Raw genomic sequence first — 61,387 nt, 5'->3', positions numbered from 1 at the left:
AAAAAAAAAAAAAAAAAAAAGAACCTCTACACATGCATCACACCTTATACAAAAATTAATTCAAAATGGGGGAGCCTGGGTGGCTCAGTCGGTTGAGCGTCCGACTTTTGATTTTGGCTCAGGTCACGATCTCAGGGTCTTGAGATCAAGCCCCACGTCAGGCTCCCTGCTCAGTGGGGAGTCTGCTTGAGATTCTCTCCCTTTCCTCGCTCTCTCTCTAAAATAAAAATAAATCTTTAAAAAAATTAATTCAAAATGGATCACAGACCTAAAAGTAAAATATAAAACTTACAGAAGAAAATCTGCATGATCCTGGGTCATGAAAGCTACTATACTATATTATATATACTATATATACTATATTAAGAGAATAAAAAGACAACCCCCACCCTGGGAGATGTTGCAAATCACATGTCTGATAAAAGATTTATATCCAAACTATACAAAGAGCTCTTAAAACCCAACAATAAAAAAACGAACAAACCCAGTTTAAAAATGGGCAAAAGATCTGAACAGATGCTTCTCTAAAGAAGGCATACAGATGGAAAATCAGCTAATAAAAATATGTTCACAACAGCAAATCAAATAATCCAATTAAAAATGACCAGACCTTTCTCCAAAGATATTATACAAATAGACAAGAATCATATGAAAAGGTAATCAACGTGACTAATTATGGGGTGACTGGGTGGCTCAGTCGGTTAAGCATCTGCCTTTGCCTCAGATCATGATCCTAGGGCACTGGGATCGAGTCCCACATCGGGCTCCCTGCTCAGCAGGGAGTCTGCTTCTCCCTCTCCCTCTGCCCCTCCCTCCCACTCATTCTCTCTCTCAAATAAATAAGATCTTTTTTAAAAATTCAACATAGAATTACCATATGATCCAGAAATCCCACTTCTAGGTATTTACCCAACAATCGAAAGCAGGGCTGCAAAGACATCGGCTGTCATTAGGGAGATGCAAATTGAAAGCACAAGATACCACTGAGAAACTGTCACAGACCAGAGGAGACTAAAGAGACACGGCAGCTAAGTGCAGCGTGCAATTGTGAATGCGGTCCTCAGAAACAGGACATAGAACAACTGGTGAAGTCCAAATAAAGTGTGTAGTTTAAGATTATTGTACCAACGTTAACTTCTTAGTTTTGACCATTGTACTATGGTTTTATATATATTAGTCTGCTTGGGCTGCTATGACCAAATACCATAGACCGAGTGGCATACACAATAGACATTAATTCTCACAGTTCTGGAGACTGGGAAGTCCAAGGTCCAGGTGCCAGCTGATTCAGTGCCTAGTGAGAGCTCTTGTCCTGGCTTGCAGACGGCCGCCTTCTTGCCATGTCTTCATGTGGGAGAGAGAGAGGCAGGTAGAAAGAGAGAGAGCTCTCCAGTCTCTTCTTTGAAGCGTACTGATCCCATCATAAGGGTCCCACGTCATGATATCATCTAAACCTAATTACTTCCCAAAGGCCCATCTCCAAATCCCATCACACTGGGAGTTAAGGCTTCAACACAGGAATTTTGGAGAGGACGCGATTCGGCCCATAGCATTATATAAGACGTTACTATTAGGGAACCCGAGTGGAGAGTATACAGGAACTCTCTGAACTCTCTCTGGAACTTTTCTGTGCATCTAAAATGATTCGAAGACCTTAAGATAAAAACTCAAGGTCACGGGCCCCTGGCTGGCTCAGTCGGTAGAGCATGCGACCCTTGATCTCAGGATTGTGAGTTCAAGCCCCACTTGGGCATGGAGCCTACTTAAAAAAAAAACAAAAACAAACTCAAGGTCAGAAGGGTTGAAGGTGAGAGGACTTGAGATCCCCAACCACAGGATCAGGCTGGTTCGGAAAGAAGACGGGTAGTGACAGGATGGCAATACCGGGAGAAAACAGGAAGATCAAGGTTGTATGACATGTAAGGTTTAGTTCACCACAAGTGATGTTTTTTGTTTTCCTGAAGGAATATCAGATACTAAAAGCTCAAGTGTAATGGACTGTGCTTTGTTAGAACAGAGTTAAAAAATGGAGTAGCCGGGGACGCCTGGGTGGCTCAGTGGGTGAAGCGTCTGCCTGCAGCTCAGCTCAGGATCCCAGGGTCCTGGGATCGGGTCCTGCATCCCGGCTCCTTGCTCAGCAGGGAGCCTGCTTCTCCCTCTGCCTGCCGCTCCCCCTGCTTGCGCTCTTTCTCTGACAAATAATAAAATCTTTTTTAAAATCTTAAAAAAAAAAACAACACAACAGAGTAGTCAGAGAGGCAAAGCAGCAGCAGAATAAAACATCAAGGAAATTAAAAAGGGAAGCTTTTTCCTTAAGAGAGGGAGGTGGTCCATAGTGATAATCAGGATCGCAAAATGGTGGAGACGAGCTAGTTTTTAAAAAGCTTTTCAATTTCTCTTATGCAGTAGAATTACACTTCCAAATGTAACCAATTATTCCCGTGGAAACATTTCACAACATTTTACTATTTTAGTACAGTTGACAATGTGCACAAACACACACAAAAGAAAACAGAGTAAGACTCTCCAAAATTGCAATATGGCTCTTAATACCAACAGGAAAACACTGTATTTGCTGCTAAAATCCTACAAGGAAATAAAGAGACTAGAGAAACGATGGCATATCATTTTAGTAAGTATTTCAATACGAAAGAAGCAAACGTTAAGGAGCACATGTTTATTTGGTGCTAATGCCATCATGATTTGCAGTCCTAAAGATGAAGCAAACTGCGTAATTTGAACCAGATGTTAAAATGGTTTAGGGTTAGCATCTAAGGACACATATTTCAGAAAAATATGTGGAAAGGTGACGACAGATTTGCTACAGGGAGTTCTCTATGTAAGTGTCTTTATATCGCATTTTACTTGGTTTCTCAAAATGAAATTGCTATCTGTTCTCAATAATAGATTTAAAAAAAAATCCCACAGGAGAAACATTTCAGCCTAGTTTGATAGTCAGATTTCTGGCTTTAGCACTTCCTGGCTATGGGATCTTGGGAAACTCATGCTCTCGGAGCCTCGGATACTCGTTTGAGAAATGAGAATGAGAACACTTAGACCTATCTCATAGGACTGTCGTCTGGTTTAGATTAGGATAATACCCATAAAGTGCTTTCCATGGCACGTGACACATCGTAAAAGTGCCCATTAAAGAGCATTATCCTCATTGGTAAACGTAAGTACTAATAAAATAACCACCCTTCAAATCTAAAAACAAACAAAACCGGTTTAGTGAAGTCAGAGCACGAGAGTAGCAATGTTAGGAGGCTGGGATCAAGGAGCACAAGTCTGGATGTCAGACGTGGTGGATGTGGCAGCCGGGCCGCGGTCCTGGGAGTTGGTGGCTAAAGTGACGTGCAGGGGAAGGTCACTGTTTGGAGGTGAGGTCAAGGCCCTGTGAGATTATGGGTGGCCACCCACATGCTGGGGAGGTATCTTTCAGAACGACGACAGGAAATGAGGTGGAGAGGAAGACTCAGCTGCAAAGACCTCACTGGATGCAGGAGAATAACTTGGAAAGATGGTAACACAGCCCCACCCGGCTCTCCCAGGACCCCAGACGCCCCTCTTTCTCCCAGTTCTTGCTAGCTCACATCTACCCCCCTACTCCAACCTACTTTGCCTTCCAAATAAGGAAGGCAGGAAAAAAGCAAAGAAAAATGCCCTATTATTTCCCAACAGTACCTCACATACATGTCTTGAGTGACTGCTAAGTGCAACCCACCGTAGAGAGTACGGGGAGCTTAAAATCCTCGTCCGGCCCCGACGGCTTGTAATACAGGTGAACAGATAAAAACACATACGTAACACTCCACACTGCTATCACTGAAACAGCGTGACATTAAATATTTACCTTTTTTTTTATTTTTAAAGATTTTATTTATGTGAGAGAGAGCGCGTGCATGAGAGAGAAAGAGAGAGAGCAAGAGCTGGGGGAGAGGGAGAGGGAGAGGCAGACTCCCCGCTGACCAGGGAGCCCGACACGGGGCTCGATCCTCAGGATCACGACTGAGCCACCCCGGCGCCCCTCAATATTTAAATAGACAACACTCCTCTACAAATAGCAAATGTGAACCGCAAGCTAGCCAACAGATACTTCTGTCTTGTCTCAGTATCATTTCTTACTCTGTGTCTCCCTCCCACACCCACATGCGGACGCAGTGCTCTTCTCAGCTGCCCGACGGGACGACGGGACGGTAGCTACCTTGGGTTGCTCACTGAGACCCCATTTTCATGTAGATCTGGGCTACCCTACCCGCCCCCCTCACTCTAATCTGGCTGTTCCTTCTTTAAGTACAAAGTCCGATCAAGAATAATTCACCTGTAGCTTCACCATTTGAAGGAAAGGAAGCAAGACTATACTTTCACGGATCATTTCTGTAGTTTGTCACCGGGGAAGTTTCTCTGAACGTGAAGCTTTTAAAGGAAGCTGTATGTAGGTTCTGGCTTTTCACTGATTTTTTTCTGACAGTAGACAGTTTTAAACCATAGCCAATCCCTGCCTAAGAATAGAGTCACTTAAAAGAATCAGAGCTGCTGGAACTTTAAATATAATCTATGCCACTTTTTCTATGACACATCATGATACTTTTTCAAAAATCTATAAACATTAACTTTGAAGAAGGAATAAGAACAGCTACTTTAGAAACGAGACACACTCGAGCACTGATGTGTTCACAGAGTTTCCACACAGCTGAAGAAGTTTACATCAAATGGACAAAAAATAGTACAGAAGACCTATATACGGAAAGATTCAGAAAACCCATCTCTAGAAAGCAGGGCAGATGGACTCAAAGACCTCACCGAAAGTAGGAGGAATCAATGAGAAGCAATGGAAAGCCTTCTGCTGGGGCAAAAAGGTGGCCACAGTCCATGGAGTCAAGAGACCGTTCTTTTTCCTCCTCATGTAAACGCTTGCCTCAGGTCTGGGTTGAGAGAAGGGTCCTGATCACTTGAACTGGTTGTCAATCAAGGTCCCCTTCATCTTTGCTTTCTTGGCTTCCAGTTCAGCCTGAAAAGGAAGAAAAGTATATGCCCTGATACGTGCCATGAAATTCTTCCTTTCCTTCCTTCTTCTAACTGCCCAAACACTATCCTTTCATGTTCATTTAGTACAGAAACTAGAACAGTGGTTGGCAAATTGTTATGAATCTCTAGCAACCGATTTCCGAACTTTCTGATATTCTGGTGCACACAGAAAACGACGGTGTCTGCATGGTTAAGAGGCCGCGGTCAGAGGTGATCAGTGCAGGGCTCCTACAGCCCCAGGCCCCTCAAAGCGCCAAGGGAATCAATACTGTGGTATATCAGTATCCTATGCCTGGCAGAACAGGAAAAGAAACACTGTTCTCGAACGGTGTTACTTCAGGTTGTGCAGTCCAGGAACAAGGTTTGTTGCTGGTTCATGCAAGATACGTATGAAAATCGAGAGTTAGCATTTCGAAACTTACATAGTAATTTGGCAGAGTGATAACAAAATAAAATAATTTAATAAAAGCACTTGAGGCAAATGCATTTCTATGGCATTTTGTAAATTACAAATCTGTTCTTGACAAACTGGAGATTTAAAAAAAGAAGCAAGCCCTGGTCCCTCCCTTTGGCAAATGGGATAGGCACGGCTCTACACCATGACGGCGATGGTAATGCCGCTCCCAAGACCCACCACCTTTGTCACCAGAGAATCCTCTACGGTCACGCGAATGGACCGGCACACCCTCTGATGAGGCACCAAGGCCGTGCTGGACGATTCTAAAGAAACAGCGTAAGTACATTATTATCAAGAAGACACAGCTTGCAGGCGCCGTCAAACAGAAGTGTGCCCGCGCTACGATGAGCCATGAGCCGAGGTTAACATGAAAGTGGGGGCGGCCCCGGGGCTTTAGGAAGCAACCAGGCCCCCGTCCTGGTGCTGCTGATGTAGCCCTGCTGTACGCCCTCACATCCTGGGAGCACGTCCACGAACCTGACCTTGACCTCGACCTCCTGACCCAGGACCCCGGGTAGCAGGTTCAAGTACCATTCTGGTCAGGGCTGGCTGACAAGTACTCTAACTTCAGGCCTGGAGCCCGCGGTCACTAGAGCACGGTATACGGACCGTTACAGCCCAGGGGTAGACACCTAGCTGCCAACTACGCCAGGAAGCCTCGCACAGACTTCCTGCAGGATCTCCCTGACTGCTGGAGGGTGTCTCAGACCGAGAAACCCTTGCCGCCCCGGGCCGCTCACCAGCTCCTGCAGCCGCCTCTTGCTCATGCCTTTGCGCTCCAGCTGCTTTTCAATCACTTTGGCGTTCTGTGCGTACGAGTCGGCGACTTCTCTCTGAGGGAAGAAAAGCAGCCCCCGTAACCCAGCAGTACCAGTGAGTCAGAGAGACTTCAAGTAGCAATTCATACAATGCAGGTCTCAAAATCATTCCTGAAATGGGACTCTGTTCCCTCTGAACGCATCAGCTTCTCAGTAATCCAGCAGAGCTCAGGTCTTGGCTGACCATTTGAAAAATAACAGATAACATCTCTCTGTGAACCCCATTACACTGAAGTACCATAAAGGTAATCGCCACTACTGCCCAGGACAGCCTCATGAACCACTCGAGCCGGACTGGACAGGACCTGAAACTGCGGAGTCCGATAGGTTTTAAGCTGAAGAGGGATGAGAATCACCCCCTGAAAGCAACTCAAAACACAGTATGAAAATGCCACCTATCTCGTCCAACTCCCTGCTTCTCATTTTACAGATGTCCTTGGGATCCAGGGAAACAGGAACCGGCCCGGTGTCTAGTTTCTTACTAGCAGAGCAAGGCCTAGGAGCAAAGGTTCGAATTATTCCGCTACTCGAATGCGCTGGTTCTAGAGTCCCCGCTCCTTCCGGGCCCACCCCACAAGCCAGCTCCCTCGAGAGCAGAAGCACTCACAGCCTCGATCTCCTCTTCCTCTTCATCAATGGTAGACACGGTGACAGAGCTGAACTTGCCCATGTCTTTCGTCCGTTTGGTCATCATCACCTGGGGCCACAGGAGAAATCAGTCTCGTGCACTGCAAGAGGCTCTGTGAGCCGCACGCGTGTGTCCACATGCGTGTGCGCGTGTGTGCGCGCGTGCGCCCATGCCCGACTGCAGCGGGAGGCGGCTGCGGGGGCGGGGAGGACACACCTCTTTGGGACAGACTGGCCTATCTGAAAGTGCCAGTGGGTTTTTTCTCTATCTGGAGTCTATTTTTCTAACATTTGCCATCCAGGCTTTTAAAAGTATATTCAAAACTGAGCCTGCTTCCTTTCGTTTTAACTGTCCACACTGAAAAAAGACAACATTTCAAAGGAAATCGATGTGAATCAAAACTATGCCATTTCTAACTTAGCTCCTGGGACAGCCGTAGGAAAGAAAAAAGAACACATGATAGGTGTTACGTGTAACATCTGCTTACACATAAAAATGGCATCCTCTTAACAAAGAATGCATCCAGAAGGGGCGCGTCCTCATTAGAAGCCGCTTTAAAGATGGAGGGCGAGCCACAGATTCGGAGCCACATTAACCAGTCTGTCCCCTTCAATCATTACCTTCTTAGGAGGCTCTTGTTTCTGGGTATAGATATTCGTTTTGCCGAAACCCTGGCCGAACTTGACTACTGCTCCATCCACGATGAAGGTCACGGGGGCGTTCTTGGGCTGGGACTGATAGAAGAGCGGCAGTCCACACCTGCAAACAGCAGAGTCGACCTCTGGGAAGCTCGGCATCCAAATCCCCAAAACACCGATTCACGAAGCGTGCTCAGACGCGGGAACAGTTTTGTTTGTGGCATAAACTAGGGATTCACTCCTTCCAGTGTCTCCCAAAACTACTTCATAAGAATCACTGAGGAATCGCTTTAACAAGTAAGAATTTGTTATAATTGCTGCTCGGATTCCCAGGTCCTACCTTCCGAAGATCCTGATTCAGCACATCTGGGAGCTGAGGCCTGGGAATCTGTCACTTTCCTCAGCATCCCAAGTGATTATCGCTGGACAAGTTTGGGAAATGCTGGCTCCTGCTACTGTTTGCTTTCCAGTAAAAGCTGCTGCCATTCTGGGGCGCCTGGCTGGCTTGGTTGGGAGAGCATGCGATTCTGGATCATGGGATTGTGAGTTCAAGCCCCACACTGGGTGGAAAGATGACTTAAAAAAATAAACAACAATTTTAAAATAATAAAAGTTTCTAACAATACATATATTAAAAAAAAAAAACACTGGGGTACCCGGGTGGTGCCTCCAACTCTTGGTTTCAGCTCAGGTCACGACCTCAGGGCCGTGGGATTGGGCCCCGCGTTGGGCTCTGCACTCAGCGAGGAGTCTGCTTGGGTTCCCTTCTCTTTCTCTCTAATAAACAGGTATATCTTTAGGGGGAAGAAAAAACTGCTGCCATACTTTCAAGAAGTCTGGGTACCCAGCGTGGGGGTTTTGTCTAGTTTTGTTTGGGTTTTCGTAGTGTCGAGGGGGAGTGTTCTACTGCAGCGGCTGGCAAAGCGCTCTGGAGTAATCGTCACGCTTGCTTTGGTTGGTCAGTTTTATTGCACTTTTTCAGCTACATCAAGTAGACTCATAAGACATGATAAAATGGGGGGGCGCTTGGCTGGCTCAGTCGGTGGAGTGTGGACCCCTGACCTTGGGGTGTTGTGAGTTTGAGCCCCACGGGGGGTGCAGGCATTACTTAAAAATCAAATCTTAGGGGTACCTGTGTGGCACAGCGGTTAAGCGTCTGCCTTCGGCTCAGGGCGTGATCCCAGCGTTATGGGATCGAGCCCCACATCAGGCTCCTCCGCTATGAGCCTGCTTCTTCCTCTCCCACTCCCCCTGCTTGTGTTCCCTCTCTCGCTGGCTGTCTCTCTCTCTGTCAAATAAATAAATAAAATCTTTAAAAAACAATCAAATCTTAAAAAAAAAAGAGAGAGACATAGAAGAAAGTTAACGACTCCAGTGTGGCTGGGAACTCAAATGCCTTCTTAGCTATTTCCGTGCCTTGATTCTCCTCGCCTGAGTCTTCTGAGAGCCGAGATGTAACTGTCGTGCCATCAACAAGATGAAACTCACTGTAGTTTAGTACTCTCACTACTAACGGCCTAAAGCTGGAAATGGATATATAGCTTTAAAGAACAGTGTCTAAAGTTCTTGGGTCTGTGGGCCTACAAGAGGCTTTATAAATGAGTCTGGATTACATTACGCTATATTCCATTTACTGTATGACCCAGCAATTCCACTCCAAGACAAAACACATGTCCCCACCAAGATTTATACTAGAATGGTCAGAATAGCTTTATTCAGAACAGTCAAAACCGTTAGCAACTCAAAATGCATTTCGAGGGGTGAGGAGGGAAACTGGCACCATGAATACGACTCAGCCATAAAGAGGAACAAACTATCGATAAACCTAACAACTTGGCTGAAACCCAGAAGCGTTATGCGGAAAGAGAGCAAACTAAAAGCTACGTACTGTATGTAGCAGAACACACGTCGTAGAATTCAGATCACTGTTTTAGAAAAGGCGAAACTGTAGCTGGAGCAGGCGGACCAGCGGCTGAGGGGGTGGGGGGTAATTTGGGGGCTGACCGCAAAGGGCCCAGGGGGGCCGGGGGATGTCCTGCATCGGGGCAGCGCTGCTGTTACAGGGACCTCTCACACTGTATGCTTGGTGGGCAGATTGGGGGGGCGCCTGGCTGGCTCGGTCAGTACAGCATGTGACAGCTGGTCTTGGGGTCGTGAGCTCAAGCCCTACAAGTGGGCGTAGAGAGTCCACAAGAAAAAAGAAGGGCAAATGTTATCATATATAAATTACATCTCTACTTTAAAAATGATACTATGTTAAAAAAAAAAAAAACCTTTTCTGTGACCAGCTGGTCAGAGATGTGACTTCGACTAGTCTGTCCGAGGAGCATACTGGTGTTTGTGTAGTTGAAGTCTGAAGGCAGCTGGGATTATAAGGATAAAGACACACCAGAAACTGTATCCACGTAATTCTTTTCCGAATACATTATTGCCTCTTCTTTCTTATGCTTGGACAAACGCACGCTGTTAAATACTTACTTTGCACACTTCTTCCTGTACTGTCGTTCAATGCCTTCAGGCCTGTGCAGAAAATGGAATTTAAAAAAAAAAAGATATGAACAAATCTCATAACCTACCCACCTCACTACCTCATTTCTTCAAATGCTAAAAGGGCCTTTCGAAAGTTTTCATTTCCTAGATGAACCGGTTAGTTAAACCTGTATTAATTTTAAAACATTCCTGCCTCCCCCACCCATTTCCTGAGCCCCTAATGCGGGTCAGGTATCTCCCTGACACGGGTGGGGAGGAGCGGGAGCTACAGGCACCGCGGCGGGCAGGGTCATGGTGATAACAATAACAACAACAGTAATCATACCAGCAAGCACGCGGGCCCTGTGCTCAGGCACACGGGGATTAAGTCCTTTGAGCCTTACAGCAACCCGGAGAGGTAGTTCCTACCACCATTCACATTTTACAGACGAAGGCTCCTAAGCACAGGCCACATGATTTGCCCCAGGTCAGAGGCAGGAGGCAGAACAGGCTGAATTCAAGCCCAGGCCACCACGCCCAAGAGCCCACAAGACCGCCACCCACCCAGATGCTTAACAAAAACCTGGGACTCATCCTTGATTCTTCTCTTTCCCTTACCACACCTAGTCCATTAGCAAATCCTCTGGATTTTATCTCCAAAAAAAGATCTTGAACCTGCCTGCTTTGCTCTACCTTCCGGCCACCATCCTAGCCCCGGCCACCAGCAGCTCTTCCTCGGGCGACTGTCATCGCTTCCGGACTGGTCTCCTCACGTCCCCTCCCCTCGTTTGTTTCCATTTTTTAATAGGCAATATGCACACATGGTATATACAAGAGTACAAAGAAAAGTAAAATATCCTCCCCGCCCACCCTTCACCCACCCAGTTCTCTTCCTTGGGGGCAAATATTGTTTCTGGTTTCTTCTGTTCCTCCTAGAGATAGTTGATGATAAAAGCAAAGAATCCTTATTGATATATAAAGAAAACATATTTTATTTTCCTTTTTAGACAAACGCAGCATACCTTACACTGTTCTCTACTTCTTTGTTTGCTTAAAAATGTGTCCTGGTTAGAAAATACGTATGTGACCCTTCCTTACCAATTGACAAAGACGTGCCTCATTCTTCATAAGGGCTGCACTGTATTCTTTTGTGTGGATAAACCGAAATGTCTTTTACCTGTTGGATAAATTCCCAGAAGTGTATCCACTTTAAATTCTGATAAATACTGCCAAATTACTCTCTAGGAAGTTGAACCAGTTTATGTTCCCACCACCAATGTGACAGTTCCTGTTTCTCTCCAATTTCACCAACACAATATGTTATTAAATTGCACAAGTGCCAATCTGGCACGTGAAAACTGTGCTCTCATAATTTGCATTTCTTTTTTTAAAGAGTGAAGTTAGGCATCTTTTCATATATTTAATAGGCATTTGTGGTTTCTTTTTTTGGCTGAACTGTCAGTTCATATCTTTTGCCTACTGAGTTGTCTTTTTCTTTTCTATTAAGGAGACTTGCAAATGTTGATGGGCCTTGTAAATATTTCTTCCCCAGTACGATGTCTGTCTTTGGCTCCCCCCGATGTGGAAATTTCAGATTTCTGTGCAGTCAAATCAACAGAATGTGTGTACGCGTATGCACGCACGCATGCGTGCGTGTGGTATGCAGTTAGGCCTTCCCCATTCTAAATTCATACCTAACATACAAACTTTAACTGCTATTCTAGAATCTGCTTCCACGACTGTTTCATTCCAAATCATTCTTTAAACAGCGGCAAGAGTGGCTTCCTAAGACACCTAGAATAAAATCCAGCCTCCTTACCATGACCTCCTAGGCACCAACTGAGCGCATAACCGGCCCTGTCTCATCCCACAGATGCCCGCCCTCCCTCCCTACGAACTAGCCACACCAGCCTTCTGTTCTTTGAGCAAACAAGTGCTTTCCCACCTCGGACCTTTCACACACACTCCTCTCTGCCTGGAATGCTCTTCTCACTGCTTTCCCATTCTCATTTTCGGGGTCTCCGCCACCTTTTCAAAGAGGTTTTCATGAGCTTCTCTGTATGAGCCCTTTGTTTCATTCACAGAACTTCCCATAATCATACTGACTTCATTTTTCTGTCATCCCACTAGACTGTAAGGTCCATGAGATCAGAGATTAACAGAGACCATGCCTGTCTGACCCTCTATCCCCAGAGGCGAGCAACAAAACAGACATGCAATAAACCCTGGCTGAAAGAATTCTTTTAAGAATTCGGTTGAGTGAGGAAAATTATAATCATGGAGGTTAAGTTCTTAAATGAAGAAATGTATACCATGTAATGGGAACGCAGAGGTGGGAGCACCAAGTCTGTCTGAGGCAGTCATGGAAGGCTTCAGGAGGAGGTGACTGAAAGCCAACAGTCCTGATAGAAAGTAGTATGTCAAGCAGTGGGAATACCGCATGCAAAGCCAAAACCGCACAGCATACTCAGGGAATTACAAATAGTCTAATGTTAGGAGGACTTTAAAAAATCAAGAGTACTACTGGTCTGACAGAAAAAGATTTGTAAGATTATACTATGAATGACCGTATGGCAACAATTTAGATAGTCGAGATGAAATGGGCAAACTCCTAGAACAACAGAATAACACAAACTACCAAAAGTCACTGGAAAAGAAACAGAAAATCTGAATAGACTATTCCGCGCAAAGACATTTAATTAGTAATCAAAAACCTTCACACGGAGAAGAGCCCAGAACAAGTGGCTTCACTGGTGAACTCTACTAAGAGTTCAAAGAAGAATTAGTACCAATGCTTCACGAACGTTTCAAAAGAGGAGGAAACATTTCCTAGCTCATAGTGTGAAGCCAGTATCACCCCGATACCAAAACCAAACAAAGGCACAACAACAACAAACTGGAGATCAATCTTGCTTAAGAATACACAGGCAAAACCAAACACTACTAGCAAAGTGAACCCCGCAGCATATAAAAAAGATTATACAACATGACCAAGTGGAATCTATCCCAAGATGCGAGATTGGTGCAACATATAAAAAAATTAATAAAAGCAAGACAACACAGTAACAGAAGAGAAAAAAACACATGATCATCTCAACAGACACTGAAGAAAAGCACTTGACAAAATTCAAAACTCTTTTAATATACTAGAAATAGAAGGGAACTTTCTCCACCTGATAAAGGGCATCTATGAAAAACCCACAGTTACTAAGTTACCTAACAGTTACATAAACTAATATCATAATGGTGAAAGACTGAAAGCTTTTCTCCTAAGATCAGGAACAAGACAAGGATGCTTACTCTCAACACTTCTACTCAACATCGTATGAGAAGTTCTAGCCAGGGCAACTAGGCAAGAAAAAGAAATAAAAAGCATCCAGATTGGAAGGGAAAAAGGAAAACCATCTCTACTCGTAGATGACACGATCTTACATATAGAAACCCTAAAGAATGCACAAACATATACATAATTAGAGCTAATAAACAAGTTTTGCAAGGTTGCAGGTTACATGATCAATATATAAAAATTAATGGTAGTCCTATATAGTAAAAATGAACAATAAAAAATAAAGTTAAGAAAACTATTCCAGGGGCGCCTGGGTGGCACAGCGGTTGGGCGTCTGCCTTCGGCTCAGGGCGTGATCCCGGCGTTACGGGATCGAGCCCCACATCGGGCTCTTCCGCTATGAGTCTGTTTCTTCTTCTCCCACTCCCCCTGCTTGTGTTCCCTCTCTCTCTGGCTGTCTCTATCTCTGTCGAATAAATGAATAAAATCTTTAAAAAAAAAAAAGAAAAGAAAAGAAAACAATTCCAGTTACAATAGCATCAAAAAGAATAAAGTACTTAGGAAAAATTTAACCAAATAAGTGCAAGAGTTGTGCACTGAAAACTACAAAACATTGCTGAGAGAAATTAAAGAACACCTACATAAATGGAGTAAATCCCGTATTCGTGGACTGAAGACTTAACATTATTAAGATGGTAATACTCCCTAGGGGCGCCTGGGTGGTGCAGTCGTTAAGCGTCTGCCTTCAGCTCAGGGCGTGATCCTGGAGTTCTGGGGTCGAGCCCCACGTCAGGCTCTTCCGCTGGGAGCCTGCTTCTTCCTCTCCCACTCCCCCTGCTTGTTTTCCCTCTCTCACTGGCTCTCTCTCTGTCAAATGAATAAATAAGATCTTTTTAAAAAAATTTTTAAAAAAAGATGGTAATACTCCCTAAATGAATCTACAGCTTCAACACAATCCCTATCAAAATCAGAGCTGGCTTTTTGCAGAAATTGACAAGCTGATCCTAAAATTCACAAGGAATTGAAAGGAATCTAGAATAGCCAAAACAATCTTGAAAAAGAACAAAGTTGGAGGATTCATATTTGCTGATTTCAAAACCACAAAGGCCACAGTAATCAAGACAGGGTGGTACTGGCATAAACACAGATCAATGGAATGGAACTGAGAGTCCACAATAAACCCATACATATATGGCTAATTGATTTTTGACAAGGGTACCAAGACCATTCAAAGGAGAAAGAACAGACTTTCAATAAATGGTACCAGGATAACTGGATAGCCACATGTACAAGGATGAATTTATTAGATTCTTACCTGACGCCATCTAAAAAAATTAACTCAAAAAAATTTAACTCAAAATGGATGAAAGGCTTACACCTAAGAGCTAACACTATTAAACTCTTAGAAGAAAATGTAGGCATATACCTTCAAGACCTTGAATTAGGCAATGGTTTCTTAGATAAGGCTCCTAAAGCACAAGCAAAGAAAAAAAATAAATGGGACTTGATTAAATTAAAAGCTTTTACGCTTCTAAGAATATCATCAAGAGAGTGAAAAGGCAATCCACAGAATGGGAGAAAATACTTGCACATCATATATCTGATAGAGGGTTAGTACCCATACTATATAAATTCCTAGGACTCAACAATTAAAAAGACAAATACACCAATTAAAAAATGGGCAAAGAATTTGAATAGACATTTCTCCAAAGAAGATACACAAATGGCCAAAAGGTACACGAGAGGATGCTCAACGTCATTAGCCAGCAGAGAGACGCAAATCGAAACCACACCAGGACAGCTATAATCTAAGAGACAGCCCATAGCAAACACTGGTGAGAATGTGGAGAAAGTGGAACTCTCATACATTACTGATGAGAATGCAACCTCTTTTGAAGATACTATACCAGTTCCTCAAAAGGTTAAACATAGAATTATCATATGACCCAGCAATTCGTTAAGTATACACCCATGAGAACCAAAAACATGTTCACATAAAATCTTCTACACACGTTCACACGTTTACAGCAATATTACCCATAATAGTAAAAAAAAAAAAAAAGGAAACAGCCCAAATGCCCAGCAGCTGATGAACAGATAAACATATGGTATACCCATACAATGGAACATCATCAGCCACAAAAAAGAATAATGAGTCGTTCTACATTATGGATGAACCCTGAAAACATGCTAAATGAAAGATACAAGAAACAAAAAGCTACAATATTTATGGTTCCTTTTTAGTCAAGTGTCTAGAATAGGCGAATCCATAAGGACACAAAGTAGATTAATGGTTGCCAGGGGCTGTGGGAGAAGGAAATGGGGAATGACTACTAACAGGTACAAAGTTTGTTTTGGGGGGGTGTGAAAATGCTCTGGACTTGGTGATGACAGTTGCACAACCTCGTGAATATACTAAAACCACTGAATTGTACACTGTAAAATGGTGAGTTTTATGATACATGACTTACCCCTCAATTCAAAATACTACATCTCTGAGGGTGGAGGTGAGGTGTTAGGACTTTTTTAAAAAACTCCCTCAGATGGTGCTAACACAGCCGGGGTTGAGAGTCACTTCACAAAGGTGCATATGAACAAGAGTAGAATTGCACAGGAATAAATGAGATGCGTCTTTACTATACTCGATAATGCCGAAGTGCCTTCCAAAGTCATTATAACTATTTACGGTCCTTCTGGTACCGCAGAGACTCCTGGATGCTCTTTGACAACACATGGGTATTAGTTAAGGGATAAGGAAACTGGGGCCCAAAAAGGTTAAGTGAGTTGTTCGAAGTCACAAAGTGGTCCTGCTCCACCATGTTTAACACCCCGCCTCTCCGCGTACAAGTGCTGCTTATGTCCAATGTGCACCATGGGACTAGGGCCCTAGCAATAGTTCTTGCTAGGTTCCGTGTCACTCCTGGTTTCTACCGGGACTCTAAATTCACCCTCAGCCTGAAGGGCGACATCCACCATACAACTGACTTCTAGAATCCTGGAGTCAGCCAATCTCATAGGCCTGAGCTTTGAAAACACAGGATTTCAAAAAAAGGGGACTATATATTTCTCAACGAGTTAATCTTCAAATACCAATGCCAAAGGGGATTTTGTCGAGTTTATAACAATTTATCTATTCTAACTATGTGCCAAGAGTCAGGCAAGACGTACTAAGGGTTTTGGAAGTATAAGGCAGGATTCTTGCTCTCAAAAAGTTCATGTAAGTGAGACAAGATATTTTTTTTAAGGATTTTATTTATTTATTTGACAGAGAGAGAGACAGCCAGCAAGAGAGGGAACACAGGCAAGGGCAGTGGGACAGGAAGAAGCAGGCTCCCAGCGGAGGAGCCTGATGTGGGGCTCGATCCCAGAACTCTGGGATCAGGCCCTGAGCCCAAGGCAGACACTTAACGACTGAGCCACCCAGGCGCCCCGAGACAAGATATTTAACTGGTATAAGGAAGTGATGAGCTAGATATCTGCACTAACTGACCTTGGTTTTCTATCCTACCCTTAATCTCTAGGATTATGTGAAGGAGGGAAGGCCAAGAACAAAACATTCTCCCTGGTTGTGGCAGTTTCTCAGATGGCCCCCAATAATTCTTGCACCCTGGTATTGACACCCTGTATAGTCCCCTCCCAAAACGAATAGGGCTGACCCATAATACCAAGAGGGCACTGTAGAAATAATGGTGCGTAACTACTGAGTCTTGGTCATAAAAGATGCTGTGGTTTCCACCTTGCTCTCTGTTGAATTACTCACGCCGTGGGAGGCCAGCTGCCACAACACAAGGATATTCAAGCAGCCCTACGGAAGATCCTTGCGGTGAGGAACTACGGTTAGCACTCAGCTGCCAACCACATGAGTGAGCCACCTTGGAGGTGGAACCCCCAGCCCTAATCAAGACTTCAAATGACCGCACCCATGATCGACCTCTTAACCACGGCCTCAGGAAGACATGGGAACCACCCAGCTAAACTGCTGTTGAATTCCTGACCCACGGAAACTGTATGAGATGACAAATGTTATTTTTTTTAAAAATCAAGGGGCACTTGGCTGGCTCAGTTGGTAGAGCATGAGACTCTTGATCTCAGGGTTATGAGTTCAAGCCCCACACTGGGCATAGAGCTTACTTAGAAAAAGAAAAGAAAAAAAAATCAAGGAGTACCAGGAGACAAGGATGAACAGGCAGGCCAAGGCGAGACCACAGAAAGCCTTCGGGCTTCAATTTTACCCCGCTAACCATGATTTCTAAAACTGTACTCCACCATGACCCCTAAATGAAACTGGAGAGGGGAAGGGGAGGAGTCTTAATGGGTTGGGCTCAACTCTTCCCCAGTCACAGCAGCTTCCTGCTTATTTATACTTCTGGACAAGCATTTCATTTGAAGAAAGGATTCATTGTCTAAAAAATGTTTGAAAAGGACTGCTGTAGGTGATGAAGAGGCACTGAAAGATTTGAAGCAGGAGACTGATGTCATGTGCATTTGAGACCACTCAGGCAGTAGACAGCAGACTGGAGGAGAAAATGAGAGGCAAAAAGACCAGATAAGAGGCTACTTCAACAGCTCAAGCAAGCGATGGTAGGTACTGGAAAGATGGCACTGCGGTAGGGCTAAACAGGAGGAGGCAACCACGAGAGATTAGAAAGTAGAGTCAACAGGACATGGTGAGCGACTGGATGTGTGCAGGGGTGGTGGGGGTTGGGGATGGATGAGACAAAGGGAGGACTGGCTTGCAGATTCCGGCTTGGGCTACTGCATGAACGGGGGTGTCATCGTAGGAGGAAGGGAAGGAAGGAACTGTGTTTGGCTGATAGAGACCTGCCTGCAATGGCTTCAACACAATGGTTTGTTCTTCTGTAAAAGATATCCGAAGAGGGGCACCTGGGTGGCTCAGTCGGTTAAGCGTCCGACTCTTCATTTCGGCTCAGGTCATGATCTCAGGGTCGTGAGATCAAGCCCCACATCGGGCTGCATGCTGGGCATGGAGCCTGCTTGGGACTCCCCCTCTCTCTCTCCCTCTGCCCCTGCCCCCCACTCTCTCTCCCTCTCTTAAAAAAAAAAGTGGTTCATGGCAGTGACCGGGACCCAAGGACAGTAGTGGTGAAAGCTCTGCAAGTCCTGTGGCCTCTCCTTCCTGGTCCCAGGATGGCTGCTGGTGCTCCAATTACCATGTCCATTTCCCCAAAAAGCAGGGAGGAATAAGAATAGAAGAGTAAAAAGGCCTTTCTTTGGAAGCCCCACCCAACAACTTCTACTTCTATCCCCTTTACTTGGCAAAGTGAAGTCACATTCAGGATCGCAGGGGTTGTTTGGTGGGGCGGGGGCGCTGGAATATACACCGTAACTTTGCAGGTGCCCTTATATAGGCAGGTATAAAAGAAGACTGTCATAGTGGTGCCGGGTCAGTCCATCTGCAGTGTTTCCTTATTAGAGAAACGATGAGTTTGGCCTTAGTTATGTCGGATCGGAGATCGAATCAGGTGAAGAGGCAGAGCAGGCAGTTAGGTAAACAGTTCTGGGTACAGGAGAGAAGTGTAGGCAGGTCTAGATTTCGTGAGTCATCAGCGTGTAAGTGTAATGGATGCCATGAAAGGTCATGAGAACGTCCAAGGAGAGTACAGAGAGGGGATAAGACCAAGGTCAGAGCCCTGGGGAATACCAACATTTAAAGGGCAGGAGGCAGAAGAATCCAGAAGACTGAGAATGCCAAAGAAGCAGGAGAATCTCAAGAGCAGCTTCACAGAAATCAAGGAAGGAGAGCATCAAGGGAGGCAGGGTCAACAGAGAGACAGACAGAAAAGCACTGGATGTGCAATGGTGGGACTGGTGGATGGGAAAGGGGGCCCGGGGAACAATAGTGTCAAAAGAGAGGAACTTTAGAATGGAAGACTCGGAGGTGGACCGCGATAGACTCCAGGGCATATGTACTCTTTTTTTTTTTTTTTTCTTAAAGTAGACTCCACACGTGGAGCCCAACATAGGGTTCGAACTCACGGCCCTGAGACCAAGACCTGAGCCAAGATCAAGAGCCGGATGCTCAACCGGCAGAGCCCTCACATGACCCTGGGCTCCAGGGCATATGGTGGGCAGACTGCACGTGTTCAGCAACCAATGCTCTCACACACAGCTGGCTCAGGAGGGAGAGCAAGCCGAGATGTCCCCTTGGCCAGCAAGGGAGCAAGCTAGAGTGGGCCACTGGACAGACTGCTCATGATTACAGCAGGAACTACGTCAACTGGGGGAAAGGTTACCCTGCCTTGTTGGTAAACTCAGAACTCTCTGGCCCAACAGAGTCATTTGGCCAGAGGCCACGAGCCTGGGCAATACCTGGCCCTAAGGCTAGGTCCCAAAGCTGGCTCACTTCCAGGACGAGGCTGGTTTGATTCTGGGGTTTCTACTTCAGCCTAAGGCCACGCCGTTTTCTGGCCTAGAGGTGAGGGCGTCTGCCTTTTAGTGCCATGGGGGCCTGTGGCCTGGCTGTGTTGTTAAATCAGTTTCTGTATTAACTGAATGACATACGTCCGTTCAATATATAGTACTACTGTTATACATTATTATATGTAATTATGATATATATAATGAATACATCATAAGTATCTTAGTGATCTTAAAGTCACTCAGTTGGCAATTTTCTTTTTTTAAAAAAGATTTTCTTTATTTGAGAGAGAGCGAGCGAGCGAGCTCAAGCAGGGGGAGCGGCAGAGGGAAAGGGAGAAGCAGACTCCCCGCTGAGCAGGGATCCTGATGCGAGGCTCGATCCCCGGACCCCAGGATCATGACCTGAACTGAAGGCAGACGCTTAACTGACTGAGCCACCCAGGCGCCACTCAGTTGGCAATTTTCAAAATCAGAAAACTACATAGGGGTTAATGGAGGGAGAAAAAGCACAAGACAACGGATTAGCTTTAGATAGGGCATCTCGTCAACCTTCCTATTTACCATAATGGAGTGTTTTCCCCATGTTTCCCGAAGGGCATTCCCTTGTAGATTTCATCAGTTTTATAATCTGGTTGTATTACTGGCCTCAAGTTGTATCTTGTATAAAACCAATTTCCTCTTCAGCTGCACTATTCTAGAAGCCCAGTTGTCATAATGGTGCTCGAGGCCTGATTTGCTATTGAATGTCACCTAGCGGTACTTCTTTTCATTAGTGTGGGCTGACAACAGTTTGGTTTCTTAAATTAACATAGCAAGACATCAGCCTGTCGCTTTTCCCAGCTCAACACTAGAATACAAGCTCCATACAGGCAGGGTTCTTTGCTTGTTTACTGGTTGTAGTGGGTTGGATGGTATCCCTTAAAAAGTCACGTCCTTCTAGGAACCTCAGAATGTGACCTTATTTGGAAAGAGGGTCGTGGCAGATATAATTAGTTACAGTGAGGTCATGTAGATGACTAGAATGTGCCCTTAATCCAATGTGACCTGTGTCCCTATAAAAAGAAAAGAAGAAGAACAGAGACAGAGACACAGGGAGAAGGCCATGTGATGGTACAGAGACAGAAGTGCGGCATCTACAAGCCAAGAAATGCCAAGGATTGCCGGCAGCCACCGGAAGCTGGGTGGGGGCCGAGGAAGGATCCTCCCCTGAAACCTTGAGAGACACCATGGCTCTGCCAACAGCTTCATTTCAGACTTGTAGCCTCCAGAAATGTGAGACAATCTCTGTGGCTTTAAGCCCCCTAGTTGGCGGTACTTTGTTGCAGGAGCCCCAGCAAATAAATACACTGGCATGCCGCAGGCTTCTAGGGCAGAACGCAGCACAGAGCAGGAGCTCAGGAAATGAAATGTGTGTGAAGGAACGTCTGGACTTTTTAACTGCCTGCAGCTGACCGCTCTGGGGCCTCAGGCACCTGTTGTGACCACCCTGGCAGACGCACGCACTCCCTGATACTCTCTTCTCCCATTTGCTACATCGCCAGGTTCCACTTATTTTGTCTGCTTTTTAAATGTCAATGTTCCCCAGGATTATATCTTCGGTCCTGTCTCTTCTTGCTCCACACTCCGTGTCATGTTAGCCCTTCCCAGCTTTCAATTCCTTATCTCAACCAAGGACTCCCAAATCTCAAACAGATCTAACCATGTCACTCCCCTGCTTAAAAGAGAGAGAGATGGCTCCTGCTGCCAGGTAAGGTCCAAACCTGTCTACTTCACGAACCTCTTCCTGTAAAGTCACCCGGGCCATCTGAAGTTCCCACGCACACCATAGTGCTCCTTTCCATGCTTCCATGTCCCCTCCCCCCGGGATGCTCCTCAGCCCCCTCAGCTCCTCGGTGAAATCCTAGTTCAAGGCCAAACACAAATGTCATCATCTTTTGGTGCCTTTCCTGACCACCACTCAGGAGAATGACCCACCCCCATCCATTTTCCCATAGCTTTTGGCTCACCACACCGGCATTTTATCCTATCACAGTAGATAGCCAGTTCTCCCACTGAGCCGTGGGCTCTTTCATGGTCACCTCCACAGAGCCAGTCCCCAGCTTGGTGCCTGGCACATGGCACGCTCCAAGACATCACAGGTTAAATGAACTCATTCTCCTTGCAAAAAAAACAAATTACAGCTATCAAATTGGCAACAGAATCACGTCTCAGCAGCATTTCAACAAAGAACAGCAAGGGTCTTGCTGCATTAGCAGAAGTTAGAAAGCTAACATAAATGTCAAAGTACTGGGCCCATAAGGATGACCTGCTCAGCACTAGATGGGGTCCTTATATTCCTCAGAACCAGACTGAAACACAACAAGGAAAGCCTAGACAGACAGCATCAACCTCTTACCTCCGAAGATACATGGTCTCCTCGTCTTCCGTGTTACAAAACTTGTGGGCGTGTTTGGCAGCATCGATCACGCGGGACCGATCCCGGGGCCTCATGGGCAATTTCTCTAACTGACAGTCTGAAGAAATGGAATAAGATTCGGTCACTAGAGCCCCTGAAAAATAGCCTGGGGCAATCACAAGTGTTCAGTGGGGGCCCTTAGCACTGTAATGTTTTACTATAATTACTATGCTTATGGAAGCCTATTATTGAATTCCCCAACTGAAAATGACTTGGTGTCTGAAGATCTGGAGCTCTGTTACCATCTTGGTGATCTTTGGCAAATTACTTCCTCTTGGGTTTTTTTTCCTTATTTGAAGGACAAGTAGATGTCAATATCTCAAAAGTCCCTCCCAGCATGGCAAGTTTGCTATGAATGTTTCTGTGATCATGGTACACTTGGTTCGTGTTCTAACGCATGAGAATCAGACGAGACAGTCAAGCCTCCCAAAATGCCTATGAGGAAAGCATTGGGAAAAGTGGTTAAGTGCTCAGAAAAAGAGAGAGAGAGGGTCGCTGCTATGCTACACGTGGTAAGCAAATGACCCAACCAGCTCCAGGAGTGTCAATCTGAAAACAATGAAAACATACAGGAAATAAATGAGGTGCAGTTAAAAACCAGATGGAAATTGATATCATGCAAATGAAGTACCTAACGGGTCACAGGGAAGTCAAGTGATCACAGTGCCTGGAGATGAATGGAGGAAGGGGCGGGGGAGTTAAAGAGAGCACCAGGCAGTTTGCGTGTTCATTAATCTCCACAATGACCTGCTGGAGCAGACATTTTGTATTCCTAGTTTAGAAATGAGGGAATTGAGGCTTACAAAGGGCAAGAGACTTGCCACGCATTTACTAAAAGGGAGAACAAGAATTCAGATTCAACTCTAGGGGATCAAAAGAGAACTCATTTATACAACAAAGATTCGAGGGCTCTCCATGTACCAGGCGCCGTTCAAACACTGCCGGGGATTCAGCAAAGGACAAAGCAGAGTCCCTGCCCTGATGAAGTTTACACTCTAGTGGAAGAGGCAGAAAATTTAAAAGAATTATATAATATGACCTTGAATAATGACAAGTGCTAATCGAAAAAAAATTAGCAGGATATTAAGAGGATGGACAGTGATCTCAGATAGTGATAAGTGCTACCAAGAAAAATCACGGAGGGTAAGAGGACAAAGAGTAACAAGGGTGTCATTTTAGATAGTCAGGGAAGAGTTTTCTAAGGAAGGGATATTTCAGCAGAGACCTGAATGAAATAAGGAAGCACCAAGGGAAGAGGGTTCCAAGCAGGGAAAACCGCAATCCCAAAGGCCCTGGGGCAGGACATTTTGATATGATGAAGAAAAATCAAGAAGGCTACTGTAGCTGGAGTACAGCTAGCCAGGGGAAGAGTGTTAGGAGATGAAGTCCGAGAAGTGGCTGAGGATCTGATCCTGCAGGGTCTAGGTACGGACTTTGGTTTTACTCTCGGTTTTACAGGAAAACACCAGTTTGGAACAGAACTCTGGTTGCTGTGCAGAAAGCAGACCACTGGAGACAAAGAGTGGAGAGTAAGAGGCTGTGGCAATTCCAGGTGAGGGATGATGGTGGCTTGGACTAGCGTGGCAGAAATGCAAGTGGTAAAAAGTAGTAGGGATTCTGGATAGATTTTCGAGGAAGTACTGGCAGAATGTGTCGATGGATTGGATAGGTGTAAGGTAGGGGAAAAAGAAGTGATGACTGATTCTGAGATTCTGGGTGAACAGTGCGGACTACACTAGGGTGGAACAGTGGAGAGCAGGAAGTAGGGGATCATGAAGTCGATTTGAACATGATCGTTTTGAGAGACCCCTCTGACATCCAAGTGGAGACAGGGAACAGGCAGCTGGAGTTGGAGGGGAAGCGTAGGTTAAAGATGAACATTTGGGAGGCATCGGCATGTAAATGGTAGTTAAAGCTTGGGAATGGTTGTGGTCACTTAGGAAGTGAGTACAAATTGAGAACAGGTGAGAGGACCCTAGGGCCTTGAAGTGCCTAAAAATCGGAGTCAGAAAAGGAGCCAGACACTGGGGAGGGGCAAAATCAAGGTAGGAGAACAATCAGGAGACTGTGGGGTCTTGGAAGCAACTGAAAAAAAGTGTTTTAAGAAGGATGGAATCATCATCTTTGTCAAATGACACTGAGGTGAGGACTAAAATGAGCATTGATAACTGACCACTGGGACTACTAGCAGGTTCAGTTATTGACCTTGACAAATATGGTTTAGATGGTGAGGTGGGAAGAGAAGTCTGGCTGAAGTGAGGATGCAGCGACAGGCAATATAAGCAACTCTTTTTGGAAGTTTTGCTATAAAAGCAGCAAAGAAATGGGGTTACAGCTGGAAGAGAACGTAGGATCAAGGGAACGTTTTATTCTCGTTTAAGAGATACGACAGCATTCTAGTATGCAGCAGAAAGGTTACAAAGTTTCTAGAGGCGGAGTGAGAGGAAAGGGAATAAACAGTTTATTTTTTCCGAAGGAGGAATTTAGTTTTGAGGGCAGCCTAGATACACTCACAAGGTTACACAGAAAAGCTGCCCTGCAGTGGGACATGGAAGCATCAGCATGGAGCAGAAAAGCCCACCAATCTTCAGAGACGCGCCCCCCAGTTCACAGCCAGAGGCAATCCGCCCTCGAGACCCCGAAGTTTCGCTTCTTGCGGACGCCCTCCGGTTCCCGACTACTCACCCAGCACCAGCACCATCTGGCCACACAAACAGTAGTAGACGTGCAGGGGCTTCTCGCCGTCGTCATACTCCTCCCGATCCCGGGTGTCGGAGCACACTACCGACCGCGACACTACTTTAGGCATCCTTCACAGAAGCAGCCCGAAAACCCTGCGCCAAAAACAAGGGTCGCGCAGAAATGACGTCACAGACGGGCGTCGAGCCTGTTCCCAGCCGCAACGCTGGTCACGTGTCAGTAGCAGTCCTGTGGACTTCCGGGCCGTTCCATTGGGCCCGGATGCGCGGGGGCGTCCTGGGCCTCCAGAACCTCCTTTGCTTTGGCCTGAGTGACCTGGGACGGCTTTACTTGGGACACTCCTGATACTTTTTCAATTATTCATGTATATTTCGGTACACGTATGTATATGCAGATACATAAAACCAGATATAACAAAGAACTATATTTACGCATTATAGGCATAATACAGGTTTTAGGTGTGCCTGTAAATAGGTTTTGATTTTAATGGCTGTACTCAGGATGAGTACCTGATGAGGTAGAGGTATCTTTTTTAACTTGAGATATAATTCATATGACATAAAATTCACCCTTATGAAGTGTATAATGCGGAGGTTTTAGTTATAGTCACAAAGTTGTGCAACCATCACCACTATCTAATTCCAGAACATTATCATCGTCCCCAAAAGAAATCCCATATAATTAGCAGTCACTCCCCACTTTTTCCCAGGGCCTGGCAACCACGAATCCACTTTCCGTCTCTGTGGATTTGACTCTTCTGGACATTCATATGAATGAAATCATATAGCATGTGGCTGTTGGTGGCTGGCTTCTTAGCATAACGTTTTCAAGGTGCATCCATGCTGTAGTGTGAACAGGTAAAAATCAGCAATGAATCAGTAAAAAGGAACTTCATTCTTTTTTGTTTTTTTTTAAAGATTTTATTTATTTATTTAACACAGATAGAGACAGCCAGCAAGAGAGGGAACACAAGCAGGGGGAGTGGGAGAGGAAGAAGCAGGCTCATAGCGGAGGAGCCTGATGCGGGGCTCGATCCCATAACGCTGGGATCACGCCCTGAGCCGAAGGCAGACGCTTAACCGCTGTGCCACCCAGGCGCCCCTATTTTTTTTTTAATTAATAATGATTTTTTATTATATTATGTTAGTCACCATACAGTACATCCCCGGTTTTCGATGTAAGGCTCGATGATTCATTAGTTGTGTATAACACCCAGTGCACCATGCAATATGTGCCCTCCTTACTACCCATCACCGGTCTATCCCATTCCCCCACCCCCCTCCCCTCTGTAGCCCTCAGTTTGTTTCTCATAGTCCATAGTCTCTCATGTTTCATTCCCCCTTCTGATTACCCATCCCTTTCTTTATCCCTTTCTTCCCCTACTGATCATTCTAGTTCTTATGAGGAACTTCACTCTTTTTCATGGCTGAATATCCCATTGCATGGCTATCCCACATTTTGTATATTCATCAGTTAATGGACATTTAGGCTTTTCCCACTTTTTGGATATAATGATTAATGCTAATGTGAACAAGTTTTTGTGAGGACGTATGTTCTGAGTTCTCTTCCTTGTATACTTAGGAGTGGAATTGCTGGGTTATATGGTGACTTTATGTTTTACTTTTTAAGGAACTGCCAAGAGTGTTTCCCAAAGCAGCTTTACCATTTTACATTCCCACCAGAATATATATGGAGGAGGGGGTCTGATTTCTTCACAACCTCACCAATAATTATTTTTGTCTGTCGTTTTTATCATAAACATCCTGGTGGGTGTGAAGTGATACCTCACTGTGGTTTTGATTTTCCTTTCCCTGGTGGGTAACGTTGAGCAACTTTTCATGTGCTGATTGGTTATTTATGTATCTTCTTTGGAAGATACTGAAATTGACGATACTGAAACACTCCCAGAACGTTCTTTGTGGAGGACAAGGGCCTGGATCAATCCAGAATAAGGACATCGAGACAGTTTACATAGGCTAACTTCAAAAAATCCAAATGAAGACACCAAAATAGTGGATTTTTAACAGAGAACATAGTGAAGGCAGCAGGAGCTTGTGACTAGAAATTGACAGTTTGGCTGGAGGAAGTGTAGCGTTCAACACACACAAGATGTAAACCAAGGGGAATTTAAAGCCATCTGCTAGACCTCAAATGAACGTGAATTAAATAAAATATAAAAAATATATATGTATAATATATATATGTATGTGTAATATATATATATAATATGTGTATGTATAATATATTATATATATGTATATTATATACCTGTACATATGTGTATATATGTATATATGTATATATGTATAATATATATATATATATACACACACACACACACACACACACACACACAAATGGAATATTACTCAAGCATAGAAAAGGAGGGGATCTTGCCATTTGCAATAGCATGCATGGACCTGGAGGGTATGATGCTAAGTGAAATAAGTCAAAGAAAGACAAATACCATATGATTTCACTTATATGTGGAATCGAAAAAACAAAACAAACAAAAAGCAGAATCAGACTTATAAATACAGAGAACAAACAGTTGCCTGGGGCGCCTGGGTGGTTCAGTCGTTAAGTGTCTGCCTTCGGCCCAGGACATGATCCCAGGGTTCTGGGATCGAGCCCCGCATCAGGCTCCCTGCTCCCCTGGGAGCCTGCTTCTTCCTCTCCCACTCCCTCTGCTTGTGTTCCCTCTCTCACTGGCTGTCAAATAAATAAATAAAATCTTAAAAAAAAAAAACCCACAGTTGCCAGATGGAAGGGGGGTGGAAGAATGGGCAAAATGGGTGAAAGGGAGTAGGAGATAGACTTCCAGGTATGGAACGAAGAAGTCATGGAAATAGAAGGTACAGCATAGGGAATGCAGTCAATGCCATTGTGTTAGTATTGCATGGTGATGGATGGGAGCTACACTGTGGTGAGCATAGCATAATGTATAAAGTAATTGAATCACTATGTTGCACACCTGAAACTAATGTAACATCATGTGTCAACTACCATCAAATTTTTTTTAAAATCAGTTCAAATCTTAAGGAACCACAGTGTTTGTTCCTTAGGTCTTACTCCAATGTCTTCTCTATGATTTCATGTTAGTCTGTATTTATTGATCTTCTACTGTGTGTTAGGCACAGCACTATATACTAGTTGTATAATGATCAACTATAAATTATCTCACCCCTCATGTGCCTTAGTCTGGTGCAGGGGTGAGTAAACTTTTTCTGTAAAGGGCCAGAGAGTAAATATTTTAGGCTTTGAAGGCCAGGAAGCAAAATCAAGAAAATTATGTGGGTACCTATATAACAAGAGAGAAAACAAATTTTCACAAGTGTTTTATTGATGAAATTCAAGATATAATAGTAATTATATTTTTGTAAGACAGGTCTGCTAATGAGAAGAATAGCATTCTTTTATGGAGGGGATAACATTTCACTTAATTAGGGTTCAAAGTGAGTGTTCTCTATCATCAGAATCATTTGCAATCTCAATACACCTTGACAGGTTTTTAAATTGCTTCATATTTGGTCAAGCTGAGTTTTTTAAGAACCTCATTTTTGGGGGCGCCTGGGTGGCTCAGTCGTTAAGCATCTGCCTTCGGCTCAGGGCGTGATCCCAGAGTCCTGGGATGGAGCCCCGCATCAGGCTCCTCCGCTATGAGCCTGCTTCTTCCTCTCCCACTCCCCCTGCTTGTGTTCCCTCTCTCACTGGCTGTCTCTCTCTCTGTCAAATAAATAAATAAAATCTTAAAAAAAAAAGGAACCTCATTTTTGATTTATAATAAAAGTTTACAGTTTTTTTCTAGAGTCAACAAAATGAAAGCACCTGTTAATAAAGGTCTTCTTAAAAAGATTTATTTATTTATTTTTAGAAAGGTGGGAGAGGCAGAGGGAGAGAGAATCTTTTTTTTTTTTAAGATTTTATTTATTTATTCGACAGGATAGAGACAGCCAGCGAGAGAGGGAACACAAGCAGGCGGAGTGGGAGGGGAAGAAGCAGGCTCATAGCGGAGGAGCCTGATGTGGGGCTCAATCCCACAACGCCGGGATCACGCCCTGAGCCGAAGGCAGACGCTTAACCGCTGTGCCACCCAGGCACCCCAGGGAGAGAGAATCTTAAGCAGACTCTGTGCTGAGCGTGGAACCCAAGGCAGGGCTCAATGTCATGACCCTGAAATCACGACCTGAACCAAAACCAAGAGTCAGACGCTTAACTGACTATGCCACCAGCACCTGTTAATAAAGGTCTTAATGAAATAAATCAGTTGCAAATATTCATCCATTAATACTTATCTGTAATGAGATTTTACGTATATCATCTTTGAAAAAAATTTTTTAACACAGATAAGTACTGCCAAATACTGATAGCAAATACCTGATTTTAATTGAGCATATTCATCTTTTAGAAGGCATTTATGAAATTCAATTAGATTCTTCTCTCTCAAATATCAATTAGATATTTGCTTTTTAGCATGTCATTGCATACAGAATAATCATGTCCAATTGAAACAGGTGGAAGCTCGTGAATTGCACAGTGAAAATGATTTTTTTTCAATCAGAGAGAGAGCCCAAGCAGGGGGAGCGGCAGGCAGAGGGAGAAACAGGCTCCCTGCTGAGCAAGGAGACCTAAGCAGGACTCAATCCCAGGACCTTAGGATCATGACCTGAGCCAAAGGCAGCCGCTTAACCGGTTGAGCCACCCAGGTGTCCCTGAAATTGGTTTTTTTTTTTTTTTGAAGATTTTATTCATTTATTTGAGAGAGAGAGAGACAGAGAGAGGACAAGCAGGGAGACTGGGAACAGGAAAGGGAGAAGCAGGCTCCCTGCCAAGCAGGGAGCCCGATATGGGGCGGGGGCTCAATCCCAGTACTCTGGGATCATGAGCTGAGCTGAAGGCAGAGGCTTAACCGACTGAGCCCCCCAGGTGCCCCCGGTGAAATTGATGTTTAAATATTGAAATTTCCTTTGCACTTTGCATCAAGTTCCGAAAAAACACCACTGGAATTGTAATTTGAGCTCAGAAAAGATATTCATTGCAAATTGGTGTGGGAATGCAAATCTTGATTTTTGTTTTCATTTTTGACAGCACAGGAAGAGATTAAAGTAATGACATTACTTGCAATTCAAACAATGTTAGTTGTCATTGAAATGACTTTACTGAAATGTAAGTTTCACATATAAGCAGTGTTTTGCCTTGTAATTTTAGTTTAAATGCATTAACATTAAGTCTACAGCAAAAGTTAATTTTAAAAACCATCCAGTGTTCAATAATAGTGGTTGCAGGTGGTTGTCATTCAGAAAACTTTCAATCTCAGCCCTAAGCTCAAAAAAAAAATTTTTTTAACTTAGAAAAACTTCGCCACTGCCAAGCTATTGAACTGCTGTTGGTTGGGCAAGTCAGAATCTTCAGCTTCTGTATCTGACAAAAATTCATGTGACAGTGGTTTAGTCCATGAATAAATGAAGTGTTGACACTAATGGTTGAAATACACAAGATAGACTCAAATATTTTCCTGCAAAATACCTGCAGTTTAATAATACAATGAATAACCAGAGAATTTAAACAACTCACGTTCTCACAAGCTTTGTAAACTAAGCTTTGTTCTGCCCCATACATATACTCAGCCTAGCAGAGTCTACTTCAGGTTGTACTGAATTAGTATTTTCTTGACTTCTTTGAAAATATTCTCATCTGGGGCACCTGGGTGGCTCAGTCATTGGGGAGTTGGCTTCTCCCGCTACTCATGAGCTCTCTCTTTCTTTCTCTTTCTCTCTCCCTCTCAAATAAATAAATAAATAAATAAGGGTTATGGTTAGAAGATTTTACTTATTTATTTGAGAGGGGGAGAGAAAGAGAGAGAGCATGAGCGGAAGGAAGTGCAGAAGGAGAGGGAGAAGCAGACTCCCCACTGAGCAGGGAGCAGGGAGCCAGACATGGGACTCGATCCCACGACCCTGAGATCATAACCTGAGCCAAAGACAGACTCTTAACGGACTGAGCCACCCAGGAGCCCCAAATAAATACAATCTTTTTAAAAGAAGAAAGAAAGAAGGAAAGAAAGAAAGAAAGAAAGAAAGAAAGAAAGAAAGAGAAAGAAAGAAAGAGAAAGAAAATATTCTCATCTGAGTTATTCCACACAAGCCAATTCTTCCATCACTTTGAACTCAGCATTGGCTCTTTGAGTAAAGTACAACTGAGTAGTATCGGTAACATCCGTCACCTCATTGAGAGCCGGGGAAAATCACTTGAAATCATTTTCCCTGGTTTTTTTTTTTTTGTTTTGTTTTAAGATTTATTTATTTGTTTGAGAAAGGGGGGACGGGCAGAGAGAAACTTAAGCATACTCTGTGCCGAGAACAGAGCCAGACACGGTGCTCAACCTCACAACCCTGAGATCAGGGCCTGAGCTGAAACCTTGTCAGTCGCTCAACCAACTGCGTCACCCAGGTGTCCCTGCCCTGTTCTTTTTTTAATGACTGTTCTTTTTTTAATGACTGTTGGTGTTGCTTCCAAAGTCCTCAACTCTTTGAGCCACTATTCTTGCCGAAAGGCATTAAAATAGTCTTTGAAAAGTTTATTCTCCCTGGACACATTTCTTTGGCTTCTGCAATCAAACACGATTTAATTAACTCATCATCAGTAAATGGCTTTCCTTGCTTGGCTAACAAATGAGCCACTCAGAAAATTACTGTGGCTGCAGCCTCATTTTCATTTTTTTATTTTTGTGAAGAATTTTGCTATGATAAGATATTCCATTTTAAACTTTCTAGTTTTTCTAACCACTGCTTTTCTGGGAATCAGGAACATTGCAACGAGCACTTACTTTGGTAATGTTGTTGCATACTGTATTCTTTTAGCAACACTACAGTGCCATTGTGTAATAAACACAGTGCTTTGACATCGAATGTGATAAACAGGTAATCTACATTTCACTGTGCCTTAAAAGCATGACATTCAACCCCCCCCTTTTTTTGACATGATAGTTATGCACGTGCAATAAAACAAACAAACAAACAAACACGGAAATGCCATAATCTGGTGATACACGTGGCATTCAAAATGCTGTCGAGTTATAACCACATCACTGCGATGTATGGTACACCCACCAACAATGTGTAGTGGTGACGGCACCACATACAGTCTCTGTCACAGCTCCTCAACTCGGCTCCCAGAGCACAGAAACAGGCACAGACAACCCATGATGGAAATAGCATGGCTGTGTCCTGGTGAAACTTTATGGACGTTGAAAATCTAAGTTTCATATTATCCTCACATGTCCTGAAATATGAAATACTCTTCTTTTGATTTTTGCAACCATTTAAAAATACAGAAAAATCACTTTGGGCTTGCAGGCCCTAGGAGAAAAGATAGTGGGCTGGATTTGGGTGTAGTTTGCTGGTGGATATGGCCAGTTTGATTGAATTCCTGTACCCGACGTCGAAACCATGTGTATTGGTTTTCTGTTGCTGCTGTAACATGCTACCACAGACTTAGTGGCTTAAGGAAACACAAATGTATTATCTTACAGTTCTGGAGATCAGAAGTCCAGAATCACTCTCACTGCTTTAAAGTCAAGATGTCAGCAGGGCTGGTTGCTCCTAGAAACTCCAGGGGAAGACCCATTTTTGCCTCATGTGGTGTCTAGAAGCTACCAGCATCCCTTGGCTCCTTGGCTGGTGGTTGTATCGCTCGAATAGCTGCTTCCATGGTCATGTGACCTTCTTTCTGACTCCAGACTTTCTTCCCTCTTATAAGGACTCCTGTGATTACATCAGGCCCCCTGGTTTTATCCTGGATAATCTCCCCATCTCAAGATTCTTAATTTAATTACATCTGCAAAGTCCCTTTCACCATATAAGGTAACATATCTACAAGTTCCAGAGATGAGGATGAGAAGATCCTGGGGAAGGGGTGCATTAGCCTACCACGCCACGCCTTTGTTTGTGATTCTGCAACGTAGCAGGTAGTGAAAGTCTATGTTCATGGCCCTCATGTCCCCATTTCTCTAAACTTCTCTCTCCCTCTCTTTCTCTCCTTGTGTGCTAGGGTCTATCGATGAGCAGCTTACTACTGTTACTGCCGAGAATACACATTGTGACAACTGTTGTTTCCTATAAGCAATTCTCTTGACTTGGCTTCTGAGGCTATTGGAGTTGAGAAAGACCTCGTGATTTTATATTCTGTAGTTTCTTGGTGGCCATTTGTACTCAATGTTAGTGACAGAAGCGGGAACTATAGGAAAATAAAATTCCTTGCCTTCTCTGGCTAACAGAAATACAAACTCACAGCCTCCTAAGGCAGGAAATGATAGTTTATTCAGTCTCTCTCTCTCCGACCCAAAATAGTTCAGGAAAATCACAATCCAGTCTGCATTTCGAAAGCCTCATGAATGAAATCCCACAATTTCCCTAGTTATATATTCCCGTACCTTGCGGTCCTCCCTTTTAGGAAAATTCTCAAGTCCTTGCCTGGGGATGGTTTGGAACTTTTTACCTTCCCGGCAGCTGCATCTCTAACACACTTTTCTTTCCGCTGAAAAGGGCTTCTATTCTGGACCCCCTGCTTTTGGGGAGGGGAGTGGTGCTTGGCTGTGAAGAGGGTATTTCTTCAAGATGTTAAGGTGAAAAGGGGATGGAAGGAACGCTTGGCCAGCTATGCTATAGTTAACATGTTCTAGCCTGAGCCTCGTCTATGCTAGAGAACCATCTTCCGTATTGCTGCTTGCTATGACAACGCTGCTTCCGGGGAGGAATGTGGGGGCACAGTATTTCTGCAGCGTGATTCCACCATGCAGTCAGGGCATGCTCTCCCCATCCCCTGCTGCCACAGGGCTTCCAAACTGCTGTGGTTCATGTCCCCGAGGTTTCTTTTTTTTCTTTTTTTTTTTTTTTTAAGATTTTATTTATTTATTTGACAGAGATAGAGACAGCCAGTGAGAGAGGGAACACAAGCAGGGGGAGTGGGAGAGGAAGAAGCAGGCTCATAGCGGAGGAGCCCGATGTGGGGCTCGATCCCACAACGCCAGGATCACACCCTGAGCCGAAGGCAGACGCTTAACCGCTGTGCCACCCAGGCGCCCCAATCCCCGAGGTTTCTTGATCAGACGGTCAGAGAGCTACTCGCAAGCTAAGGCGAATGAAGTTCAGAAAATCAACAAGCCCACAGCAAACTCAGATACATCTCTGGCCTTCAGTGAGTTTCAGACGTTTCTATCCAATGGCAGGAGCTTCCCCTCCCAGCCCCTTCCCTGCTTTCCAGTGCGGTATAGGCAGCTTCTCAGCACCTATGCGAGCTAGACCTGGAAAACCTATAAAAGCTGCCTGTCAAGGGGAGCCTGGGTGACTCAGTTGGTTAAGCGACTGCCTTTGGCTCAGGTCATGATCCTGGAGTCCCAGGATCGAGTCCCAGTTTGGCCTCCCTGCTCAGTGGGGAGTCTGCTTCTCCCTCTGAATCTCTCTCTTAAATAAATAAATAAATAAAATCTTTTAAAAAAGCCGCCTATCAAGCCTAAAACCCTCATCCTTGCGTTTGAGGGCATCTAACCAACTTCTCCCGCCAGTCTGCCCAGTATCCCCAGAACATGCTTGAGCTCCACGTGCTCCTTCCTTTCCTGCTGGTGCGCTCAGAGAAACTGCTTGACTTCTCTCCCAGGAAGTCGCTCCCTGCTGTCACTTCTGTTTGAAACAAAACTGAAACAAACCCATTCCAGGAAGCTCATTCTAACCCCCAGCAGACTGAGGGTTTCCCCCGCTGTGCGGCCGGCCCTCTGCCTGTGTAGACTCACACACTTCTGCTCTGGCAGAAAGAATTCGAAAACCCCTGGCCGCAGATGGACACACACCTTTCTCCCAGTTATTCAGTCAAACGCTGGTCTACGTTCTGCTGTGAGGGAATTTTGCGGATGTGATTAAGGTCCCAGATCAGATAATATTAGGAGATGGGGGGGGGGTTACCCAGGGTGGGCCTGACCTAATTAGATAAGCCCTTAAAGTGAACTGGGCTGTTCCTGAAGAAAGAGTCCAAGTGTGAGGGGGATTTCATGAGAGAGAAGTTCTCTGATGCTGGCTTGAAAATGGAGCAGGCCACATGGCAAGGAATGTAGGTGACCTCTAGGAGCTGAGAATGGTCCCCGGCTGGTAGCCAGTGAGCAAATGGGGGCCTCAGTCCTTACAACTGCAAGAAACTGAACTTGGCCTACAGCTTGTGGTAATTTGTTAAGGAGCAATTGAAAACAAATGCACTTGCTTTTGTAGATTACATAAGTGTGTATTAGCAGACTGCCAGTCACCAGATGAGAGGGAAAGGAGATTTTAAACTCATTTTTGTACCCCCCGCCCACCACAGTCAATGTGATGCTATTAGGGAGACCTGCTTTAACTCCTGGTATGTTGGAATCAATGCGAGATAGAAATCCTTTCCCACGAAAGTTCCTGTTAAGCAGCAGCTAGAATCACGGCCATTGTCGAGTGTCTCCGGCCTCCCACCTTAGAAACAAATTTCTGCGCGACTGATATCTTACAGACATCTTTGCTCAGATGCCTCACCAGTCCCATGCACTCAGTAAGTTCCCAAACTTCCTGTCCCCAAACGGCCCCCTCCCCACTCTGAACCCGAGTCCTGTCCATGGCACCTTCAAAGCCCCAGTCTTAGAACTCCAGCCATTGTCGACTCCTTCCTCTCTCTTGCCTCCAAGTTCAATCTGTTGCCGAGTTCTCTCCCTTCATGCCATCCTCTCCATTTTGGTTGTCACTGCCTGGTTCAGTATTTCTCACCTGGTCTATTTCAAGGGTCTCCTGGCTGCCCTCCGGGGACCCATCTGTGACAAGCACGGCTCTAATTACGTGCAGGCTCCTTGCAAGGACACTGTTAGCTTGACATTCAAAACTCTGCGTGACTCAACCCAACCTTACCTTTCTCACATTTTCAGAAATTCTTAAAATGAGTGTTTTGCCTACCTTCTAAGTTATTTGGGGATGACCTTTACAAATTATCCTTTAAAACTGTTATTGCTTTTGCAGGTCCACATACTAACTGTGACTCTTCTCTGCAACCTGCAGCTTTTTCGCGTGCATCTTACCGTTACTTTTACTTCAGACTCTCTGCCCTTCCAATTCTCCGCAGTCGGATATTCTCATACCTTGGACTCTTCTGAATATATAGTTGCCGCTTGGCTTGTTGAACTGCCAAGGGGAAATGTGGTTCCAGAGCCAAATTGTGAGTGCCCAGAGCAAAAACCTCATTGTGCTTTCCTTAAGCTCTCATTCCCTCCCCCAGGACACACACCACCATTTTATCCTGCTTGGGGGTGATCACTGGCCTAAACATTGCGACCCGAATCCCGCACGTTCATCTCATAGACGAGGGACCCACAGCTCCCTGTTATAGCCGAGGCCGATTTATTCTTTGGATTTTCGGTGATTTGAACCCGTCACACGCCCTCCTCCCCAGCCTCCCGGGTCCCTAGAGTTCCCGCTTTCTGAGAACCAGATTTGCCTCCACCCACTCTCTCCTCCCTTCTACTTAGGGACTTCCACCTTTCTTCTCTCCCCCCGCCCCCAGCCACAGTGCGCACCGTCATAAGTGATCTGATCTCCAAAAAAAAAAAAAAAATAGAGAAAGAAAAGAGAAAAAAGCTTCCCAGGGCTCGTCCTAGCCTGGGCAGGTGGAGACGGACCCCGTTCCAGCGCTCCTTCCCAGTGAATTACAGGCTCCCGCTCGGCCGGGCAGCTGGCCTCTCCCTCGCGCGCAAGCCCGGCGCTCCCCGCCTCCCGCTGGGGTTTAATGACCTAAGCAACTTTCCTTGCCACCCCCCCGCCCTGTCTTGGTACGGCCTGTCCGGCGTTCCGGCGTTCCACACCCCCCCTCTCCTTCCAGGTTGGTTCAGCCCCCGTCTACTCCGGGGTGGTGCTTAGCCGGCGCCAGACCGACCCTCGACTTCGGAGGGGCAGTGCCGTTCCTCTGGGCGCCTCCTCCGCGGCCGCTTCGGCTCCTTCAGCCTCCTCGGCCTCCTCAGGCTCCGCCGGGACCCGAGACCTCGGTGTATGCCCCACCCCTGACCCCGCTAGAGATATGTCCACCCCGGCTCGGCGGCGCCTCATGCGGGACTTCAAGAGGTAAAGCGACGGCGGCGCCGAGGCCGGGGGCTGCCAGGCGGGGCGCAGGGCGGGTCCCGAGGCGGGCCGGGCGCGGGGAGGGCCGGGGGGGGCGGCCCGGAGCGGACGCGAGTGCCGGACTGCGGAGCCCCTGTCCGTTTCCCTGAAGGTTGCAGGAGGACCCTCCAGCCGGAGTCAGCGGGGCTCCGTCCGAGAACAACATAATGGTTTGGAACGCGGTCATTTTTGGGTGAGTCTGCGTTCCGGGAGGTGGCGGGAGGTGGGGGACTCGAGCCGGCCCAGCCTGCCGTCGGGGACCGGCCCCTGGCGAGGACGGAGAGGGAGAGGGGGAATGTTTGGGTCCGGCCGGGCCTAGGCGCCTCCCCGGAGCCTGTGCCTCGATTAGCTCAGTTCCCGCTGCCAGGGGAACCGTTTGGGGTTCTAAGGGGGGCGGAGCGGGGAGTGGTGGCGGTTAGGCGCGGCGGCCTGCGCCGGGTTGCTGAGCCCGAAACATCTCTTGGTAGTGGCTTTCTGACCCAGGAAGGGGTGGTTTACCAGAGGTAGGGTGGGCGGAGCTGGGAATAGCCGAGTCTTAGGGTGAACCTCTTAAGGGAGCAGGGAGCCCCCGAAGCGGGAACTGACTGTTTTTCTCTGTGTTGCAGGCCTGAAGGGACCCCGTTTGAGGATGGTAAGAGAGTTTCTTTACCCACCTTTCAGCAGCCTGACCATCTGGGGGAGAGGGTTCCCAGTCATCCTGGAAGTGCCTCCTACTTAAGAACCCGCTTCTCCCTAGCCTCTGCCTGCCAAAGGCTTGAGTGGACTCCCGTATGTGGCAAGTTGTTCTGGCCATTGTCCACTTGACTAGACCTGCACCTTCTTGCTTGCTTCTTTAAAAAAAAAAAAAAAAGATCCGGGTAAGGCAATCACTTTTTAGAAGGAGCATCATAGACAGCATTGGTGTTGAGGATTTTTGAGGTTGGGCTGTGAGCCTGCTAAATTCAGCACCCTATCAAGATACTGACTTAGTATCAGCCCAGCCACTTGCTGATAGACTCAGAGACCCCAGAGACCGCCTAGTTCAGAATTCTGCCACCAGGGCAGGGGCTGTGTTCAGCAGGTGCTTAATATGTGTGTTGGATGTTGGATGGGTGCGAGAGTCCCTTGCGCAGGACGATCTGGTTTCTACAATCTGGTGTTGAATGCCTGTCAGCCTCACTGCTCTAAGGGGGTCTTTAATGGTACCTTTAATGGCCAGTTTGAATATAACAGCGTTTCTTATTTTTAAGTAAGTTTTCAGTGTGTTTTTAGCAAGACTTGATGGTCACTGTTCTCAAAGCAGCTTCAGAATTGAGGGGAGCCTTAATGTACTCTCTTGACAAGTGTCCAGCCTTCTTAAAGGTACTATGTGTGTTGCAGTTACAGGATCTTTAATGGATTTAGGCTTGACTTTTAAAAACACGTTACTTGCTTTTTAAGTTGTTTTTTAAACTTTCTATTTTGAGATAATCAGAGATTCATGTGCAGTTGTAATTAATAATAATAATAACGCAGAGAGACCTTGTATACCTTTCACCCATTCCCCCACCCCTTTGGTAACATCTTGAATGACTGTACTACAACATCACAACCAGGAAATTGACATCAATCTAGTTTCATGTGCATTCAATTGCGTGCATGCGTGCGTAGTCGTTTTTGGAAAGCTTAATACATTTCCAACACAATTCAAAGCATTTGAACTACCGATTGACATCTTTAATATCTCAGGTATTTAAAAAAGAAAAGGACCTTTGTTATTTTCTTCAGTGACCATCTTCCGTTCCTCATTGAGCATTTGATACACACACACACACACACACACACACAAACACATATATATATACATACACAGCGCTCCGTTTGAAGGTGGGAACCCAACCACTTTTGCAGACAACTAAGCAGGTACTTACATGGCCGAGTCGGATTGCTTTCTGACGCTACCCGTCCGCAGGGTATGATGAAGGAGGGCGACTGCAACCAACTCTCTAATTTGTCTGAAATACTCCGATTTCCCTAGGAGACTGTGGACGGTCACCCGAATACTTTTACCTTCCTCCCTGTCTCCACCCCCTGGGTAAATGTCACCGCTCTTCAGTGCCGCCATAAAAAGAAATGACAGCAAGCGAGTGATTCTAAAGGCATATACTACTTTGGTGCAGTAAATCGTTTGAACTGATCCATAGCAAGAGCTGGCTCGACTTCATTTTCCTCCGCTAGGCTGGTGCTGGTTGTTGATGCCTCAGCACTGTGTGCAGATTAGCTGTGTGTTTGCTTCAGCTCTGGTAGGCTCTATTTTCATTGGCTTCTTCTTTTCCTCCCGACTTTACTCAGATGGCTTTATGCTGGACACAGCTTTATTAATAGTACATCACTTTGCTGGAGGACTGGCTACTTAAATATTTCAAGGGTGCTTCACTCGTTTTAAGTGGTATGAATTGAGAAGGTACTTAAGGAATCCATTATCTACCTGGATCTTCCCCGTTGACATCACCGGTTCTATTTCTGACGATGTGTATCTCAGTACCGGCGTTACTGAAAGGAACTACTCCAGCTAAATGGCAGTACACTTTTCTGATTCATTCTCTTGAGCAGTCTGCTATCCATGGATGCTTCCTCGGGTGTCTAGAACATGGGCTGTGGCTACAAAAATATATTTTGACCATTTTTTAATACCCTTTATTTACACTTAGGGAATTCACTAGAAAAGACTGATTTAGGGACAAGTGGCATCGTTGATCCTGCTGTTCCCAACATGTTATATAAATCAGCAACCCCAAAACTACTTTTGCTGTTTCCTTGTAAATCATTTGTGGTGGACATTTCTGGAACAGCCAGGCCCCAGTTAAAGAGATGAAGACTTAAGGAACTCTTGAAGGTATTTTGATTTAACTTCACACACTTAAAGCGAGAGGAAAATGTTCTCAAGAACTTACACTACCAGACAGAACACTGGGGGGCAATGCTTCCTCATCAAAATACCTTGGCATGTAATGCTAGTACAAAGACTGTGGAATAAAGTATTCCCCGTCACAGCAGCTAAAAATTGTTAGTACACACAGTAAGATACTAGTATTTGCTTTTTGTAAGAATTTGGTCGTAAGTCTTTTAAAAATTCATCACTTAAAATCCACTGAGGGTGTTCTTAACGTAAATACATCCTATGATGAAGAGTATTTGGGTATTATCTTAAAAATCACAATTTCCGGTCATCAAAAAAATTTTTTTTAGTTGCACGTACTTTGTTTTCTCCTCCAGGGTCACAAGCTGGTGGCCAAATGGCAGAAAACGCAGGTGTTTTCTTTGGCCGACACAGTATTTTCAAAAATTTGAATTTGTGAATGTCTTTTGCAGAACACACACTCGCTAGTCGAACCATATCACTCCTTATTGCCATACCCCTGCCACTGGACGCATAGAACTTTCCCAGTCCCCGTGTGTGGCTGGATGGATTGGTACTTTCCTTACAATGCTTTGGCCTCCTCAGAAGGATGAACAAAAGCAGTACAGTTGGTGTACAACGATGGTGAGGCTTAAGTGCTCTGTTATTTTAAAGCCTAACCTAAATATCCAGCGGATTAACTCTGGTCTCAACTGCATAATATTCTAGGATTTTAAATTTCCTTAGCATTTGTTTCGGGTCTCAGAAATTGCGTTGAGGGTTGTATTAAAAAGGTTCCAGTAGTACAATGTGGCTGAAAGTATGAACTCTCCCCTTCTAAATAAGTATTTGAAATAAGATTTGGGGTAAGCCCTAATTGATATTCAAGCAGACATAAGCACGTTGTTTCACTTCCCAAGATAGTAAAGGAGCTGTTCGAAAAGACTTGATTCACTTATCTGGTAGCTAGTGTTGAACTTCTGGGCGAGTACTAGGCAGAAAGTTCAAGTCAAGGGTTTCGAGAGCCACCAGCCTACATACTCAACTTGAATTCAGCTGTGAGCATTTGCTGTCGATCAGAAAGAGTCGTATTTCGTATTTAAATTCATTAATTGTATATTTCTTACGGATGGTCAAGTTGGGATGTGTGGTTTTTGCCTCCTTCGGTTGGGTCTAGGGATGTGAAACTTCAGGATTATTGTAGCTACCGTATTTCTGGAGCACTGACTTTGTGTCACTGTGCACATTTCCCTCATTTAACCCTCACAACAGTGTAATGTGGTGGCTGCTGTTACTAACCCCATTTGACAGACGAGGAACTTGAGGTTTAGTCGAGTCCAGTGGCTTCCGCAAGGTCTCACAGCTAGTAAGCAGCAAAGCAGGGAATGGAGTCTGGGTCCGACGGCAAGGCTTGTGCTCTTGCCACTGTGTTCTACCGTTTCCACTTAGGCCTGTCTTACGTGTTGCCTTGCCACTTTGGGATATCATATTGAATGATGGTCTTGATTTAAAGTGCCCGGGACTAGTACCTGTGTGCTATTAAATCCGCCCACTTTTAGAGCAATTCCGTGATGATAAATGTCTTACCTATAATTTAATCAGATTTCAGCATTGAGCCCAATGTGTTTATACTTGAGAAGCATAAGGAAGCTCAAAGTTTTGAACTCTCTGACACTCAACCCCACTTTTTCCTGCGTATTATAATACCAGCGGCACTGAAGAGGGAGAACCAATACTTCTTCCTCAAAAAATAGGAAGATTCACGACCAGGTGGTAATAAGGCGAAGTATGTTCTGATAGACTGTAGCGTGTTTGTTCATCCCAAAATATTTCACTCTTGGCCCTGAGTTATACAGTATCTTCAGATCTGGCTTTCACGCAGTTCAGGGAGTAACAGTAGTTTGGGGACTGTGTCTTTATATGTTGCCGTTTAAATTATTCTGCAACTTGAACATAGGTTCATCGTACTAAGGGCAACTGTGTTAGCAAATGCTTTCCTGCGCGTTTGCCCGTAGGAAACAAACTTCGGTGTTGATATGTAAGCGATCCAGCAATAGAATGCGGTCCCTTTTGCTTAAGTGGCGATAAACCTGTTGATGGAAGGAGGAGATTGCCAGCTCTGAAGGAACCAGTAACAAAGTATCCTCGACCTCAAGTGTGGGCTATAGCATTAGAATAGATATATTAAATGGACCAGAGTAATGCAGTGGGACGTCCATTACCTTAGGCCGGACAGTGATTCCCTAAGTTTATCTGAAGAGATTTCAGTCAGGAAAAAACAATTGCCCGATTGTTTTCTTGGATTTATTAAACCCAATTAAAAAAAATATTTTGAAGGAAACAGTCTCCCCAAATCAGAACGTCCTACAGTCCTCGAATGAGATCCAGTTTGTTCATTCCTTATAAATAAGTCTATAACCTAGTATACGTCAGGGCCTCCTGCTACCTGAGTTGACACGTATTCAGGGAAAGTAAATTCATTTCAGTAGTAGCCTAAACAAACATCATTAGAAAGATAAATTTGCTGGAGACACGAATGCAATCTAATGTGATTTTTAAATTATTTCTGCCATTAATTCCCTCCATTAGTGTGAATAATTGAGTTGATTTTATAGTGAAGTGCCTTGTGAGTCATACTTAAGGATTTTTGAGAGAGACTATAAAGTTTTTTCTGGCTTACATTCAATTATGTTTTCATTATAGAGTCGCTATTCTATGAAAAGGAGCCAGTGAACACTTTGATACTTATTCCCTTCCATTTTTAAAGATAATTTGGTTATCGATTTGTATTTCTAGCATTGATTTTGGAACCTTTGTACTCTCGTTCTCTCTAGCCCACGTCAGAATCACTGGAGACTTTAAGGTGGCGGCTGGTTAAAACAGGCCTCTGAGGTCTCTCAGTCTTCTGAGGCATGAGTGCCAAATTTTGGCTCTAGTTTCTTGTCATTTTAAGGATATCTTCAAAGTGGACAGTGGCTCAAGTTATCCTGCACGCAGTACTTTTGAGTTTAAGACAACTGTATTTAAGTTCAGGCGGGAATGACGGCAAAGCAAAAGAACAAATCCCCTTCGGAAGCGGCGGTTCTTATCATATCTGTTAATTTTTAGAGCCGTTCCTGGAGCTCTTACCTTACCTTGTGTCTACCTGGTCTTTCTTTCCTCTCTACCCTGTATCTTTGCATTATTTCGTTTAGTACTGGGAAAAAAATGTCATGTAGCATTAAAAAGAAAGTACTGCTGAACAAAGTGATAAATCTGTTTCTTAAACCTTTCTTTTCTAACTCCAGGAACATTTAAGCTTACAATAGAATTCACTGAAGAATATCCAAATAAACCACCTACGGTTAGATTTGTCTCTAAGATGTTTCATCCAAATGGCAAGTATCACTTTAAAGCAATATTTTAAACCACACTGTTAATTATGGGAGGTGTTCCACGTTGCCTGGGTATTTGTCCGTAGTACCTGAGTATTGGTCAGGCATCTTGCCGTTCCCTGAAAACAGCTCGTTCGCGATGGTCCCCTTGCCGTCGTGATCTCTAGTCCTAGACCACAAGCGGTGAAGGTCCTCTGCCTCGGCCGGGAGTCTGCAGGCCGCCTGGTTTGGATGATCGTCAGCATTCACCTACTGCACAAAAATAAGGACGCTCTCGACGTTTCCTTTTAATGTCGGATTGGGGTAGTCTTGTGTTGTGACTATGTTCACAATTTGGAACTATTTCGAACAATAGTGTTCAACCCCAGGTGCAGATCACAATTACCGTGGGACACTGTAAAAATAGAGAGGCCTTGGCCCCACTCCAGACCTCCTGAGTGTGAGATTGTGTGGCTGAAGGCTACAGTGTATTGGAAAAGCAGCGCGGGTGATTCTAACTTACATTCTGCTTTTTTGGCTAGTAGTAAGCCTAGAACAGCTTGCTTTTTTATTCGGGTTAATAAAGTATTTTCCGGCATATCAGGCATTTTTTTATCTTCATGCCGAAATGAGACCTTGTGAACGCCGAGCTCTCTTTTGTTATTTCAGATAGGAGACAGAGTTTGCAAATTTAGTGGAATACATTCCCCACGTGTCTGGATGGCTAGGGACCCTGGTGGAAGACGTGTACGATTTCCTGGTTAATAGGGCAGTCTTTTCAGAAGAAAGAGCCCTGAGTATCTTCTAGTTTTATACCAATTATATTTGACAGTCTTTGATTATTTCGCTAGCGATGATTAGGAGTCTTCTTAGGAAGGTAACTGAGAAGCAGTTTAGCAATCTTTTTAAACCTCACAAGCCAAGTATGCTTGACTCTGTTTGTCTTGACTGTGATGTTAAACATCTTACTGGTTTTATTGCACGTAACGTACCTGCTTCTGTGCTCTTAGTCTATGCAGATGGTAGTATATGTCTGGACATACTTCAGAACCGCTGGAGTCCAACCTATGATGTGTCTTCCATTCTAACATCCATACAGGTGAATTTTCCTTCATGTGACCAACTATGGCCTTTGATACGTTTCCGTTAGCACTTGAATTGTTTCTGAAAGTCCTAACTTAAGGTAAAGGGCAGGTCATTAAGACCCAAGCTCCCAGAAAACATGCGTTTGCCTGGCTACTAGCAGATCGATGTTACTCTAGGTTAGTATGCCAAGAGAGCAACTTTTGTTTTACTGAGGACCATTCGGTTGAGTGTTTTGAATATATGTGTATATGTATATTTTACATTGAGGAACTGACCTTTTACAAATTGTCTCTGTAGTCCCTATTGGATGAACCCAATCCCAATAGTCCAGCAAACAGCCAGGCTGCTCAGCTGTACCAGGAGAACAAGCGGGAATATGAAAAACGTGTCTCTGCGATAGTAGAACAGAGCTGGCGTGACTGTTGACCCGGGGGCAGCAAAAGAAGCAGCCGGTCATAAGGAAAATATATATTGATGTGTTTGTCACCTTCCTGTTCCTCAGTGTCATTACATTACTTTATTAAAAGCAAAATAGCTGTCGTGCTGTTTCCATCTTCCCTTGCCGAGCTTTTCCGACCCCTTCTCCCCTCTCCTCGAACATCAGAAAACACCCTCTACGAGATCAAATGTACTGTACCTGGGTTACGTGCGAAAATTACTAATGCTTCGTTCCTTTTCTGTTGTGTCTCATCTCCAGTTTTAGGGCAGTATTGTGTCACTGTACTTTACACTAAGCTTTGAAAGTGAATCGTTATACAAGTGGTGCTTATGCATAGCTTGATGACCAGGATGTTATTTTTAACAAAAGGATCGCTAAAGTGTTTCATCCTGGCTGGTCCTTCACTTGTGTTGGATTTAGAAGTGAACGTTTGGAATATGGCCTATGGAAAACGGGGACAGACCCATATAAACACCCATTCTGAAAGAGCACTGGAGGCTACAAATGCTATTATACTAAGATCTAACCAATGTGAATTACAAGACAGTTTCTACTGGTACAAGGAAAAAGTTAAAGGACCCAGCCAAAGGAACGCAGCAGTAATCGTAACTGACACATCCTCTCCTTGCAAGATACTCACTGGGCTCACCCGTGCTAAGTTTCAGAATACTGAAGTCTTCTGGGTTTCGGCTTTTTAAAGAGGTGTGGGAGCAGAGGAATGGAAACAATCATTAGTTTTTAAGCTAGGGAAGGTGGGAGTTCCTTTCATCTTTTCAAGGGAGCAGTGCCACCCTAGATAAACTGCAATCCCCCATCGTTTCTTAAGAGTTTTCATTCACCCAAGGAGGGGACCGTATCCGTGGCAAACTATTTTCCACTCAAACCCCGAGTTAATGCTGCATGCTTTAGTTTCGTCTTCCCTTTCAGTGTTAGAAGAACCTCGAAGTCACGTTTGTGATTTGTCTCTGGCTATTTATACTTTAGACAGACAGTCCCTTTAAGTAGCAGTGTGGGACAAGCTCGCACATGTTTTGTCTAATGTTCCATCGTCACCTTTTGTGCATTTGTCACTCTTCGAAATCTAACTTTGCACAAGTAACCCATGTAAAAACAATGTACATTTTTCAAAACTTGTAAATAAAAATAACCTTAAAATTTTGTAGTCAAGGTATAATTATATTTTAGCTCACTATGAACTTTTAGTGTTGACTTATTGGAATCTCACATCTACTCACTTTCCCCCTTGAAGCAAACATGGTTAAAGAGAAGTACACGCGCTGGGAGAGGAAAAAGAGGAGTAGATACTGCTGGAGAGGACCTCCTTTCTTGTCACAAGTGTTAATGCTTTGCCTTTTTTTAACGTTTTAACAAGAATGTAAAACTGTTAAATAAAACAAAGTTCCTTCAGCACATAGTATGGTCAATCAAGCGAATGAAATGGCTTTGGGAAGGGGGGTGATAAGCACACCTGGCTATTTACTGGTGCCCCCAGAGACCAAGACCGCCCTTGTTGATCCTGACAGTCCACCCCTTGAAGAAGCCCTAGCTTAAAAACAAACAGCACCAAACTGTTATAAAACGGTATTTTAACTCCCGAGTGAAGTTTGAGAATACAGGTACCCTCAATCTTAAACAAAACTGCTTTCTTCTGGGGAGCAACCGGTCTCATTTTAAAGAGCCAAGAACAGTGACTTTGTAGAAACTCTCGCCTCTCGTCTGGGGTAGGGTCTAAATGAAATTAAGTTTTTATATGGGGTGCCTGGGGAGCTCAGGTCATGATCTCGGGGTCCCTGGGATCGAGCCCCCAGATCGGGCTGTCTGCTCGGTGGGGAGCCGGCTTCTCCTTCGCCCTCTCAAATCTTAAAGATAAAAATGAAACGAAGTCTTTATGGTGTACGTACTCCACTCATCCTCTAAGACATGGCGCTTGAAGGAACCTCAATGTGGCAGAGTTCATTCAACGCATTGATTGGTTGGTTCCACCTAGAAGCATCATCCCGAGATGTGCTTAATATTTTCCCTCAAGTCCATTTCTGCTTCCAAGTAGAACCACATTAAATTGGTCTTTATGTGGTAGATTAGTTTTACATGAACTTCTTCATCCTACTGTGGCTGGGTACCTTAAATAGTGACACTGTTAGTCACACTTTAAAAAATTAAGGTGAGATTGGTAACAAGTGCAGATTTAATTTTTTCTTTTTATACACCGCCTGAGAAACACCATTCCATCTTTTTCATGGTTTCAAGGTTTCTTTAAAACCTTACAACAAAGTCAACAAGCTGATCTCTAAAAGCATCATATCCACAGTCAAGGCACTACAAAATCCATTCATTCAAACATTTAATGTTAATTTGCCTTTTTTTCTTTACAATGTTTTTTACAAATGCCACAGGCTGCCTGCAGATAATTAGATCGATAAAGTTAAAACAGATTTGTGAGGTCCCCTTACAAACGGCAGTCTGATTTGAACTGGAGTCTTCAATTCTGCACCTGCTGATACGGGGAAGGGGACATGGGGGAGAACCATAAGAATTGTAACCAAGTTATAATTAAGAGTCCTTTAGTTAGGACTCCTCTCCAGCTTCAGGGTACTCACAGCAAAGTGAATGCACTATATCCTACTAAAAAAAAAAAGTATCCCAACAGAATGCATGAAATTCCCATTCATTTGGCCATGAAAGGAGAGGGAAAAAATCTAAAAAGTAGATCTGTGAGACTCGAGGCTACATATGTAACTGAAAGAGTTACTTCGGGGTGCCTGGGTGGCTTAGCGGTTGGGCGTCTGCCTTCGGCTCAGGGCGTGATCCCGGAGTCCTGGGATCGAGCCCCACATCAGGCTCCTCCGCTAGGAGCCTGCTTCTTCCTCTCCCATTCCCCCTGCTTGTGTTCCCTCTCTCGCTGGCTGTCTCTATCTCTGCCAAATAAATAAATAAAATCTTTTAAAAAAAAAAAAGAGTTACTTCCGCAGTGTAACTTTTTAAAGTAATTCAAATAAAACTTGAAGTGGCTCATTTATCTGTGGTTTTATAGCAAAGTTACTGAGTTACAAATGACTGCTCTTTAGAAGAAAAGGAAAATACAGGAGCCAACAGAATGGGGACAAATAGAACAGCGAGGTTGTCAGCAGCTCATTCTCAACATATTTTATTGTCAAGCAGAGTTAAGTGACTTCACTCTAATTCCACATCGATACCAAAGCCGATCTAAGAAGTCAGGAAATCTGGACCCTCAAAACCAGAACCAAATATATAGTTGGCCCAATTATTTGGGAGCCTTAATTAACTGTGACTACGTTAATATTCTGTTCTGTTAAACTTAGCTAAGAAAACCAGATTTATGTGTTAACATGTCCCTACTCCCCACCTCCCTCCCCCTGCCCTGTCATTTTGGGGAGATAAAAGAAATGTAAAGAGAGAAATGAGTTTTCACCCCGCCTTGATCCACAAAGCCACTTGTACTCCAGAGAACTGAAGGCTGCCTTTTCTGACTTGCTAAATGAACCACAGCTTCTCAAGGCTGGCATGAGCCCTGTAGGTCTTTTTTAAAAAAATCCTATAAAATCTATAAACATCCTAGCTTATGTTCCCTTTGCCATTGTTAAAACATTAAGTGCCAAAATAAAATGCACACCTCATTTCTCTTCCTACCAACAATAGGAAAGGCCACACACTGTAGGAAGAAAGGCAGTTAGTGAAAAGCAAATATCACACAGTTAATCACTGCGGGTGACTAAAACTTACAGATCCAGGTATAAAAGCCAATCCCTTTATGCTTTTAAAATACTGATTTAATGACAACGGACAGCTTCTTGATGCAAAATATAGAAGAGAGGGGAAAGGGAATTACTGATTATCGTGGGCCAATGACGTGTCAAGCATGGTGCTGAATGTTTGCAGACACTCTCGACAACCTAATTGTTCTATCATTTCACTGGCGTGTTTAACAATCGATATTACTATTCGTCTCAGAATATTGATACTTGATTTATCGGAGCTCCAAAACCGAAGTGATGTCAAAGCGCACGGCCGCAGACGGGGCTGCAGCACGCTGGCCCCCGGGACACAACCTGGCGGGTGACCGACCGGCTGCTCGCACCNCCTTGCGTTCACCTCCGTGTGCTCCGGTGGTGAGACCTCTCGGGCAAACACCACCTCCCCTCCTCAAATAAGCCGAAGTGTCGCTACCGGGCCGCTGCCCAGAAATAAGCACACTGCCGTTCTGACCAACGTCAGCTCCTTTTTATTCAGGAAGCATACACTAATTCTTTTTTATACATTTTTTTTACATTCCAGAAATAAGCGAAAATAGCAGTTTTAAATATGTTACAAAGTTGGCTTTGGGGGCTTCATAAGCTTTTTGAGAGAGGGACCAGCCAACTGACCTTTTCCTCAAAGCACCAATGTGTCTTCAGTCTCTTACCGAGCTGTGCCCCAGCTGTGGCCGCCCTGGATGTGCTGTACCCCAAAGCGCGTGAAAGCTCTACCGGAGAGTCGCTGTGAGTCTCTCTGCAAGGCACCAAGAACAAGCAGCTCCAGCTCCCTTTCTTCACATCGAATCAAAGTTTTTGAAACTTTTCAACTGCTCTCTCAAGTAGTGCTCTCTCAGCATGAAGACTAGAATTTGTTAAAACTCATATATATATATCACAAGAGAACAGTAAATCACTTCCAATATTCTGGGAACCACATGGTAGAAGTTATAAATAAATGAACGCTAAAATCACTTTAAGAAAGTTTTACATCATTTAGTCGGTAAGGACATTTACACGTACAGCACAATTTACTGTTAAACATTCTTCAACTGGCTTCACACAAAGATGAAAATAGTAATACAAAATGATCTGACATTTTCAGGAAGTCCGAAATTAAGACTGTAGTTTTATCATAATCAATATCAGCTTTACATATTGTTGCAGATTGCTGTGCTATGCCCCTTAAAATGGGAATTTCTTCTCGGGGTGAAATTCCATTTGGATAGGTGTTCTTGCTTTGTACAAACTACTAAAATCGGAGGGCACAGCAATACCAAGACACAACAGTAACTGCACGACATCATCTGCTGGATTTAAGCTAATACAAGTGGACAGAATTCTTCAGGTTCCAATATCCAATATCTAATAAAGTACTATATGAAATGAACAAGGTGAAACATCTTAAGAATGAATATACTCTGCAACCAGGACATGTGGCATTTCTTTAATTCACAAATCTGCCTCATTGGGCATTTACAAAATAAATGAGTTAAGAGCTCAGTTTGCTTGAGGCATCACAAGCTCGTAATGCCCCACTTGGCCTTCCTGCTTGAGCTGATCTAGGAGGTCTTCCTTCCGTCTCTTTCTACCGACCACCAAGTACCTATCGTGGCCTACCCCATGGGACTTACTCTTAAGACCGTACTTCTGGGCAATCTGGTGTATTTGCTTCCGCTCGTCGTTAGTCAGCTCCGTGGAGAAAGTCAAATCCGTGTGGCTCTCCGAGCGGGCGTAGTTTCTAATGATCTGTTCGATATCTCTCTTGGCGATTTTGTTCACCCTCTCTACGTCCAGCCCGAGCCCTTCTCGCTTATGCTGCTCTTTGACAGAGATCGGCTCCCGAATGCCCTCGCCAGATTTACCTAAACCACCACCCGTCCAGCCCATCTTTCTCAGCAGCTGGTTTCCTATGTTATCTTCTTTGATTTGTTGTTTGTACGCCTCCTCTGCTGAGCGGCCCTGAATCTCATTCCTGGAAATCACATCTTCGATAGCTCCTTTCTTCAAATTGTTAATGACGGTCGGCTGGGTCTTTTTGAGGGTTTTTACAGCTTCCCCAGCAGCTTCGTACTTGACCGTTTTCTTCACCCCGACCGCTTCTGCGATCACTTCGCTCTCCAGGATCACCTTGCATTTCCATCGGAGGCCTGTCATTCTTTCGTAGACGTATTCGACCGTCATGCGGTTAAACTGAGCTGTGTCGTTCAGGGTGCACACCGGATTGGAAGAATTCTCGTAAACTACAAGATCCTTTATATCTTTCTTCTTTCCAGATCCCCTGGGTGAAGAGCCTGTCTGGCACTGTGAACTTTTGACCGAGGGGTAAGTGGGCTGTGTTTTTTGAAGGATTTTCAAAGCCTCATCGGCAGCTGCGTGTTTACTGGTTTTTTTGGTTCCATAACCTTCAGCTAAGCAGTGATCTTGCAGAAACACTCGGCAACGCCACGTGCGATTCGGCATCATCTCGTATTTGTATTCGACTGACATTTTGTTGTATGAGGCAGAATTGTTGAGGATGCCGATCGCATCGTTTGCATTCTCTGTAAGGACAAAATTGGTCCAGTGTTTGGCGGAAGCATTAAAAATCGGCTGCCCGGAAGCATCTTTAGCCAGCACCACCAGCTCTTCCGGCGGCTTCAGAGCCGGAGGAAACTCGTACGCGGGCATGCCGATCTGACACACCACCAGGTCCTCTCCAATCGTGTGCTTGAATTTCCGCCGGACAACACGAACTTCGATACGTTTCTGCAAGAGTTTTACAGCTAGCTCAGTAGCTCGATCCCTGGACCCATTCTTGCTGCCAGCATAACCTGTGGTTAAGTAGATATTTTGGCATCTAACTTCACACGCATAGCCGTCTGTTAGAAGTTTTTTATTTTTGGGGATGTCAGCAGGAGGGATCTCTTTTAAAGGAGCGTATATGTACTCAGGATTTGTCTTACACGCCTGAATACACCGAGTTAACATATATGTATAATTAATTTTATCAGAGCCAGAAGTCATCTCTGGGTTAGAAAGGTTCTTCCAGATAGTCGCTGTTAATTTTTCAATAAAATACTGCTTCTCGGCTACCACTGACTCAGGAAATGTCTGTGACGGTGAAGGCTCAGGAGCTGACTGAGAGTTTGCCTGCTGTGACGTGCTGCTTGGGGCGGGGTTCCCACTGTCAAAATACATGTTGGCTGTTACGGGCTGGTCTTTTGTGAAAATAAATCCTGACGAATCACAATACTGAGAATTCCCATCTTGCACACTGAAAGAGTCTTGAGTATAATCTTGGTAGACGTCTCTTGGCATGCTGGCAAAATGTGTTTGTTCATTTACCTCTTTTGTCTGAGGACCATAAGGATCTTCCTGTCTTTCGTCTTTTGAACTACTAGCTACAAAATGTACAGGCTCAAAACGAGGTCTCGCATGGAATTTGGAACCGGCTTGCTTTTTAGGAGGATTTTGACCTACAGAATGAGTGAAATTTACAATTCATTAAAAAGGGAGTATTTCAAAAGAAGCAAACAGGAAAACAGTACCGACCATATTACTCGCAAGTTGCACTGTTGGTACAAGATACTTCCCATCACAAAAACTGCAGGTCATTTAGGTGAAGGGACTCAAATATCAAAGTAGGATTCCAGCATAAGAAGGGATGTTCCCTATGGAATATTACTCAGCTATCAGAAAGAATGAGTTCTCAACATTTGCTACAACATGGACGGCACTGGAGGAGATAATGCTAAGTGAAATAAGTCAAGCAGAGAAAGACAACTATCATATGATTTCTCTCATCTATGGAACATAAGAACTAGGATGATCAGTAGGGGAAGAAAGGGATAAAGAAAGGGGGGGGTAATCAGAAGGGGGAATGAAACATGAGAGACTATGGACTATGAGAAACAAACTGAGGACTTCAGAGGGGAGGGGGGTGGGGGAATGGGATAGACCGGTGATGGGTAGTAAGGAGGGCACGTATTGCATGGTGCACTGGGTGTTATACACAACTAATGAATCATCGAGCCTTACATCGGAAACCGGGGATGTACTGTATGGTGACTAACATAATATAATAAAAAATCATTAAAAAAAAAAAAAAAAAAAAAAAAAGAAGGGATGTTCCCTGTCCCACGTGTAAGGGAAAGAACTTGACAGAAAATATGCCACTGAATCGGGTATGCAGGTCAGCAGCACACGTGACTGGCAGGTGCTTTTGTATCAAATGAGCTGAAGCGCAGGGGAAGCGTACGGAGTAAGAGGTTGTCCGGTGTAATCTCATAGCACCTGTGCTGGAAAGCACCCTTCTTAAAAAACTGCAAATGGAAGAGATGGCTCTAATGCAAGAGAGGTGGTGGCCAGGGGCGTTTACACAGCCCCTCTCTCTCTGGTAGCAGAGGTAACTCTGTCACAGTTCCTTACGGGGTTGGGACAAAAAATCAAATAAAAATTATTACCAAAAGATCCCACAGGTTTTCAACTTTAAAATCTTAGTTCTGACCTATTCTGCACAAAAGGGTGGTTTGCTATATTTTATCTCTAGAACAAATAGCAGCTGGAAACTAATGATTTATGGGGGATATTGACTTGAACGCTATGAAGAACTCTCTGTTGAGGTTAGACCAGACACTAGAGCTCCCTCCCTACAGCACTGTTCAGTAGAAAGCTGGTCCACCTTGGACCCATCCAAGAGGATTTAGTTACTTAGATGTTCAAATGATCAGAGTATAAGGTTGTTCTATTTAGAGGGAGGTTCCATGGCATGGACTTCAAGGATGCCATTATCGTGTGACATCAGTATTCTTAGTTTTCAGTTCTATTTAGCACCCTCAAAAAAAAAAAAACCAAACCTGTACATAACTAAAAGTTAAAACTCTTTTACATCTGTGTAAGATCCAATGTTACCAATGTTATTTAAGACCATATACCACACTCGTATCATTTTTTAAAAAGCCATGTTGTTTCTTCAAATCCCACCTTCCAGAAATAAGTATACTCACCATCACATCCTGAGAGGTGACGTTTTTGACCTTTGGAAGGTTTGGACAGCATCAGATCATATGAAGGCGTCTCCCCAATAGCAATACCTTCAGCCATTTGGAGAATTTTTTCCATCAGGCGTGGGCTGTACCTATTTAAATTAATATAACCCACAGTTAAAACAGGTAAGAATACAGGTTTTAAAAAAGCTTCTAAATGAGCTAATCTTCTAATTGCTCCCACAGGACTTTATCAAAAGAGTATCTTGGCTATAAAACTGAAGAATGTGCCCTATAATACTTACCTATCAAATGAGTAATTATGTTACCGTCACTAGAAGACATACTAACATAAAACCAAGGCATTTAAGTGGAGATCTTATCTTTAATTTGAATTAAAAGCAGCCATATAAACTCATGATTTTTCTCTATCATATATGCATATTATATGTAAATAATTACATCTGTATATTTACAGAAGTACTAAGAATGTTAAGAGTGTCTGTGTTGTTAACATCCAGACTGTGGTTTTTACCATTTCCCACAGAAAGGAATCAGGCTCCTTAGAGAAATGGCTGATTCCAAGTCTGGGGGAGGAAATGTACAAGATGAACCTGGGAGATATTCTGTGCTTGGAAACAAAGAAGCTGTGAAAGGCCTCAGGGGTTGTGTCAAATGGACTCAGAAGCCAGTCTGAACACACTCCTACTGGCAAAGTAAGCCAACTGGAGTATCAATAAGAATAATAACCTGCGGTGGATTCAGACACAACAAATATGCTAACAATCCAACAGTCTGTAATGATACGTACAAACTCCTTCTTGGTCACCTTTGGAAGATGGTAGGGAATCGAGTCAGTATTCCAAAACCAGGTAATATTAAAGGAAGAAATCAAGCACTTATCTGGCATTTTCCTGTACAAATTGTATGTCAGAGCAACTACAAGTTGATGAGAAAAATCTCTTTTACAGAAGCATTCCAGCTAATAAATGAAGGACGACTACTGCCACTTTGCGACCCATCATAAAATAATAAATAACCATCGATGGCTGCTAGGCCTATGAGGTGAAAAGTTGATGGGGAAGAACCCAGAAAGAGACCCCCACAAATACGTTCCAGCTGCAAAAGCAACTCAATAGAGGAAGACATCCTTTTCAATGAATGGTGCTGGAGGACGTGGGCATCCGTCAGCAACAAACAAAACCTCAACCTCACTTCTCAGAAAAATTCATTCAAAATGTATCACGGACCTAAATGTAAAGTGTGAAACTATACATTTTTTAAAAAAAACACAGGAGAAAATCTTCAGGATCTAGAGCTAGGCCAACAGTTCTCATACTTGACCCAAAAACAAAATCCATAAAAGGAAAAATTGATAAAACGGACTTCATCAAAATTAAAAACTTTTGCTCTCAAAAGCCCCTGTGAGAAGGACAAAAAGACAGGCTACAGACTGGGAGAGACAGTTACAAACCAAACATCCCCCCCAAAAAAAAAGAACAACTAGTATCCAGTATAAATGTCTTTTGAAATGCAACAGAAAAATATATATATATTAAAAAATGAACAAAAAGACATGAACAGAACATATAAGCAAACAGGACAGACATTGCAAACAAGCACATGAAAAGATGGTCAACATCACTAACTACCAGAGAAATGTAATTTAAAACCATAACGAGGTATCATTATGCACCCTCAGAACGGCTAAAGTAAAAAAGAGCGACAACATCAAATGCTGGCAAGGACACAGAGAAACCGGATCATTCATCAGCGGCTGGAGGGAATGAAAAATGGTATGGCCACTCTGGAAGACAACTTGGAAGTGTCTTATAAAATTAAACATGCAATTACCACACGACCTAGCAATGCCCCCCCCTTTTTTTTGGCCATTTATCTCAGAGAAATCAAAACTTACATTCACACAAAAACCTGTACATGAATATTCATAGCAGTTTTCTTTGTAACAGCCGAACACCGCCATCAGCTCAGAAGTCCTTCAACAGGCGGGTGGTCAAACTCTGGTACGTACGCACCTCAGAACACTACTCAGCAATACAAAGGAATAAACTCCCGATACACACAGTATCGTGTATGACTGGGAAGGAAATGGAGGCGTTTTGTTTTGGTTTGTTTTTTTTTTTTTTGAAGATTTTATTTATTTGTCAGAGAGAGGGAGCGAGCACAAAGCAGGGGGAGCGGCAGGCTGAGGGAGAAGCAGGCTCCCGGCTGAGCAAGGAGCCCATGTGGGACTCGATCCCAGGACCCTGGGATCATGACTTGAGCCGAAAAGAGATGCTTAACTAACTGAGCCACCCAGGCATCCCCGGATGTGGTTATAAAAGGGTCTTATGAGGGATCCTTGCAGTACTGGAACTGTTTGATATCTTGACTGTGGTAGTGATACACAAATCTACACATGTAAAAAACTGTACTCAACTAAATACACACACGAGTACTAGTAAAACCGGGAGACTGAATAAAATCAGTGGATTGTTAACAATGTCATTGTCCTGGTTTTGATATTACACAATAATTTTGCAAAATGTTATCACTGGGGGAACTGGATAAAGAATGCGGGGCATCTCTTTGTGTTATTTCCTACAACTCTATGTGAATCTATAATTGTTTCAATAAAAATTTTGATAAAAAAAGTTGATGGGAACTTTATAATCTTACTATCACTAAAAGATGAAATAAGCAGACATGTGCCCCCTTATATGATACGACAGGAAATACAAAGCACTATTTATAAAGTATTGTCCTTCAAGTAATTGAATCTAAGCAAGCGCCTCGCTCCCAGAAGTAGTTAAACATCACCGTAAGAACCTAGACAGCCAAATCCAGAATGAAGGAGACACTATGTGACAATCCAATTTCTTCATCAAATTAACAGCATGAAAATAAACGGATAGGGAATGGGGTTATAGATTAAAGAGGACAGACCAATCAAATACAACGCATGGACCTGGTTTGGATCATGAATCAAACAAACCAACTGTAAAAATACACATGAGGGGCGCATGGCTGGCTCAGTCCATAGAGCACGCATCTCTTGATCTCAGAGTTGTGAGTTTGAGCCCCATGTTGGGGGTAAGAGATTACTTAAAAATAAAATTTAAAAAAATACATTTTGAGACAAATGGAGAAAACTGAACATGGATTTTAAGAAATTACTGTTAATTTTGTTGAGTGTAAATAATGGTATTATGACTCCATTTTTTTAAGTAGGCTCCACACTCAGCATGGAGCCCAACATGGGGCTTAAACCCACGTCCCTGAGATCAAGACCTGAGTTCTGAGCTGAGATCAAGAGTCAGATGCTTAACGGACTTAGCCACCCAGGCACCCCTATTATGACTCTATTTGTAAAAATTCTTACCTGTGGGGCACCTGGGTGACTCTGTCCGTTAAGCATCCGACTCCTAATTTTGGCTCAGGATATGGTCTCAGGGTTGTGAGATAGAGCCCGGTGATGGGCTCAACGCTCAGGGGAGCCTGCTTAAGATTCTCTCTCTTCCTCTCCCTCTGCCCCTCCCCCCACTAAAAACATAAAAATAAAAATTCCTGTCTGCTACAGATACATACTGAAGTATTCACAGGTGAAATGATGTCAAGATTTTCTTTAATATACTCCAGACTATCTCTCACAAAAAAACCAGGGGCACAATAGAAGAAATGAGAAGGGCAGCATGACAAACTGTTGATACTGCTGAAGTCGACTGATGGGTACATCGAGGTCCATTAAACTCTTCTACCTTTGTGTGTTTGATTTTTTCCATAATAAAAAGCTTCAAAACACACAATTTTTAAAAGGGTTCCTTATAAACTAGATTGGCTCCTTGACAGAATATCTTATAACTGCAGAGAAACAAACATACAGGCTCAAGCAAGTTTTTGTTACCATGGGGACTACTCATCCTTCCTACCTTGAGAGCCTTTCCTGGCCTATGACCAAAAAAGAGACTCCTGGTGGCATTTGGGAAGAAAGTTCGGAATATGAGTAACCATCACACCTTGACATGTATAGGTTCTGAACCTGAAGGAAGGTCACATTTTCCATTTTTGGCACAACTGGTTCCACACCCATCAGACGTCTTTCCTTGCAGAGCAGGGAAGGCAAGACATGGCGGACTTCACTGACAGATTCGCACAAGCTAGCTCGGCTGTAACCTGCTCTTCCCACTGATAATTATTCCCACTGCTGCTGCTGCAGCTGCTAACATCAGCATTTAAATGCCAAGAGTAATTTTATTTTCATTTATTCTTACCTAAACATCAGAAACTATAGCCTAAAAAAAAAAGTACAGCCTAAAAAAAAAAAAAGGAAGTACAGCCTAAAACACTGTACTTTTTATATATCACTTCCATTCAGATTTGGAAGTCCAATTTCCAAGGTACAGGATGAAAACAAAAGATTATGAAAATGAAAGTCTATAAATCTTAAACTGCTGGTGCCACTTTGGCCACCTGAATTGGTACTACACTCAAGCCACTCACCTTGAGTTCCAGTCAAAATTCTCCAGACTTCAGTCCCAGCCTGATTCCAAATCTGGCGTACAACTGTAAACGGCATGTATGCCGTACACGCAACGTGCATAAATGATGCATTTGGGGCTCATTCCGCTCATCTTTCTCTTACGTTTCTTCCAGCATTAGTAATGATTATACCTACTTACTCTTCCCTATTCATTGCATCTGCCACAAAATTCAACATCACCCATGGGCTATAAAAATCAACCTTTGCGTAGGTTGTGAACACAGTTCCTTACTAGGAAGTCGTAATACTGAGGAAACCCATCCAACCTGCTCAAACAATAATGGAAAAGACTGTTATAGTACCTAACTCTTGACTATTCAGAGAACAATACAAATATTAATCTAGAGTCTTTAATAAGATCACTAGGATTACATTCCTATTTCTCAAATTCTTCAGAGAGTAGCTATCCAAGAACGAAGAACTAGTTCCACAAATTTTAAATAAGCCAAGCCAGCAAAACTTTCATTACTGGTTTCCATTATGTATTTTTTCGTCGTAGATTTATTTATTTTTAAAAGATTTATTTATTTTAGAGAAAGAGAGACAGCGCATCAGCGGGAGGGGGCAGAGGGAGAGGGAGAGAAAATCCCAGGCAGACTCCATCCTAAACACAGAGGCTGAGGCGGGGTTCGATCTCACGACCCTGAGATCAGGACCTGAGATGAGGACCGGGCCAAAATCAAGAGTCATTCACTTAACCGACTGCACCACCCAGGTGCCCCTAAAGGTGTTACTTTAAAATCTACCATGAGGGGCACCTGGGTGGCACAGTCGGTTAAGCATCTGACTCTTCATTTCCCCTCAGGTCCTGATCTCAGGTCATGAGATGGAGCCCTGCCTCAGGATCTGTGCTCGGTGCTGAGCCTGCTTGAGATTCTCTCTCTCTCTCTCTCTCTGCCACCCCAACCCCGCTCTCTCTCAAATAAACAAATAAATCTTAAAAAGATAAAGTATCACCTTTACTCCAGAAATTTTAGAGAACCCACCAAGAAAAGCACCTACAAACCCAACCACTGATAACTTCCTCAATCTTCTATAGATCATCTATGTTAATTTGCAATCTGGTAGGGTGGGGGGCTGTTCTCAATTTATGAGATCATAAGTTTTTTTCTGTCATTACCACGTGAGTTTTAATGGCTACACAATATTTTACCTTATGGAGAGACCATGATGCAAAGTATCATTAAGGCAAATCTAATACAGTAATTTTAAGATGCATGCATATTATATATTTAAGTCTGTTAATTTACCCATTTGATCACAAATGCTTAAAAACAAAACAAAACAAAAAACCTCAGCAGGTCTTCAGGGTTTTCAAAGACAGCTTATTATGTACCACGCTTTTGGAAATCAGGATGCTATTCAACCGTCCCACCATGCCTGGCATACATAAAGTTGATTTATAATGGACGAAGACATATGACTTCATGAATCTTACATTCTTGAAAAAAGATAGGCGCATACTTATGAACTACAATGGCACCTGAAATTTACCAAACATTTAGTAATGCTTCCAAAATTTTTAAAAATTTATTAAACTGCTCTACTCGGTCCAAAAACAGCTGAGGTTTGAAAACTAAACAAAGATCAGGATTTCCAAGTATAAAATTATTTATTCAAAAGTAGTAATAAGACTCTTAACATCATAAATGACTAACACACAACCAGATTATTGATAAATCTTTTGAAAGCTCCCACTCCCGTTTCTTCAGCAGGTGACCGATGCAGGCTACCTATGTGCAAAGTTAGTTTCACAACATGAGCTCCACTGGCATCTACTTTCCAAAAATCAGACTCATAGCAACAAGGAAGAGACAATAATCAAGGCAGCAAACCTGGTTTCATTTTAAGATACATTTTTCCTATAACTATCTCACCAAAAATCAATAGGCCAGGATTCTGCTTCTAATCCTATTGATGAAGAATAATCGAAAACCTGAATGCTCTAGTTAACCAAACATTCTGCTTTATTAAATATAGACACATTATCTACAGTTTTTAAGTAAAAATCGCAGTTCCCCAGGCATTCATATGAACAATTATGTCAGTGCTATACTTGATTAGAAGACTGCACTAACTTTTCTTTTTTTATTGTTTCAGAGGTAGAGGTCAGTGATTCGTCAGTTGCAGATCACACCCAGTGCTCATTCATTCCATCAAGTGCCCTCCTTAACACCCATCACCCAGTCACCCCATCCCCCACTTACCTGCACTAACTTTTCATTAGTCACAAGACATATCTTAGAAATTGCTTGCAGAAAGAATTCTTTTGACAGGTTTACTTTTATGAAGCAGACAAAACAATGAAGAGAAATAATTTCAGCTATTTGAGCTTCCTGGTTGCCTGGACCATGAGGGAAAAAGGATCAAAAAGCAGATTGGAAAAACACTGCTTTATTTTATCCTACAAAGCAGTGGTTCTCAGGGTGTAATCACTGGACCAGCATCACCTGATCATCAGTATCACCTGGGAACTTGTTAGAAATTCAAATTCGGGGGCGCCTGGGTGGCTCAGCCGTTAAGCGTCTGCCTTCGGCTCAGGTCATGATCCCAGGGTCCTGGGATCGAGCCCCGCATTGGGCTCCCTGCTCGGCGAGAAGCCTGCTTCTCCCTCTCACGCTCCCCTTGCTTGTGTTCCCTCTCTCGCTGTCTCTCGCTGTCAAATTAATAAATAAATAAAATCTTTAAAGAAAAAAAGAAAAGAAATTCAAATTCAGGGTTCCTGCCTGAGACCGACTGAATCAGAAAGCCTGGGGTGGGGCCCAGCAATCTGTGTTTTAACAAAACTGAAAGTTGATTCTAATGCTTGCTTAAGTTTGAGAACACTGTTGCAGAATCAAGATAGTCAAGCTTGTTCCATGAAAATTGCTACTATCACCAAAAGGAATGAAACATGGTTGCCTCCCTGCGCATGTGAGCTCCTCCTGGCTTGGTCTTATGATCAAGGAGTTTTCAAAGATACCCTTGACCTAGGAGTTATTTCAGCCCTAACTAAAACAGAACACAGAAAGCCCTTCACTGGGGGAAAAAAAAGTGCTACTACTTACAACCTGTTCCCAAAGTCAAGGGATGAACAACAAATTAACAATTTAAATTTAGAATAGGCTGTTACACCACGTATTCTGCAGTTCCCTTGAGAGAACAATCTTCTGTCATAGAACAGACCAGAAAATGAGCTCTGCCAACATGAACCTTAAGAAGTACTGGAATGTAGATTTTACCCCCCAAAGCTGACAGCTAACATAAAGCCTGACTAGCATGGAACACTGCACTTGGTCCCTAGCTTCCAAGATTCTTTATTGCCCCTTCCCTTTCTCCTGTATCTATGTTATTAGATACAATGTAAACATTATTCTTCAGTTAAGCCATTTGATGTTATAGCAA

At 43.9% G+C, this 61,387-nt stretch overlaps 3 protein-coding genes and 1 pseudogene across 5 annotated transcripts in view; 2 read left to right on the top strand and 2 right to left on the bottom strand.

The window, feature by feature from the left end:
- Positions 1-4,352: 4,352 nt before the first annotated feature.
- Positions 4,353-4,468, top strand: LOC121103905 (annotated as a pseudogene).
- A 66-nt stretch (positions 4,469-4,534) lies between these two features.
- Positions 4,535-25,021, bottom strand: STEEP1 (STING1 ER exit protein 1). Its single transcript, XM_008706959.2, has 7 exons — positions 24,846-25,021; positions 22,101-22,218; positions 10,048-10,089; positions 7,552-7,690; positions 6,911-7,000; positions 6,226-6,318; positions 4,535-5,011 (listed from the first exon to the last, which is right to left on the bottom strand). Exons 1-7 carry the CDS (start codon positions 24,967-24,969, stop codon positions 4,949-4,951), a joined length of 669 nt encoding a protein of 222 aa, XP_008705181.1. The 5' UTR covers positions 24,970-25,021; the 3' UTR covers positions 4,535-4,948.
- An 11,710-nt stretch (positions 25,022-36,731) lies between these two features.
- Positions 36,732-44,848, top strand: UBE2A (ubiquitin conjugating enzyme E2 A). Of its 2 annotated transcripts, XM_040628639.1 has the most exons (6): positions 36,734-36,976; positions 37,125-37,205; positions 37,618-37,643; positions 43,157-43,246; positions 44,233-44,321; positions 44,606-44,848. In XM_040628639.1, the coding sequence occupies exons 1-6, from the start codon at positions 36,933-36,935 to the stop codon at positions 44,732-44,734; spliced, it is 459 nt and encodes a 152-aa protein (XP_040484573.1). In that variant the 5' UTR covers positions 36,734-36,932; the 3' UTR covers positions 44,735-44,848. The 2 variants fall into 2 exon arrangements, with proteins under 2 accessions (XP_040484582.1, XP_040484573.1); XM_040628648.1 differs by lacking the exon at positions 43,157-43,246 and having other exon boundaries at positions 36,732-36,976.
- Positions 44,849-48,966: 4,118 nt separating this feature from the next.
- NKRF (NFKB repressing factor) overlaps positions 48,967-61,387 on the bottom strand; it is a 15,145-nt gene continuing 2,724 nt past the window's right edge. Inside the window, exons 2-4 of one of the 2 annotated variants that reach the window (XM_040628634.1) lie at positions 53,485-53,615; positions 50,131-51,954; positions 48,967-49,253 (exon numbers count right to left, since the gene is read on the bottom strand). In XM_040628634.1, coding sequence (XP_040484568.1) covers positions 49,228-49,253; positions 50,131-51,954; positions 53,485-53,615 — 1,981 coding nt within the window. In that variant the 3' untranslated portion in view covers positions 48,967-49,227. Of the gene's footprint in view, positions 51,955-53,484; positions 53,616-61,387 lie in introns of both variants that reach the window. The other variant, XM_040628630.1, reaches the window with a different exon arrangement.

This window comes from Ursus maritimus, assembly GCF_017311325.1.
Source record: "Ursus maritimus isolate PB19 chromosome X unlocalized genomic scaffold, ASM1731132v1 scaffold_X1, whole genome shotgun sequence".
NCBI lineage: Eukaryota > Metazoa > Chordata > Mammalia > Carnivora > Ursidae > Ursus > Ursus maritimus.
The sequence above is the reverse complement of the archived record's forward strand: the minus strand, read 5'-3'. Positions and strand labels throughout refer to the sequence as shown.

Bases quoted from the DNA above. Each gene is read 5' to 3' on its own strand.
- STEEP1 (XM_008706959.2), bottom strand. From the start codon at position 24,969: ATGCCTAAAGTAGTGTCGCGGTCGGTAGTGTGCTCCGACACCCGGGAT. The intron at 10,090-22,100 runs GTAAGAGGTTGA...TTTTCTGCACAG, and splicing joins GAGACCATGTATCTTCGGAG to GCCTGAAGGCATTGAACGAC. The intron at 7,001-7,551 runs GTAATGATTGAA...CTGTGGCCCCAG, and splicing joins AACAAGAGCCTCCTAAGAAG to GTGATGATGACCAAACGGAC.
- UBE2A (XM_040628639.1), top strand. From the start codon at position 36,933: ATGTCCACCCCGGCTCGGCGGCGCCTCATGCGGGACTTCAAGAG. The intron at 37,644-43,156 runs GTAAGAGAGTTT...TTCTAACTCCAG, and splicing joins AGGGACCCCGTTTGAGGATG to GAACATTTAAGCTTACAATA. The intron at 44,322-44,605 runs GTGAATTTTCCT...TTGTCTCTGTAG, and splicing joins CCATTCTAACATCCATACAG to TCCCTATTGGATGAACCCAA.